Source organism: Lactuca virosa, chromosome 5, assembly GCF_052849685.1.
Source record: "Lactuca virosa cultivar CGN04683 chromosome 5, Lactuca_virosa_CGN04683_v6, whole genome shotgun sequence".
Classification (NCBI taxonomy): Eukaryota; Viridiplantae; Streptophyta; class Magnoliopsida; order Asterales; family Asteraceae; genus Lactuca; species Lactuca virosa.
The window spans coordinates 407,691,105-407,763,193 of NC_136430.1; positions in this window are offsets into that span (position 1 = coordinate 407,691,105).

Sequence of the window (72,089 nt, forward strand, 5' to 3'; positions counted from 1 at the left end):
CACATCTGTCCACACAAATCAAAGAAGCTCAACTCGAAGCCTTGAAACCCGAAAACGTGGAAGGTAAAACCCTGAGAGGAATGGATAAGAACTTCAAAGTCAGGGATGATGGAGTCTATTATTTCATGAACCGGATCTGGAAACCAAAGTTTGGTGGTTACAGAGACGTGGTTATGAATGAAGCACACAAAACCCGATACTCCATTCATCCAGGTTTAGACAAGATGTATCTGGACCTTAAGAAACTATATTGGTGGCCTAACATGAAGGCCGAAATCACTACCTTTGTGGGCAAGTGCCTTACTTGTGCCAAAGTCAAGGTAGAATAGCAGAAACCTTCAGGTTTATTACAACAACCTGAAATCCCTGAATGGAAGTGGGAGCGGATTACAATGGATTTCATAACCAAATTACCCAAGACTTCGGGTGGTTATGATACTATTTGGGTAATCGTCGACAGATTAACCAAATCCGCACACTTCTTGCCAATAAAAGAAGCCGACAAGATGGAGAAGCTAACCAGAACTTACCTCAGGGATATTGTTAGATTGCATGGTGTGCCAATATCTATTATTTCAGACCGAGATAGTAGATTCACCTCTTGTTTCTGGCAATCTTTACAAAACTCTCTAGGAACTAGGTTGGACATGAATACAGCCTACCACCCACAAACCGATGGACAAAGTGAGAGGACGATTAAAACATTAGAAGACATGTTACGAGCTTGCGTGATAGACTTTGGAAAGGCATGGGATATTCATTTACCCCTTGTTGAATTCTCTTATAACAACAGTTATCACACTAGCATAAAGGCTGCTCCATTCGAAGCCCTCTATGGCCGCAAGTGCAGATCCCCTCTGTGTTGGGCTGAAGTGGGTGACACGCAGCTAGCTAGAGGTCAAACTCCTGACAGTGCTCTCACTGGTCCGGAAATTATTCGAGAAACCACCGAGAAAATCGTACAAATTCGGGAGCGACTTAAAGCTTCCAGAGATAGACAGAAAAGCTACGCTGACAAAAGGAGAAAACTCTTGGAATTCCAGGTTAGTGACCGCGTCTTGTTAAAGGTCTCACCCTGGAAGGGCATGATACGCTTTGGAAAGCGTGACAAATTGAATCCAAGGTACATAGGACCATTCGAAATTTTTGCTAGAATCGGTCCTATAGCTTACAAACTTTGACTACCCCAAGAACTAAGTAACATTCATCCTACCTTCCACGTTTCGAACTTGAAAAAGTGTCTATCCGACGAGACTCTTGTGATCCCACTCGAGGAAATCGAGTTAAACGAGAGCCTCAACTTTGTGGAAGAACCCGTAGAGATTTTAGACAGGGAAGTTAAGAAAACCAAACAAAGCCGTATCCCGATAGTGAAGGTTTGCTGGAATGCAAAACGGGGACCTGAATTCACTTGGGAACGGGAGGATCAAATGCAACAGAAATATTCACATCTTTTTCCCTAGTCTATCTGTAATGCTAATTTCGGGAGGAAATTCTCTGTAACGGGGGGATAATGTAACAAACCGTTATTTCAAACCTATGTAGTAATGTAGGTCAATTTGTAGTTCTTTTTAAAACAATAAAGAGAAATTTTAGCATACTGTGTATATTTACATAATTGACCCTCAAAAATAAATTATTAAACAATCTCGATTGGGATGAACCAAGTGGTAGAGATTGTATCAAGGTTTCCAAAAATATAAAGAACACTAAAATCCGAGTTATAACGAAGAAGTTATGACCAATCGAAGATCCGCGACAAAATCGGCAAAACACTGTTCAGTGTAGAAACTGAATTTTCAATAAACGGCTTTTTAGCCATAACAATCTAAATGAAAGTTGTAGTTTATGTTAAACCGAGAACTTTCATAAAAAGAACGGCAAAATCTGACTTCGTATGAGGAAGTTACGATTTTTCTAAGTTTCAGTATAACAGTGTACATCTAAAAACTCGAAATAAAGATCGAGTGATTTTTAGCCGACACAACCTAAACGAGAATTGAAGGTCTCGTCAATAGTAGTACAGCGGTAAAAAGACAGACAAAAACGGACGTCGGATGAAGAAGTTATGAATTTTTAACAGATTTCATGTCCCGGTCTGTTAAAAATAATAATATTAAAAATAAAGTCAAAATTAACTGACGAAGTCTAAACTAAAGTCGTAGAGTATAATTTTACCTACGCGTGCATATAAAGAACGTCGAAAACGGAGCTCGTATGCGAAAGTTATGATTTTCGCAAGTTTTTGGCACAAAAATTGAGAAATATTGAAAACCGGGCAATTTTGCATGGTGTTCCTTCGGCCACGTCACCTCGCACGCGAGGCTTCCATGTATCTGCTTCGTGTCACCTTCTGATTGGACCGCAGATCTCCGTGTCGCATTCTGATTGGACCGAGGCCGAGGTCCAGTAGACAGCCGACACCCTTGCATGATACACCCCTCGGACACTCGTGGTACCTCCTCATTGGACCGAAGTTCGGTCCACTCCGAAGCCAACACGACCGACCCAGCTGTCCGAAGCGAGCTTCTTCCTTCGCCACCTGTCCGAACACGCGGTAGTCTCCCACAGCTTCGGATCCGAGGCTTCGGCCAATATAAGCCATGCGAGACTCTCCGGATGTTTACACATTTTCACCCCATTTTCCATTTCTTTTCACTTCTTGCACTTCCACAAACTCACATACAACCCCTAAAGCCTCGGTATCATATCTCGAACCCTAAGCAAGCCTCGAAGCCCCAAGATTCCCGAGAAAAACAACTTTCTCCAGTCGAAACTCTGCTCGATTTAAGCCGGTTTTTCGTCAAATAAACTCCTTTCCAGGAAACGTAACGCTGTCCAAATCATCACCTATCAAGTGAGTTCATACCCCCGTATTTTCATAATTTCTACTGTTTTAGGGGGGGGGGGGAATACAAGTATAACATAAGAACTTTGTGTTATAAAATCATGATTTCAAATCATGATAAAACGACATTAAATCATCAAAAATACTCAAAACATTAAATTCTTTTATAAACTTATATTTTTCCCCAAAATTCATATTTGTATATATATATATATATATATATATATATATATATATATATATATATATATATATATATATATATATATAAGATTTAAAAGGCTTAGGACTGATAACTCATTCTGGGTCCTTTTCCTTGTTTGGATGTGGGCTTATAGTACCGGTTATTTGTCCGAGTGTCGTTTAAATTTTACTTATATATAGAACTGTGTATGTATATAAATATAAAAGCTATTTCATCAATCCAAATACCTTTGTAACATGTTGAGCAAGGGGTTACATGCAAAAATAGTTATATACCGATTCAGAAAGTACATATAAATTATAATAGGTATAATTTATGATACATAGAACAATAATTCATGCTTCAAGCATACTAGAATACACTGTTTTACAAGAAACAAGGGTTTTGATTCAGAACAAATCAAGGGTTTACACTTGTCAAATACATGTTCGGAATACTAATTCAAGAACATACTGTCAATCATTTATTTCAGAATGATTGGGTTTTCATGACTAATATACATGTAACGTTTATATACTTTTTATGAGTCATTCAATTCAGGTTGTTTAATTCATTTAGACAACCAAGGTTAAGTCCTGACATTATAACCTGAATCTCCAGCCATGGGATCGAAACAAGTTGTGTGTAGATCTATATCGGGATTGACAACCCCGCACTCAGGCTGCTAGCTACAGTCAGGCATACACGCCAATGAGTGGCAATTGTTATCAACAGTTTAAACGCCCACAAAGCGTTTGTTTCAGGCCATCCTGTCTTAGTATGGTTATAATAACTCATTAAAAATATAGTAACAATATGTTAGTGTATAATCAACTAAACGTAAGTACACCTTCAAAGTACCAGTTTACAGAATACAAACTACAATGGTTCAATACAGTTTTCAATAACAGCTGGTGAAGCCAGGCACACTCTCAGTTACAAGTTTTACAAACACAAAACATTGGTTTACAAATAGACCGGTTTTATGGGAATAAAACTACTTTTCATATACAACAGAAAATATAGGATTTTCTGGAACAGTTTACATATGCTAGATACATAGATACGTTTTTAAACATAAACACTTATGCACTCACTCAACTTTATGTTGATACTCCCTTTTCAAATTACTTGTGTTCTCAGGGAAACAATAAACAGGTACTCCCCGAGCTTTTTGAGAAGATGGAGCTACTTTGAGTCATATCTTCTTCTTTTGTATAACTATTTTGGTTTCAATATACAATGATTGAACACATGTAAATACTTATACTTTCTAAATACAATGGTTGTTTGTACTTTGATTACTATGATGCATGTGTTATGATACTACAAATAAAGTCCTCCACCCCCGGACGTTTCCGCCGTCTGGTTTGGGGATGTGACATCTACTTAATCAATCATAAGTCAAAAACTTTTGAAAAGTTCAAAGAGTTTAAGCCAGAAGTGAAGAATCAATTGGGCAAGAAGATAAAAATGCTCAGATTCGATAGCGGTGGTGAGTATCTTAGTATCGAGTTCCATGACTATCTTAAGGAATGTGGAATTGTTTCACAATTGACACCTCCTAGGACACCACAGTTAAATGGTGTGGCTGAGAGGTGCAATCGAACCTTGTTGGACATGGTTCGTTCCATGATGAGTCGATCTTTGCTTCCGATATCGTTCTGGGGGTATGCCTTAGAGACTGTCGCACATATCCTTAATCTAGTCCTGACAAAGAAGGTTGCCAAAACACCTCACGAAATGTGGACAGGAAAGTTCCTTCGTTGGCACATATCAAGGTTTGGGGTAGTGAAGCTTTCGTAAGACGAGAGACTCACGACAAGCTTGAGCCTCGAAGTGAGCGGTATATTTTCATCGGTTACCCACAGAAATCCTTTGGATATCTTTTCTACAAACCTAGTGACAATGTGGTCTTTGTAGCAAGGAGAGGAGTTTTCCACGAGAAGGAACTCATATGCCAAGAGGATAATGGGAGGACAATTGATCTTGAAGAGATTCAAGAATCAAGCGGTGAAGGAACCTCAAACACTAGCGATCAACCTGAGGAGGAGATTCATTTTGAACTGATTGACGAGTCGTTACCTCTTAGACGTTCCACTAGAGTTAGAATGGCACCGGAGTTTTATGGTTTTCATATTTCTACGGATGGTGATACGTTTATCAGTAATAGTACATTGATAAATTTGGATGAGCCTTCTAACTACAAGGAAGCCATGGCGGGCCCTGAGTCTGCTAAATGGAAAGAGGCAATGGACAGTGAGATCCAGTCCATGTATGACAATCAAGTTTGGAATTTGGTTGACAATGTACTAGGTCGAAAAACAGTTGGGTGCAAGGGGATCTTCAAGAAAAAGACCGACATGGATGGTAAGGTACACATGTTCAAGGCACGACTGGTTGCGAAGGGCTTTACTCAAACCCCAGGGGTTGACTATGATGAGACCTTCTCACCAGTGGCCAAGATCAAGTCTATTAGGGTTATGTTAGCCATCGCTACATTTCATGATTATGAAATATGGCAGATGAATGTCAAAACCACTTTCCTTAATGGGAAGTTGGCTGAAGATGTTTACATGTGTCAGCCAGAAGGTTTTGTGGATGCTAAATACCCGAATAGAGTGTGTAAACTTGAGAAATCCATTTATGGATTAAAGCAAGCGTCTCGCAAATGGAATCTTTGCTTCAATGAAAAATTTAAAGAGTTTGGTTTCTCTAGGAGTGAGGATGAGTCCTGTGTGTATGTCAAAGCTAGTGGGAGTATAGTTAGCTTTCTGGTATTGTATGTCAATGGCATACTGCTCATAGGAAACAACGTTCCAACCTTGCAGGAAGTAAAGACCTGGATTAGGAAGTGTTTAGCTATGAAGGATCTAGGGAAGCCGCCTATATTCTAGGGATAAGGATATTGCGAAATAGGAGTAAGAGACTAATAGGACTTAGTCAAAGTACTTACTTGGACAAGGTGCTAAAGCGTTTTAGCATGGAGAATTCCAAGAAAGGGGAGTTGCCTTGTAACACTTGGTTTATGTATTATTCAGTTTTCAACATTTTTAGAGTTTTGGGCTGGAACTCGACGAGTTGGTGAGCTCCAACTCATCGAGTAGAGATCATTTTGGACGTGGAATGAAGGATCTACTCGATGAGTTGGAAGGCCCCAACTCGACGAGTAGACACTGGAAAGGAAACCTTTATCAGGGTTTGTACCCCATTTAAAGGCCTTAAGCCTCACTTGTAGCCTCCCTCATCACCCCTTTTGTCCAGAGAAACCCTAAATCGTGTCTCATCTCCCATTTTGAGTGTGTGAGGGCTTAAGGAGTGCCTTTTTAGTGTTTATGTGAAGAAGCTTGAAGTGGTTGGTGCATAACTATAGGGAGAGGTTGTAGATCCGGTGTTTACTCTGCTGTGGCAACCATTTTAAGGTATAAAGTAGAAAATTTCACCTTCCATTGCTTAGATCTTCTTCTATGAAAGTTTATGGCCAATATTATCCTAGTTTGGTACCATTCTTGGTTTCGAGCATGATATAAAGATATAGCTTTAGATCTGGACATCTCAGGACCTTTGGGGACTTAAAGTTGCCAACTTTATCAATTATTGGCCCTCCTTCATGGTCTAAGTCCCTTGAAAAGCTTTGATTAAGTATTTTTAGCCTTTGATGCCTTACATGGATGTAAAGTTAGCAACTTTACGTGGGATCTTAACCCTAGGGGGCTGGATCTGTAGTTTGAGGCTTTAGATTCGACTGGAAAGGGGCTGAATATGTTAAGTCAGGGAAAACTCGACGAGTTGCCCTAGAAACTCGACGAGTTGGGTCGGGTTTTCCCGGCTTTCTGGTTATTGAGCGAACTCGGCGAGTTGGCTAGGGTTTTTCCCTGGTTTTCTGAGCACTGAAGGAACTCGACGAGTTGCTAGATGCACTCGACGAGTTGGGTCAACATGGATTGTTGACCTTGACTGTTGACTTGGACTTTAACCAGGAGTCGACTAGGGTTGACCATTCAGTATTTTAGGTCTTGTTGGTATTGGGCCTTCTCGGGTTAGGTCCATTGATGGATTTATGGATATTATAGTGTTGGGCTTTTGTTTTGGGCTTGGGCCTCGGTGTTGGATCATACTGGGCCAGGGGTAGAATGGTCATTTTACCCCGTGTATGGATTAAGGATTATAGTATGGAACCCAATTTCTAATTGGGTATATGGATTGGTATTGACAGCTCGGGAAGTCGGCGGGGCAGCAGCTAAGGATGTCATTCGGGAAGCTTCTGCATTCGAGGTGAGTCTCCTCACCATACCAATGGGTCGAAGGCACCAACGCCGGCCCATTTTGTGTTATGTGGTACACTAGTTGATGTAGTGATATGCGGTATGCTAGTTGGTTATATTCTATGTGCTATGCTAATTGTTTATGTGATATTTGCATGAAAGACCATGGGGGAGCCCATTGCACTTGGATGTAAGACCATGTGAGGGAGCCCATGGATTTTCAGGCAAAGACCATGGGTGTGCCCATGATACTTGGATGTAAGACCATGTGGGGGAGCCCATGGCTTTTCAGGTAAAGACCAGGGGGAGCCCATGGCACTTGGATGTAAAACCATGTGGGGGAGCCCATGGTTTTTCAGGTAAAGACCACGGGGGAGCCTATGGCACTTGGATGTAAGACCATGCGGGGAGCCCATGGCTTTTCTATTAAAGACCATGGGGGAGCCCATGGAACTTAGGTGTAAGATCATGTGAGGGAGCCCATGGCATCCTGGAGTAAGACCCTGGGAGGAGCCCACGACATCCTTATATGCTTATGTGATTGATACGGCTTACGTTATTGATATGGCTTATATGAATTATATGGCCTATATGATTGATATGGTTTATGCGGTTATGTGGATTATGTGGATTATGTGGTGTATACTCTAGGGAACTCACTAAGTTTCGTGCTTACAGTTTAGTTTATGGTTTCAGGTATCATTGTTTTGGAAAGGAAGTGCTCAGCTTGATCGCAGCGCACACACCCGTGTTTTCTGCATTATGTGATTTTAGTATGAACTATGGTAAATGTTTTTAATTAGCAATGTTTTGGAATACTTGGATTTAAAGATATTTGTGTTTTGACTATAATAAAAATGAAATTTTTACCCTCGATTTTTGGGTCGTTAAAAGTTGGTATCAGAGCCTTGGTTTGAGGGATTCGTACATATTTTCGGGTATGTCTGGACTCAAACTGAGGATCTGTAAAGTTTTCAAAAGAAAAATGTTTTCAAGGAAAGAGTTTTCTAAGACAAGAAGGGTGTGGTGCATGCAATCGGCCGAGCTCAAGTAAGTTTTCCCCAGAATACCCACATATGTTATCTGTTATGACTTGAGTTATGAATCTGTAAATCGCATGCTAGTTAGGGCTAGGAGAGATGCCTTTATATGTTATATGAGCTGGCAGACTTGTATGCTAGTGCTGAGTAGTCAGCAATAGTTTGGCCTGATATGTGATGCTTGTAGCCTTGGGGATACTGGATGGCATGCTAGAATGAGAATGATTATTGGTATTGATAACTGCTAAGTGTATGATTTGAAAATTGTATATGGTTAGGATCTTATAGCCTTAGAATGGCTGATTCGGCTCGTTTCCTGTTCTGTGTACAATTTGCATGCATAAGGCAGCTGATGGTGAGGGTGGATGTGGAGAGCATGGGTTGTGGTATGTGGACTGAATGTCCGATGATAGTTTCACGAGTTGGAGAGTACCATAGGGAAAGCCTAGGATGAGATTAGTGACAGGTGTTACCTACTGGCGGATTGTAGGTGTGGATAGACTGGCTTGTCTAGTGTATGCTGGTTAGATTTACCGTTACCTGAATGTTGCTTGCTTTGTGCTTTGTGGGATTCCCATTGATGTGGATCAACTACTAAGTGAATATGTTAAGTCACATGCAGTACAGTTTAAATAATCTAAGAGTGATGGATTTGACCCTATTGCGCAGCTCTTGTATGAGTCCAATCGTTCTAGGGTTGAATCTTTTACTCGAAAGATTATCTGATCTATGTTGTATGTGACTATATTCATGAGGTAGTTGGTTGACATTGGCGGGAATCTTTCAGCAACTGAGGGAATGATGAGGATGGGAACCTAGGAAAGCCTAGGATATGCTCCAGTGAGCTAGTGGGGCGGTTCTAGTTGGGAACCTAGGAGGTGCTTCGGTAGATATCGTGTTGTTGTTTAGCAGACATTTAGTATATTAGTGGAGTAAGTGACTTAGAGGATTTGGGAGGATTGCTGAGGAAAGTATGGATAGGTGTGGAAGGTAGTATTGGGCTCGTACTACTGAAAGCACAGGATCCATACTCGAATCGGTGAGAGTCTTGGAGAATTTGAGAAGCTTATCGGAAGGAGAATTCTTGGTTATTGTCACACCCCCAAACCAGAATGGCGGAAACATTCGGGTGTGGGTGACTTCACGTAGTATCATAACAGTTGAATATTTGTAAAGAAAGTAAACACAACCATCATAAATATAATTTAAAAGTTACATTGTTGCATGTAATACATGTTTCAAAGAATATTACAAATATGATGATTTAAAATGTTTTGATAACTGACGCCTTAGCGTTCCTTCTCCAAAAGCTGATGTTTTACCTGTATTACTGATTCCCTGAGAAATACAAGTAGTTTTGAAAAAGTGTCAACAATTAAGTTGGTGAGTTCATAAGCTTTTTGTACTAAAATTTGTATGCCTTTCGGTAAAAATAACCGAGCGTGTTTCTAGAAAATCCAATATTTTCCATGTATGTGTGGTAGTTTGAAAAAGTTCCAAAGACTGGAATGCATAAGTATATTCCGTACTAAAAATGATGTACGTGGATTTATACATATATAATGTAATTACTGAATGCATTTAATAGTCTCGTAAATCAAAGATATTTCGATACTCCATGTGAGTTTTATAACCATGCTATTGACCCAGACTGCCTGTAACAACGTTCTTCAGGCGTTGCAGTGTTATGACGTTTGTCACCCCAGAGCTGTCGGTCTAACTGTAGCTAACAGTTTAGGTGCGGGATTGTCAATCACGTATAGATCTATACACAAGTATCACGCTCTCCCTACAAGAGATTATGGTTTATAATACATGACTTGAAATGCGTACTTGAGAGTACGGTGAAGTCGGATGTCTCACAAAACTTAGTATCAAAAGATTTACGGAATGAAACGTCCACATTTCTTGTAAATGAAAGTATTTCCTTTTTATAATGTTTATGTAAAGGTGTCATGAATAACTTGTAAACTATACCCATTATAGTTTTTCGAAAGTGTGTTCCGTTTGGTGATAAAACTCGGTGTAAAACGTAGGTAAAGTATTTGAAACGATGCGTATTTAACATTTTAAAGTGTAAAGTGTAACGTTGGTAGTAATGTTGTTTAACATTTTAAAACGTAGGTAAAGTATTTGAAACGATGCGTATTTAAAACATAAGTTTTTCTCGTGTTTCACTTGTATTTCCCCCCCTTAAAACATGAAAAAGACGTGAAATCGTAGGGGTATGAACTCACCTGGAAAGTGTGGTGATTTGAAGAAAACGAGATTTTCTTGGGCAGCACTTCGACCGGAAGGAAGTAAGTTTCTCGGGTATTTCGGAGCTTCGGACCTTCGTCGGGACTTGGGTACGTAACCGGGGCGTCGGGATAGTTTCGGGAGGCTCGAGAGGGAGATAATATGATAGAAAAGGTGTGAATTGGCAAAAGAAGCCGGAACCCTCGCATCCTATTTATAGGGGTGGAGGCAGCCTCGTATGCTGGGCGTACTTCGAAGTACGCGGGGCGTACCTCGTCCGCAGCTCGTACGCTAGGCGTACCCTCGTACGCGGGGTGTACGTTAGCGATGACGTCATTGGCCGCCGGTCTACGGATGGGATGGGAGTAGAGGGCATAGGGGCGACGTGGCCGATTCGAGGCCGTTCATTGGGTACGCTGGGCGTACTCCAAAGTACGCGGGGTGTAACCCTTCGGATAAGCTTCGAAGTGTGTGCCCAAATCTTTGACGTTCCGTTTTTGACGTTCTTTATATCCACACGTAGGTGAGAATATACTCTACAACTCTCGTTTAGACTTCGTCGGCAAATTTTGAATTTATTTTTAATTATATAATTTTTAATAGGCCGGGACAGGATAATTCCGTTAAAAATTCATAACTTCTTCATCCGATGTCCGTTTTCGTCTGTCTTTTTACCGTTGTACTACTATTGTCGAGATCTTCAATTCTCGTTTAGGTTGCGTCGGCTAAAAATCGTTCGATCTCTATTTCGAATTTTTAGCTGACTACTGCTGTTCTGAAACTTAGAAAAATCATAACTTCCTCATACGAAGTCAGATTTGGACGTTCTTTTTATGTACGCTCACGGTTTGTTATTATCTACGACTTTTGTTTAGATACTTAAGGCTAAAAAGTATTTTATTGAAATTTCACTTTTTACGCTTAACAGTGTTTTACCGGTTGTGTCGCGGATTTTCGATTGGTCATAACTTCTTCGTTATAACTCGGATTTGAGTGTTCTTTATATTTCTGAAAACCTGGATACGATATCTAACATTTTATGTATCCCAATTGAGACTTTAGAAAACTTCATTTTTGACGCTATTTTTATTGATTCCAAAATAGTTTATAATATTTGACTTTTTTGAACATTACATTGACTTGAAATATCGGGTTATCACATCATCCCCCGTTAGAGGGAATTTCGTCCCGAAATTTAATCTAAGACAGAGTTCATGGACTAGGAAAAAGATGCGGGTACTTTTGTCTCATCTGATCCTCGTGCTCCCAAGTGTATTCAGGTCCTCGCTTGGCATTCCAACGGACCTTCACAATGGGTATGCGACTTTGTTTAGTTATTTTAATGTCCCGATCCATGATTTCTACTGGCTCTTCTACGAAGTGGAGACTCTCGTTGATTTCAATTTCGTCCAGAGGGATGACGAGGGTCTCATCGGACAAGCACTTCTTTAGGTTCGACACGTGAAAGGTAGGGTGTACGTTATTGAGTTCCTGCGGTAATCGAAGTTTGTATGCCACCGGGCCGATCCTGGCAAGGATCTCGAATGGTCCGACATACCTAGGGTTTAGTTTCCCATGCTTTCTGAAACGTACTAATCCCTTCCAGGGTGAGACTTTCAATAGCACCCGGTCCCCAACCTGGAATTCCAAGGGTTTCCGTCTTTTATCTGCATAACTCTTTTGTCAGTCTCTTGAAGCCTTTAGTCGTTCTCGGATTTGGACAATCTTCTCGGTAGTTTCCCTTATGATTTTCGGGCCAGTGAGAGTGTTGCCGGGTACTTGACCTCTAGCTAGTTGCGTGTCACCCACTTCAGCCCAGCATAGAGGTGATCTACACTTACGGCCGTAGAGGGCTTCGAATGGAGCAACTTTGATGCTAGTGTGATAGTTATTGTTGTACGAGAACTCGACCAATGGTAAATGGGTATCCCAAACTTTAACAAAATCGATCACACAAGCTCTTAGTATATCTTCTAAGGTTTGAATGGTTCTCTCGCTCTGGCCGTCAGTTTGTGGGTGGTAGGCGGTACTCATGTCTAGTCTCGTTCCTAGGGATTTTTGTAGTGACTGCCAGAACCGCGAGGTGAATCTACTATCTCGGTCTGAGATAATGGATATTGGTACCCCATGCAGTCGTACAATCTCCCTGATGTATGTTCTAGTTAGTTTCTCCAGCTTGTCCGTTTCCTTTATTGGTAGGAAGTGTGCGGATTTGGTTAACCTGTCGACGATTACCCAGATAGTGTCAAGTCCACTCGCTGTCTTGGGTAACTTGGTTATGAAATCCTTGGTTATCCGCTCCCACTTCCACTCGGGTATTTCAGGTTGTTGCAATAATCCCGAGGGCTTTTGGTACTCAACCTTGACTTTGGCGCAAGTCAGACATTTGCCTACATAGGTAGCAATTTCGGCTTTCATGTTTGGCCACCAATACAGTTTCTTGAGATCCAGATACATCTTGTCTGAACCGGGATGTACAGAGTATCGAGTCTTATGGGCTTCATTCATGACCACATCTCTGAATCCGCCAAACTTCGGCGTCCAGATCCGATTCATGAAGTAACGAACTCCGTCATCCTTGACTTCAAGATTCTTATCCATTCCTCTTAAGGCCTCCCCCATCACATTTTCGGATTTCAAGGCTTCTATTTGAGCTTCCTTGATTTGTGTGGACAAGTGTGAATGGATCGTCATCGTTAATGATTTTACTCGGCGGCCCGAGTATTCCTTTCGGCTGAGGGCATCAGCTACTACATTAGCTTTTCCGGGATGATAACGAATTTCGCATTAGTAATCGTTTAATAGTTCTACCATCGTCTTTGCCTCATGTTGAGTTCCTTTTGATTGAGGATGTGCTGAAGACTCTTATGATCGGTGAAGATTGTACATTTCGTGCCGTAGAGATAGTGCCTCCAGATCTTTAGAGCGAAAACGACTGCTCTTAGCTCGAGATCGTGCGTGGTATAGTTGACCTCGTGCGTCTTGAGTTGTCTCGAGGCATATGCGATGATCTTCCCTCATTGCATTAGGACACATCCAAGTCCCTGGTTTGACGCATCACAGTAGACCACAAAGTCTTATGTTCCTTCTGGTAAGGATAATATAGGTGCGCTGCATAGGGCTCGATTCAGTGTTTGGAACGCAGCATCTTGTTTTTCTCCCCAGCTGAAGGTTACACCTTTCTGGGTCAGGGTGGTAAGTGGCTTAGCAATCTTCGAGAAGTTTTGTATGAACCTTCGGTAATACTCAGCGAGGCCCAAGAATTGTCGGATTTCCGTTGGAGTTCTTGGAGTTGTCCAGTTCTCGATTGCCTTGATTTTGGAAGGGTCCACGTGTATCCCTTCCTTGCTGACCACATGACCTTGGAAATCTACTCTCCGAATCCAAAATTCGCACTTTGAGAATTTTGCATATAGCTTCTCTATCCGTAATGTTTCCAAGACCTGTTGGAGGTGTTGGCTATGTTCCTCTTTACTCCTTGAATAGATGAGTATATCGTCTATGAACACGATCACAAATTTGTCCAAGAAAGGACGACATACTCGGTTCATCAAGTCCATGAACACCGCCGGTGCATTTGTCAATCCAAAGGGCATTACTACAAACTCATAATGACCATAGCGAGTTCGGAACGCCGTCTTGGGAATGTCTCCTTCTAGAACTCGTAGCTGGTGATACCCAGATCTTAAATCGATCTTTGAGAAGTAGCTCGCTCCTTGTAGTTGGTCGAACAAATCGTCTATGCGTGGTAAGGGATATCGGTTCTTGATCGTGAGTTTGTTCAGTTCCCGGTAATCGATGCACATGCGAAAGTATCCATCCTTCTTCTTTACGAACAGAACCGGTGCTCCCCAAGGTGAGAAGCTCGGCCTTATGAATCCTTTGCTGAGAAGTTCGTTCAGCTGCCTAGATAATTCCTGCATTTCTGCCGGTGCCATACGGTACGGCGATTTTACTACTGGGGTAGCTCCGGGAATCAAGTCGATTCTGAACTCGACTTGACGTTCTGGTGGAACTCATGGAAGATCTTCAGGGAAAATGTCAGGGAAGTTGCAGACTTCCAGAATGTCTTTAATGTCTTTCGCTTCTCATTTCTTGTCTACTACGTGGGCTAGGAAGGCATGATATTCTTTGCGCAAATATTTTTGGGCTTGGACGTAAGAGATGATTTGTAAATTGGTACCGGGTTTGTCACCATAAATGACAAGAGTTTCGCCACTTGGCAGATTTTGGCGAACAGCCCTTTCGTGACACAGAATATCGGCATGGTGAAGGCTTAACCAGTCCATACCGATGATGACATCAAAGCTTCTTATGGTGATCGGCATTAGGTCGATTTGGAAAAAGTGTTCATTTAGAGCTAGAGTACAGCCTACATACAAATCGTTTGTGCTTTCTTGTAACAAATCGTTATTTCAAAGCTATGTAATAATATAGGTCAATGTGTATTTCTTTTTATAATAATAAAGAAAAATTTTAGCATAATGTGCATATTTACATAATTGACCCTCAAAAATAAATTATTTAGCAATCTCGATTGGGATGAACCAAGTGATAGAGATTGTAACAAGGTTTCCAAAAACATAAAGAACACTAAAATCCGAGTTATAACGAAGAAGTTATGACCAATCAAAAATCCGTGACAAAACCGGCAAAGCACTATTCAGTGTAAAAACTGAATTTTCAATAAAAGGCTTTTTAGCCTTAACAATCTAAATGAAAGTTGTAGTTTAGGTTAAACCGAGAACTTTCATAAAAATAACGGAAAAATCTGACTTCGTATGAGGAAGTTATGATTTTTCTAAGTTTCAGTATAGTAGTGTACAGCTAAAAACTCGAAATTAAGATCGAGCGATTTTTAGCCGACACAACCTAAACGAGAATTGAAGGTCTCGTCGGTAGTAGTACAACGGTAAAAAGACAGACAAAAACGGACGTCGGATGAAGAAGTTATGAATTTTTAACTGATTCCCATCTCGGTCTGTTTAAAATAAAAATATTAAAAATAAAGTCAAAATTAGCCGACGAAGTCTAAACGAAAGACGTAGAGTATAATTTTACCTACGCGTGCATATAAAGAACGCCAAAAACGGAGCTCGTATGCGAAAGTTATGATTTTCGCAAGTTTTGGCACAAAAATAAAGAAAAATAGGAAAATCGGGCAATTTCGCATGTGACACGTCACCTCGCACGTGGCAGCTGCAGAGTGGGCCGAAGCCATGCGTGGCACCTCCTGATTCGACCAACTCCGCGGTCCAATCCTACTCGGACAGCCTCTCATGAGACACCCCGGAGACACCCCGGAGACACACCTCGGATGCTGCCTTCGCACGTGTCCTTCTTCTATTGGACCGAAGTCCGGTCCAATCCGAGCCAGCCAGCAGCGAGCCTACGGTCTGAAGAAGCCCCCTTCCTTCACCATCTGTCCGATGCGTGGCAGCCTCGCATAGCCTCGGACCCGAGGCTTCGGCCTATATAAGGCATGCGAGGGCTTCCGTTTAATTTACACTTTTCACCCCAAATTTCATTCTCTTTCACATTTTCCACTTCCACAAACTCATATACAACCCCTAAATCCCCGGTATCAAGTCTCGAACCCTAAGCAAGCCTCGAAGCCCCGAGATTCCTGAGAAGTAACCTCTCTCCTGTCGAAACTCTGCCCAATTTGAGCCGGTTTCTGGTCAAACAAACTCCTTTTCGAGAAACGAAACTCCGTCCGATTCACCACCTATCAAGTGAGTACATACCCCCGTATTTTCATAATTTCTACTGTTTTAAAGGGGGGGGGGAATACAAGCATAACACAAGAACTTTGTGTTATAAAATCATGATTTCAAATCATGATAAAACAACATTAAATCATTAAAAATACTCAAAACATTAAACTCTTTTATAAACTTATATTTTTCCCCAAAATTCATATTTGTATATATATATATATATATATATATATATATATATATATATATATATATATATATATATATATATATATGAGATTTAAAAGACTTAGGACTGATAACTCATTCTGGGTCCTTTTCCTTGTTTGGATGTGGGCTTAAAGTACCGGTTATTTGTCCGAGTGTCGTTTAAATTTTACTTATATATAAATTTGTATATGTATATAAATATAATAGTTATTTCATCAGTTTAACTACCTTTGTAACATGCTGAGCAAGGGATTACATGCAAACATGGTTAAATACACATTCAGAAAGTACATATAAATTATAATAGGAATAATTTATACATAGAACAATAATTCATGATACTAGAATACACAGTCTTACAAGAAACTAGGGTTTTGATACAGAACAAATCAAGGTTTACACTTATCAAATACATGTTTGGAATACTAATTCAAGAACATACTGTCAATCATTATTTCAGAATGATTGGGTTTTCAAAACTAATATACATGTAACGTTTATATGGTTTTTATGAGACACTCTATTTAGGTGGTTTAATTCACTTTAGACAACATAGGAAAAGTCCTGACATTATAACCAGAATCTCCAGCCGGGGATCGAAACAAGTGTGTGTAGATCTATATCGGGATTGACAACCCCGCACTCAGGCTGCTAGCTACAGTCAGATGAGTGGCAATTGTTATCACCAGTTTAAACGCCCACATAGCGTTTGTTTCAGGCCATCAGTCATAGTATGGTTATAATAACTCATTAAAAAGATATTAACAATACGTTAGTGTATAAATAACTAAACGAAAGTACACCTTCAAAGTACCAGTTTACAGAATACAAAATACAAAGGTTCAATACAGTTTTCAACAACAGCTGGTGGAGCCAGGCACACTCTCAGTTACAAGTTTTCATAAGTAATACAAATACAAAACATTAATACACAGAGAACGGTTTTATGGGAATAAAACTACTTTTCATATACAACAGAAAATATAGGATTTTCTGGAACAAGTTACATATACAAGATACAGAGACATCCTTTAAACATAAACACCTATGCACTCACTCAACTTTATGTTGATACTCTCTTTTCAAATTACTTGTATTCTCAGGGAAATAATACACAGGTACTCCCAGAGCTTTTGAGAAGATGGAGCTATGTTGAGTCATATCTTCTTTTGTATAACTATATTTTGGTTCAATATACAATGATTGAACACATGTAAATACTTATACCTTTTAGATACAATGGTTGTTTGTACTTTGATTACTATGATGCATGTGTTGTGATACTACAATTGAAGTCCTCCACCCCCGGACGTTTACGCCGTCTGGTTTGGGGGTGTGACAGATTGGTATCAGAGCATTGTTTATAGTGAACTCAGTATATCAATCCATAAAAGATATACAAACTATAAATACATCGGGGCAAGGAGCTCTGACTACAAGTATACTTTTTAAAGATTTAAGTATTTTTATAAGAAGTATACTAACACTCATACCTACAAGTACAGTATCACAGTCATAAGAACACACTCATACCTACAAGTACAATATCACAGTCATAAGAACCTAAAAGTATTTGGATGTTGAACACTATAGTCGAACCTGGGCAGTTATGTAATCATATCTGGAATTAATATAGCCTGATCAACTATATTGATTTGAGATATGACCAACATGTGCTTGGGAGTGATAGTGGTGTTACGACATGTCTAAAACTTACCATATACCTACAGAAGAACTATAGAACAAAATACATAGATTAAAATACTACGGAGAGTATTTTACTAACCTTACTTCTAACACAGAACCTATGGTTGAACCCAATTTACCGGGAGACCCCTACAATCCACAGAATGCAGGCTGGATCACAGACTCAGACGAAGAACCCTTTGAGGACAGCGAGTCAACTAGTACAGATACAGAGCCACAAGTCTTCAACCCTGGGGAGCGTCCCCTGAGGCAAGAGGAAGCAGAACCCATACCCGAGTGGGGCCAATACATAAACCATTGGAGTCGACAAGACGGCCAACGCCCTCCATACGGAATGGCACGAGGTTTCTATAACGTCTCTAGAGGAGGAACCGCTGACAGAGCTCTTCCAGTTATAGTAAACCGAATAGCCCGACAGTTCGATCAATCAAGGATGTCGATCAATCAATGATGTCGATCAATCGAATCCTAGAGGTGAATGCGGCTGCGCAGGCTAACACTGCAGATATCCTTCGTCTTGACGAGATGCAAGATGACACCCAGCACCATACTGAAGCCCTTCAAAGGCAACTTAATGCTGCTGAATCAGAGATCATAGAACTGAGGGAGCATCAAGCTGCCCAAGAAAGGCGCTGGAAAGTGCAAGACGAAGCGGAACCTAGCAATCGTCGTAGAAACCGTCGCAAGTAGTGTTCGCACTACTTCTACTTTCTACCTTCTATATCGAATGTATATACTACTTTTCACGATATGTACAAAACCAATTATCAATAAAACAATAAGCACTTTACTTCAACAAGAGTTAGTACAATTCTCATAAACATCCTATTCCAAAGTTTTGGATCACAGAAATGTTCCAGTGTTATTTTTCATGCTTTCACTACGACCGCGGAAATGTTATTTTCGGTAGGTCGGTTTGATGTCGACGCTTTCTCAGTGTTGCGGTATATTATAATCCTGCTTTAAGGTCATGTTTTCTGGACCTTATACACTTAATATACCAAGACAGTCGACATGTACATTCATACTCTTTGAAAAATAACCATTCAATTTGATATTATCCTGTTGCAAGTTGTACTTGCAGTGGATTTCTATTTCCAATTCTTTGTGAAATTCATGTTAAATTAAGTGTTTAGTTCAGAGATATCAAATTCATATTCATTCTTGATATCTCACTATCTTTTTATCTATTGACATATATAGCAAGAGATGCATCCACGTAGAAATCCAAGACGTATCAACACCAATGAAGCACCGACGCCACCCCCACCACCACCTCCTCAATTCGACCCCGCTATGTTTCAAGCGGCGGTCACGGCGGCTGTAGCGGCTGCCATGTCTCATATCCATACTCCTGAGGTTAGTGGGTCAGGAGTCGGTGCACATCCTTCCAACCATGGCGAAAGTCATGGGCATTCGCGAGAATGCACTTATAAGGATTTTTGTAATGCCAAACCCAGGACCTTCAACGGGACTGGGGAGTTATGGCACTAAGACAATGGATTGAGAAGACATAAGCAATCTTTGAAATTTGCTCCTGTCCTGAGAGTAGCAAAGTTAAATTTGCTGCCTGTACCTTTTCTGATAGGGCTCTAATGTGGTGGAATGGCCACATTAAGTCACTTACCTTAGTAGTGGCTAACTCCATCAGCTGGGAGAGCCTAAAAGCCATGTTAATGCGGGAATACTGTCCGCGAGGGGAGATACAGAAACTGGAGCAAGAACTATGGGCTCTTACAATGGTTGGTTCTGATATATAAACCTATACCAGTAGGTTCTGTGATCTGGCAATACGTTGTCCAGATATGGTTCCTATGGAGAGCAAGAAGATTGAGAGATATATTTGGGGTATGTCGCCCCAAATTCAGTCAAGTGTTTTAGCTTCAAAGCCTATTACTTTTGACAGTGCCAAAGAGCTGGCACAATCTCTTATCGACCACAGAGCCCGTCAAAACTCTGTGGTTTCTGCTCCAGAACAACCCAAGGAGAGCAACAACAACAGAAAGAAGAGGGTTTGGAACAAGAGGAAGGGCAAATCTCCTTTGGAACCTGCAAAGAAGCAACAAGTAGTGGCAGTCCATGCTACTACTGTACCTGCTACCATACCCGCTGCTATACCTGCTGCTGTCCCTAATAACCTTGCACCAGCTAAGCCCTATGCTGGTATCCTCCCTAATGCAACAAGTGCAATTTTCATCACAACGGAAATTGCCGAGACATACAGTGTCGTAACTGCAACAGGAAAGGGAATACTGCCCGATTCTGTATAATGCCACTCCAACCACTTAACCAAGCACCTGCCGCTGGAGTAGGCCGAGCATGCTACCAATGCGGTGATGTGGGGAACTTCATGAAGGATTGCCCAAAAGCTGGAAATGCCGGTGGAGTTGGGAGAATTTTAGCACTGGGTCATGAAGAAGCGGTGGCAGACCCTGCTGTAGTCACGGGTACGTTTCTTCTCAACAATACTTATGCATGCATTCTATTTGATTGTGGTGCTGAGAGGAGCTTCGTGAGCCATAATTTTAAACATCTACTAAATCAAAACTCCCAACCATTAAACGAAACGTTTACAGTAGAAATGGCTAACGGGAAATCTGAATCCACTAACGATATATACATATGACGTATCCTTACCTTGAATGACTTGTCTTTCCCAATAGACCTTATGCCGGTCTCTATCAAAAGTTTTGACATCATAATAGGTATGGATTGGTTGTGCCCCAACCATGCCGACATCCTATGTTATGAAAGAGCTATTCGTTTGAACTTTCCAACTAACGAAACTCTTATTATCTATGGCTACAAACCCGGAACGAACCTTAGGATCATTTCTTACATCAAGGCACAGAAGTACCTTCGCAAAGAGTATTGTGCTTTCTTAGCTCACGTCGTAGACAAAAAAAAGCAAGAAGTAAAAGATATCGCGAGCATTCCAGAGGTTTGCAACTTTCCCGATATCTTTCCCGATGATCTTCCAGGAGTACCTCCCGAACGACAAGTCGAATTCCGAATCGACTTAATCCCTGGAGCTACCCCTGTAGCCAAATCTCCATATCGTCTTGCACCTTCTGAAATGCAAGAATTATCCAGCCAACTTAACGAACTCCTTAGTAAAGGTTTCATAAGACCAAGCTTCTCACCATGGGGAGTACCGGTTTTGTTCGTAAAGAAGAAGGATGGATCATTCCGCATGTGCATAGACTACCGCGAGCTAAATAAACTTACCATTAAAAATCGATATCCTTTACCTCGCATTGACGATCTGTTCGACCAACTTCTAGGTGCGAACTACTTCTCGAAAATAGACTTAAGATCCGGGTATCACCAGTTACGGATTTTGGAGGAAGACATTCCCAAGACCGCGTTTAGAACTTGTTATGGTCATTACGAGTTTATAGTGATGCCATTCGGATTGACGAATGCACCTGCTGTGTTCATGGATCTAATGAACAGAGTGTGTCGTCCATTCCTGGACAAATTCGTCATAGTCTTCATCGACGACATCCTTATTTACTCAAGAAGCAAAGAGGAACACGGCCAACATCTTCGTCTAGTATTACAAACCCTTAGGACAGAAAAACTCTATGCGAAGTTTTCAAAGTGCGAGTTTTGGATTAGGAAGGTTGAATTTCTAGGTCACGTGGTCAGTTCAGAAGGAATACACGTGGACCCTTCCAAAATCAAAGCAATTGAAAACTGGCCAGCACCAAAAACACCTACAGAAATTCGTCAATTCTTAGGTCTTGCTGGCTACTATCGCAGATTCATCCAAAATTTCTCCCGAATCGCTAAACCGCTTACCACCCTGACGCAAAAAGGTGTAACTTTCAGTTGGGAAGAGAAGCAAGAAGCAACATTTGAAACGCTCAAACTAGCCTTGTGCAGTGCACCGATGTTGTATCTACCCGAAGGGACAGAAGACTTTGTAGTGTACTGCGATGCTTCAAATCAAGGGCTTGGGTGTGTACTTATGCAAAGAGGAAAGGTGATCTCCTACGCCTCACGACAACTTAAGACGCATGAAGTCAACTATACAACACACGACCTTGAACTAGGAGCGGTGGTATTTGCTCTGAAGATCTGGAGACATTACTTATATGGCACGAAATGCACAATATTCACGGACCATAAAAGTCTCCAGCACATCTTCGATCAGAAAGAGCTGAACATGAGACAACGACGATGGGTGGAGCTACTGAACGACTATGAATGTGAAATTCTTTATCACCCTAGTAAAGCAAACGTAGTAGCTGACGCCCTTAGCAGAAAAGAATACTCGGGTCGCCGAGTAAAGTCGTTGACCATGACAATCCATTCACATCTGTCCACACAGATCAAAGAAGCTCAACTTGAAGCCTTGAAACCCGAAAACGTGGCAGGTGAAACTCTGAGAGGAATGGATAAGAACTTCGAAGTTAAGGATGATGTAGTCTATTATTTCATGAACCGTATCTGGACACCAAAGTTCGGTGGTTACAGAGACGTGGTTATGAATGAAGCACACAAAACCCGATACTCCATTCATCCAGGTCCAGACAAGATGTATCTGGACCTTAAGAAACTATACTGGTGGCCTAACATGAAGGCCGAAATCGCTACCTTTGTGGGCAAGTGACTTACTTGTGCCAAAGTCAATGTAGAGTACCAGAAACCTTCAGGTTTATTACAACAACCTGAAATCCCTGAATGGAAGTGGGAGAGGATTACAATGGATTTAATAACCAAATTACCCAAGACTTCGGGTGGTTATGATACTATTTGGGTAATCGTCGACAGATTAACTAAATCCGCACACTTCTTGCCAATAAAAGAAACCGACAAGATGGAGAAACTAACCAGAACTTACCTCAGGGATATTGTTAGACTGCATGGTGTACCAATATCTATTATTTCGGACCGAGATAATAGATTCACCTCTCGTTTCTGGCAGTCTTTACAAAACTCTTTGGGAACTAGGCTGGACATGAGTACAGCCTACCATCCACAAACCGACGGACAAAGTGAGAGGACGATTCAAACACTAGAAGACATGTTGCGAGCTTGCGTGATAGACTTTGGAAAGGCATGGGATATTCATTTACCCCTTGTTGAATTCTCTTATAACAATAGTTATCACACTAGCATAAAGGCTGCTCCATTCGAAGCCCTCTATGGCCGCAAGTGCAGATCCCCTCTATGCTGGGCTGAAGTGGGTGACATGCAGCTAGCTAGAGGTCAAACTCCTAACAGTGCTCTCATTGTTCCGGAAATCATTCGAGAAACCACCGACAAAATCGTACAAATTTGGGAGCGACTTAAAGCTTCCTGAGATAGACAGAAAAGCTACGCTGACAAACGGAGAAAACCCTTGGAATTCCAGGTTGGTGACCGCGTCTTGTTAAAGGTCTCACCCTGGAAGGGTATGATACGCTTTGGAAAGCGTGACAAATTGAGTCCAAGGTACATAGGACCCTTCGAAATTCTTGCTAGAATTGGTCGTGTAGCTTACAAACTTCGACTACCCCAAGAACTAAATAACATTCATCCTACCTTCCACGTTTCGAACTTGAAAAAGTGTCTATCGGATGAGACTCTTGTAATCCCACTCGAGGAAATCGAGTTAAACGAGAGTCTCAACTTTGTGGAAGAACCCGTAGAGATTCTAGACAGGGAAGTTAAGAGAACCAAACAAAGCCGTATCCCGATAGTCAAGGTTCGCTGGAATGCAAAACGGGGACCTGAATTCACTTGGGAACGGAAGGATCAAATGAAACAAAAATATCCACATCTTTTTCCCTAGTCTATCTGAAATACTAATTTCGGGACGAAATTCTCTCTAACGGGGAGATAATGTAACATATTGTTATTTCAAACCTATGTAATAATATCGGTCAATGTGTATTTTTTTTATAATAATAAAGAGAAATTTTAGCATAATGTGCATAAATTATTTAGCAATCTCGATTGGGATGAACAAAGTGATAGAGATTGTAACAAGGTTTCCAAAAACATAAAGAACACTAAAATCCGAGTTATAACGAAGAAGTTATGACCAATCGAAAATCCGCGACAAAACCGGCAAAACACTATTCAGTGTAAAAACTGAATTTTCAATAAAAGACTTTTTAGCCTTAACAATCTAAATGAAAGTTGTATTTTAGGTTAAACCGAGAACTTTCATAAAAAGAACGGAAAAATCTGACTTCGTATGAGGAAGTTATGATTTTTCTAAGTTTCAGTATAGTAGTGTACAGCTAAAAACTCGAAATTAAGATCGGGCGATTTTTAGCCGACACAACCTAAACGAGAATTGAAGGTCTCGTCGGTAGTAGTACAACGGTAAAAAGACAGACAAAAACGGACGTCGGATGAAGAAGTTATGAATTTTTAACTGATTCTCGTCTCGGTCTGTTTAAAATAATAATATTAAAAATAAGTCAAAATTAGCCAACGAAGTCTAAACGAAAGTCGTAGAGTATGATTTTACCTACGCGTGCATATAAAGAACGCCAAAAACGGAGCTCATATGCGAAAGTTATGATTTTCGCAAGTTTTGGCACAAAAATAAAGAAAAATAGGAAAACCGGGCAATTTCGCATGTGACACGTCACCTCGCACGTGGCAGCTGCTGAGTGGACCGAAGCCATGCGTGGAACCTCCTGATTCGACCAACTCCGCGGTCCAATCCTACTCGGACAGCCTCGCATGAGACACCCCGGAGACACACCTCGGATGTTGCCTTCGCACGTGTCCTTCTTCTATTGGACCGAAGTCCGGTCCAATCCGAGCCAGCCAGCAGCGAGCCTGCGGTCCGAAGAAGCCCCCTTCCTTCGCCATCTGTCCGATGCGTGGCAGCCTCGCATAGCCTCGGACCCGAGGCTTCGGCCTATATAAGGCATGCGAGGGCTTCCGTTTAATTTACACTTTTCACCCCAAATTTCATTATCTTTCACATTTTCCACTTCCACAAACTCATATACAACCCCTAAAGCCCCGGTATCAAGTCTCGAACCCTAAGCAAGCCTCGAAGCCCTGAGATTCCTGAGAAGTAACCTCTCTCCTGTCGAAACTCTGCCCAATTTGAGCCGGTTTCTGGTCAAACAAACTCCTTTTCGAGAAACGAAACTCCGTCCGATTCACCACCTATCAAGTGACTACATACCCCCGTATTTTCATAATTTCTACTGTCTTAAGAGGGGGGGGGGAATACAAGCATAATACAAGAACTTTGTGTTATAAAATCATGATTTCAAATCATGATAAAACAACATTAAATCATTAAAAATACTCAAAACATTAAACTCTTTAATAAACTTATATTTTTCCCCAAAATTCATATTTGTATATATATATATATATATATGTATATAAATGAGATTTAAAAGACTTAGGACTGATAACTCATTCTCGGTCCTTTTCCTTGTTTGGATGTGGGCTTAAAGTACCGGTTATTTGTCCGAGTGTCGTTTAAATTTTACTTATATATAAATTTGTATATGTATATAAATATAATAGTTATTTCATCAGTTTAACTACCTTTGTAACATGCTGAGCAAGGGATTACATGCAAACATGGTTAAATACACATTCAGAAAGTACATATAAATTATAATAGGTATAATTTATACATAGAACAATAATTCTTGATACTAGAATACACAGTCTTACAAGAAACTAGGGTTTTGATACAGAACAAATCAAGGTTTACACTTATCAAATACATGTTTGGAATACTAATTCAAGAACATACTGTCAATCATTATTTCAGAATGATTGGGTTTTCAAAACTAATATACATGTAATGTTTATATGCATTTTATGAGACACTCTATTTAGGTTGTTTAATTCACTTTTGACAACATAGGAAAAGTCCTGGCATTATAACCAGAATCTCCAGCCGGGGATCGAAACAAGTGTGTGTAGATCTATATCGGGATTGACAACCTCGCACTCAGGCTGCTAGCTACAGTTAAATGAGTGGCAATTGTTATCACCAGTTTAAACGCCCACAAAGCGTTTGTTTCAGGCCATCAGTCATAGTATGGTTATAATAACTCATTAAAAAGATATTAACAATACGTTAGTGTATAAATAACTAAACGAAAGTACACCTTCAAAGTACCAGTTTACAGAATACAAAATACAAATGTTGAATACAGTTTTCAACAACAGCTGGTGGAGCCAGGCACACTCTCAGTTACAAGTTTTCATAAGTAATACAAATACAAAACATTAATACACAGAGAACGGTTTTATGGGAATAAAACTACTTTTCATATACAACAGAAAATATAGGATTTTCTGGAACAAGATACATATACAAGATACATAGACATCCTTTAAACATAAAGACTTATGCACTCACTCAACTTTATGTTGATACTCTCTTTTCAAATTACTTGTATTCTCAGGGAAATAATACACAGGTACTCCCCGAGCTTTTGAGAAGATGGAGCTATGTTGAGTCATATCTTCTTTATTATAACTTAATTTTGGTTCAATATACAATGATTGAACACATGTAAATGCTTATACCTTTTAAATACAATGGTTGTTTATACTTTGATTACTATGATGCATGTGTTGTGATACTACAATTGAAGTCCTCCCCCCCGGACATTTCCACCGTCTGGTTTGGGGGTGTGACATTTCTGTTTTACCGTTTTCCATTTCTACTGTAAATATCTTATTGAGTGATTGGGGTTTTTGATTAAGTAAGTGTTTGAATTTATGACTCACGAAACTTCTCTCTGCACCACAGTCAAAGAGTATGCATGCATAAATGTTGTTGAGGAGAAACGTACCCGTAACCACTGTGGGATCGGCTATTGCCTCATTCTGCCCTATTGCCAGCACTCTTCCTACGCCGCCAGCATTCTTTGCCTTAGGGCAATCCCTCTTATAGTGCCCAGATTCCCCACACCCATAACATGCCTGGCTCACTCCAACACCAGGAACTTGGGTGATTGGTCGCGCCGGTGCCTTATAGAAACGGGCAGTGTGCCCTTTCCTGTCGTAGTTTTTACAGTGCATCTCCCGGCAATTTTCGTGGTGATGGTAATTGCATTTGTTGCACTTTGGTAGGTTCCCAACATATTGTTTTACCGGCGTAGGGGTAACAGGGACAGTAGTGGGGGAAGTAGCGGCATGGACCGCCACTATTTGTTTCTTTGAAGGTTCTTGCGAAGTTTGACCTTTCCTCTTGTTCCAAAACTTCTTGTTGTTGTTGTTGTTGTTGGCATTGTTGTTATTGTTGTTGCTTCCTTTGGTTGGTTCTGGGACGACGGTCATGACATCTTGGCAGACCCCATGATCAACGAGGGACTGTGCCAGTTGTTTGGCACTGTCGAACGTCGTGGGTTTGGAAGCTAGCACACTTCCTCGAAGCTGGGGCTACAGCCCCCAGATATACCTTTCCACCTTCTTGCTTTCTAGGACCATCATCCATGGGCAAAGTATTGTCAAATCACTGAACCTATTCGTATAGGTTGTGATGTCCGAGCCCACCATAGTCAGTCCCCAAAGCTCCTGTTCAAGCTTCTGAATCTCGCCCCTTGGGCAGTACTCTCGCAGTAGCATTAGCTTCAGGTTCTCCCAACCCATGGAGTTTGCCACCACCAGAGTTAGTGACTTGACGTGGCCATTCCACCACGATAGGGCTTGTTCGGAGAAAGTACAGGCGACAAATTTTACTTTGCTCTCTTCGGGGCATGAGCAGATCTCGAATACGGCTTCTGTTTTCTCTATCCATTGGGATAGAGCCATTACTCCCCCGGTTCCATTAAAGGGGATGGGTTTGCTGTTGCAGAAGTCTTTGTAAGTACATTCCCTGGAACGACCCTGGTTTTGGCCATTAGTAGAGTTATTTATTCCTCCTCCTGATCCGTTGTTACTCATTTGCGCCATTGTTGCGGTTACGGCAGCTGTTACAGCAGCCTGAAAGGTAGCAGCATCCATCGATGGAGGTGGTGGAGGTAGTGTTGGTGTCCCTGTAGTATTGAAGCGTCGGGGATTCCTTCTTGGCGGCATGATTCTGCCATAAGTTAAGAGACAAATTCTTGATAAGTCTTCAGAAATGATTATGGAAAGTCTTAATATTATATGATTTGCGTTCTGAACATTACCGAATTTTGTAAGTTAATGGAAACTTACAATAATAAGTGTATGATTTCCTTAGTATTTTAAGAACTTAATAGAATATTCAAAGAAATAAGAAATGCCTATCAATCTCATTGATATTAATATTTGATACAACGATCAGGAAAATTTGACCTTACATAGGTCTAGAGTACATCAATGAAAGTGGGAAAATTTAACAACATTCTGACCCCCGAACTGTGTACTCACAATACGTCGGGTTTACATTCGTAAAGGAAAGAGTAGCACCAACGCTTAGTCGATAAGTATATACATAGCGCCAGAAGTACGCGCTCTACTCCGAGCGGGTGGGACGTTGCGGACCATGGTATGTGGCTGTGGAAGTCTGAGCTTGGGCTACTCGGCGTTCAGCCTCGATGACGCGCCTTTCCAATGCGGCTTGGCTTTTACGGAACTCCCTCACTTCGGCTCTAGCAGCGGTAATGTCCTTCTGAAGGGAAAAGGTGTGCTCTATTCTTCGTTCATGCTCTTCGTCCAGACGACGAAGACGCACTGCGGTGGCCCCAATGTCTAGGAGTTAGCTGGCATTCACTCTTACTTGCTCGCCTTGGTTGGCAATGCGACGAACCATGACAGGGAGTGCCCTGTCAGCCGAACCCCCGTTGCTGAGGTTATAAAAGCCTCGTCCCATTTCGTAAGGTGGTCATTGTCCTTGTTCCTTGCTCCATCGTTTCAGGTCCACAGCCCAGCGGGGCGCCGGGCCCTAAAAGTTCCGTCGGGGAATTGCTGCTTCTCGGGGAGGATTGTAGACCTCCGGTTCCGAGTCAGTGCTCCCACCATCTTCTTCCTCTTCTGAATCTTCGTCTGGGTCTTCCTTCAGGATCCTCTTTGGAATCCTCTTCTGGCTCTTCCTCGGGAATCTCTTCGGGATCTTCTTATGGGTCCTCCTCAATCCAGCCTCCATTACCCTGGTTAGGGTAGTAGGGATCCCCGGGAATGTGAAATCCTGCCATTTCGTCTGGTCGAGAATAGAGGTAAGAGAATTATATATAAAACTTCGGAGTAAAAAAGGTAATTTTTGATAAGTATAATTTTTTTATTTATTTGACAATTCCTAATTTTAACTAAATATCGAGGTTCGCATGATTATAACAGTTCTTATAGTTTTATAAAATACTACTATAGTATTTCAAATTTGTAAGTTTGATTCTAGTATTTTATTTGGAAAGTTTTTGACTTGTTGCTCACTACGACCATTCCCCGACATACGTTGGTCATATCTCGGATAAATATAGTTGATCAGGCTATATTTATTCTTGATCTGATTACATAGCCCGAGGCCTAATCGTAGAGTCTTAACTTGTCTTAATACTTTTTGTAAAATTTTAGCTATGATACGAGACCGATGCATGCGTGTACTTATACTTTTATAAAACTAGTATTTTATTTTCCCAAAAGTATAGTTTGTGAAAACGTTTTTGTCAGAGGGTTTTAGTCCCTTTGCATTTATAGTTTGTATATCTTATGTGGTTCGATATACTTAGTTCACTATAAACAATGCTCTGATACCAATCTGTCACACCCCCAAACCAGAATGGCGGAAACATTCGGGGGTGGGTGACTTCACGTAGTATCATAACAGTTGAATATTTGTAAAGAAAGTAAACACAACCATCATAAATATAATTTAAAAGTTACATTGTTGCATGTAATACATGTTTCAAAAGAATATTACAAATATGATGATTTAAAATGTTTTGATAACTGACGCCTTAGCGTTCCTTCTCCAAAAGCTGATGTTTTACCTGTATTACTGATTCCCTGAGAAATACAAGTAGTTTTGAAAAAGTGTCAACAATTAAGTTGGTGAGTTCATAAGCTTTTTGTACTAAAATTTGTATGCCTTTCGGTAAAAAGAACTGAGCGTGTTTCTAGAAAATCCAATATTTTCCATGTATGTGTGGTAGTTTGAAAAAGTTCCAAAGACTAGAATGCATAAGTATCTTCCGTACTAAAAATGGTGTAAGTGGAATTATACATATACAATGTAATTACTGAATGCATTTAATAATCTCGTAAATCAAAGATATTTCGATACTCCATGTGAGTTTTATAACCATGCTATTGACCCAGACTGCCTGTAACAACGTTCTTCAGGCGTTGCACTGTTATGACGTTTGTCACCCCAGACCTGCCAGTCTAACTGTAGCTAACAGTTTAGGTGCGGGATTGTCAATCCCGTATAGATCTATACACAAGTATCACGCTCTCCCTACAAGAGATTATGGTTTATAATACAGGACTTGAAATGCGTACTTAAGAGTACGGTGAAGTCGGATGTCTCACAAAACTTAGTATCAAAAGATTTACGGAATGAAACGTCCACATTTCTTGTAAATGAAAGTATTTCCTTTTTATAATGGTTATGTAAATGTGTCATGAATAACTTGTAAACTATACCCATTATAGTTTTTCGAAAGTGTGTTCCATTTGGTGATAAAACACGGTGTAATACCAACTTTGCATGTAAAGTGTAACGTTGGTAGTAATGTTGTTTAACATTTTAAAATGTAGGTAAAGTATTTGAAACGATGCGTATTTAAAACATAAGTTTTTCTCGTGTTTCACTTGTATTCCCCCCTCCCCCCCTTAAAACATGAAAAAGACGTGAAAACGTAGGGGTATGAACTCACCTGGAAAGTGTGGTGATTTGAAGAAAACGAGATTTTCTCGGGCATCACTTCGACCGGAAGGAAGTGAGTTTCTCGGGTATTTCGGAGCTTCGGACCTTCGTCGGGACTTGGGTACGTAACCGGGGCGTCGGGATAGTTTCGGGAGGCTCGAGAGGGAGAGAATATGAGAGAAAAGGTGTGAATTGGCAAAAGAAGCCGGAACCCTCGCATCCTATTTATAGGGGTGGAGGCAGCCTCGTACGCTGGGCGTACTCCGAAGTACGCTGGGCGTACTCCGAAGTACGCGGGGCGTACCTCGTCCGCAGCTCGTACGCTGGGCGTACCCTCGTACGCGGGGCGTACGTCAGCGATGACGTCATTGGTCGCCGGTCTTCGGATGGGACGGGAGTAGAGGGCATAGGGGCGACGTGGCCGATCCGAGGCCGTGCATTGGGTACGCTGGGCGTACTCCGAAGTACGCGGGGCGTAACCCTTCGAATAAGCTTCGAAGTGTGTGCCCAAATCTTTGAAAATCCGTAACTTTCGCATGCGAGCTCTGTTTTTGACGTTCTTTATATCCACGCGTAGGTGACAATATACTCTACAACTCTCCTTTAGACTTCGTTGGCAAATTTTGAATTTATTTTTAATTATATAATTTTTAATAGGCCGGGACAGGATAATTCCGTTAAAAATTCATAACTTCTTCATCCGATGTCCGTTTTCGTCTATCTTTTTACCGTTGTACTACTATTGTCGAGATCTTCAATTCTAGTTTAGGTTGCGTCGGCTAAAAATCGTTCGATCTCTATTTCGAATTTTTAGCTGACTACTGCTGTTCTGAAACTTAGAAAAATCATAACTTCCACATACGAAGTCAGATTTGGACGTTCTTTTTATGTACGCTCACGGTTTGTTATTATCTACAACTTTCATTTTGATACTTAAGGCTAAAAAGTATTTTATTGAAATTTCACTTTTTACGCTTAATAGTGTTTTACCGGTTGTGTCGCGTATTTTCGATTGGTCATAACTTCTTCGTTATAACTCGGATTTGAGTGTTCTTTATATTTCTGAAAACCTGGATACGATATCTAACATTTTATGTATCCCAATTGAGACTTTAGAACACTTCATTTTTTACGCTATTTTTATTGATTCCAAAATAGTTTATAATATTTGACTTTTTTGAACATTACATTGACTTGAAATATCGGGTTGTCACAGTTCTGCTTTGATCGTGAGAATAGCTGCTTTACAGGATGAGGGAGAGCACGCATGGGAAGGACCAGGGTTTGGTCCCGGCTCGGGTGGTGATCCAGTTAGTGGAAGGACTGCCAGGAAATTGAGTTTGCGTTGGATTAAGGAGATGGAAAGTGTTTTCCGCACTCGTCCCTACCCCTTAGGAACTGAGGTTCAGTTCGCCTTGGATCTCTTGTATCGGTTGGCAAGGATTGATTGTGCAATCTATTGTGCTTTCGGGATTGGAGACTATTTCTTGGGAGTAGTTTGTAGCCCGGTTTAGGGCAGAGGTTGCTTCAGCTATTGCAGTTCAACCGTAGACTATTGAGTTGGTGAGTGTGTCAGGGTGCGAGATCCTGAATGATATGACTTCTAGAGCCCGAGATCAGAAGACTGATTTGGAGCACTCATGAATTAGATCCGGATTCTAGGAGGGAGTGGTTAGGATTCCTTCAGATGTTTGCGGGTATGTTATCTTCTGCCACTTCAAGTGGATATCGGAAATTTGTATCGCTTGGGAATTTTGATTAAGTTTGAACAAGTTAGATCTCGGGTCGGTTCTCTGTTATTGTCTGAGTTATCAAGGATTGTCATATGACATTTACATGTCGTGCATTATTAGAGGTTAGTGGAAGGTCGTTTTCCTTTTTGCTGGTTTGGAGTGTTTAGTGTTAACTTGGTTTATGGTCGAGATCGGTTCAAGGGTATTATGTGGGAAGGTCCGTGGTCAGGGTTCAGCAGGGTGGTTATCCACCATCATCAGGATTCGGTGGTTTCAGTCATTGTGCTCAGATTGTCTAGTGGGGTCGCCAAGGGAAGTGGTCTATTGCTGAGGTTTTGGTATAAGAATCTGTCATTTGAATTTCAAGATTTGAGTGTAGTATCATTTCAAAGCTACTGGGATTATCAGTGTTGTCGGGATTCGACAAGTGTTTATCTAGTCTTCAGTGAGTGTGCGGCCTTTTGAGTTGGCTAGTAATGGATCACTAGCAAGGCTAAGTGTTAGTAGTCAGCGGGTCGAACGTTGTAAGGTAAGAAGGATTGGGAATCCTTCAATTCTCGTGTGCTTTGAGAATATAGTCGATTCAAAGTGGGGGAGAATCGTCCCGGGATACAGAAGCAGGAGCAGTTTTGAAACTGGGATAAATTTCGTATCCCCGTCAGGGAGAAAGGAGGCCCAAGTAGATGATTGATTTGAGGGTTGTGTGAGTTGGGAGTTCGGTAAAACTCCCTAGCATGTGAATCGCGTCTTCTTGGAGCTTGATAGCAGAATTTCGGGAAGCAGATTGGGGCTCCAGTCATGAATCAAGTTCAGTTTGGGTGTTCGGTCGAGTGTGTGCTCGACTCTGTATGCGTTTTGAATTGATAAATTAGGGGTAAGGCATTGGGCTGCGATTGTGGCGAGGTGAAAGTGTTGTAAGACGACGGGGGAGCCGTAACATTCACTAATGGTCGGTTAGTGTGGAAGTGTTGTAAGACTACGGGGGAGCCGTAACATTCACTGGTAGTCAGATAGTGTGAGAGTGTTGTAAGACTATGGGGGAGTCGTAGCATTCACTAATAGTCAGATAGTATGAAAGTGTTGTAAGACTACGGGGGAGCTGTAGCATTCACTAGTAGTCAGATAGTGTGGAGAGTGTTGTAAGACTGCGGGGGAGCTGTATCATTCACTAGAAGTCGGAAAGTGTGGAAAGTGTTGTAAGACTGTGGGGGAGCAGTAGCATTCACTAACGGCTGGATAGGGTAGGAAGTGATGTCAGATTGCGGGAAAGTCGTAGCATTTATGAATTCATTCCGTTGGTAACACTGAGATAACCAGGACTGGAGGTGTTTGTCGGTCAGTCGTTCTTGGAAGAAATTTTGGTACTGTTTCATAGTAGGAAGTTTATCAGAGAGCCAGACTAATGTAAGAATGAGAGTACCCGGAAAGCAGAAGTAGTTCTTCTCAAGAAGGGAAGGAGTTATCTTCCACCAGGTTTGGAGAGAGTCTGGCGTGGCTGGGTTCTGTTGCTTTTAAAAGGTCATTGAATGCTCGGGGTTGCGGCTACATCCCTCGGGATGTGAAGTGTCAGTATTCATTGGGTTCAGAACGGGTGGTCGGTTATTGGTGAGAGTTGGATACTCAATTTTTATCGAGGTTGAAGTACTCTCAAGGCTTCGCCTTAAGGGGTGACACCCGGTTCGGGAACTAGGGCTAAATGTCAGGTATAGTGATTAGGTCAGAATTTGGCCCTGTTGGGCAAGGCGATGCATCGGGTAGGACTGTTGCGGAAGATCAGAATGATTCATAGTGCATACTATGTATCAGCCACGGAAGTGTTTGGACGACGACTCTACTGTACTTCCTTATAGTCGATATTCAGGCAATGGAGCGTCTGAATCATGGGAGGAAGTTAGTGCTAGTTATCGAACAGAAAATGCAGGCCATGAGGAAGTAAGGTAGCAAGATTAGTGAAGGTGCAATGGGAATCAGCAGTCGGGTCATAGTAGGTAATGGAAGTCGCGGGCGTGGCACGTGAATAGCGGCCGGAGGAGGATATGAGGAAGCGTTATCCAGAACGTGTGCATCAGCAGACTTCGAGGACAAAGTCTAGTTTAAGTGGGGGAGATTTGTAACGCTTGGTTTATGTATTATTCAATTTTCAACATTTTTAGAGTTTTAGGCTGGAAGTCGACGAGTTGGTGAGATCCAACTCGTTGAGTAGAGATCATTTTGGACGCGGAATGAAGAGACTACTCGACGAGTTGGAAGGCCCCAACTCGACGAGTAGACACTGGAAAGGAAACCCCTAATTTTCAGGGTTTGTACCCTATTTAAAGGCCTTAAGCCTCACTTGTAGCCTCCCTTATCACCCCTTTTGTCCATAGAAACCCTAAATCGTGTCTCATCTCCCATTTTGAGTATGTGAGGGCTTAAGGAGTGCGTTTTTGGTGTTTATGTGAAGAAGCTTGAAGTGGTTGGTGCATAGCTGAAGGGAGAGGCTGTAAATCTGGTGTTTACTCTGCTGTGGCAACCATTTTAAGGTATAAAGTTGAAACATTAACCTTCCATTGCTTAGATCTTCTTCTATGAAAGTTTATGGCCAATATTAGCCTAGTTTGGTACCATTCTTGGTTTTGAGCATGATATAAAGATATGGCTTTAGATCTGGACATCTCAAGGCCTTTGGGGACTTAAAGTTGCCAACTTTATCAAGTCATGGCCCTCCTTCATGATCTAAGTCCCTTGACAAGCTTTGATTAAGTGTTTTTAGCCTTTGATGCCTTGCATGGATGTAAAGTTAGCAACTTTACGTGGTATCTTAACCCTAGGGGGCTGGATCTGTAGTTTGGGGCTTTAGATTCGACTAGAAAAGGGCTGAATATGTTAAGTCAGGGAAAACTCGACGAGTTGCCCTGTAAACTCAACGAGTTGGGTCGGGTTTTCCTGCTTTCTGGTTATTGAGCGAACTCGGCGAGTTGAGAAGCTAACTCGGCGAGTTGGCTAGGGTTTTTCCCCAGTTTTCTGAACACTGAAGGAACTCGACGAGTTTCTAGATGCACTCGACGAGTTGGGTCAACATGGACTGTTGACCTTGACTATTGACTTGGACTTTGACCAGGAGTCGACTAGGGTTGACCATTCAATATTTTAGGCCTTGTTGGTATTGGGCCTTTTCGGGTTAGGTCCATTGATGGATTTATGGACATTATAGTGTTGGGCTTTTGTTTTGGGCTTGGGCCTCGGTGTTGGATCATACTGGGCCAAGGGTAGAATGGTTATTTTACCCCATATATGGATTAAGGATTAATGTATGGAACCCAATTGCTAATTGGGTATATGGATTGGTATTGACAGCTCGGGAAGTCGGCGGGGCAGCAGCTAAGGATGTCATTCTGGAAGCTTCTGCATTCGAGGTGAGTCTCCTCACCATACCAATGGGTCGAAGGCACCAAGGCCGGCCCATTTTGTGTTATGTTGTACACTAGTTGATGTAGTGATATGTGGTATACTGGTTGGTTATATGTTATGTGCTATGCTAATTGTTTATGTGATATTTGCATGAAAGACCATAGGGGAGCCCATGACACTTGGATGTAAGACCATGTGGGGGAGCCCATGGCTTTTCAGGTAAAGACCATGGGGGGATCCCATGACACTTGGATGTAAGACCATGTGGGGGAGCCCATGGATTTTCTGGTAAAGACCATGGGGGCATGACACTTGGATGTAAGACCATGTGGGGGTGCCCATGGCTTTTCAGGTAAAGACCATGGGGGAGCCCATGGCACTTGGATGTAAGACCATGTGGGGAGCCCATGGCTTTCCTATTAAAGACCATGGGGGAGCCCATGGAACTTAGGTGTAAGACCATGTGGGGGAGTGATGTTTGTGGAATGCACTAGTTTTAATCCTACTAACTTAGACACAGAAACAAACACACGAAATGCAGTGTACCTATCGATTAGCAGCTTAGTTCAGGTAAGTAGGGTATCGAACACAGGGAACGGTAAACAATTAAGATTATGACTAATATTATCTAAATAAAACAAGTAAAAAGAAGGGTTTTTCTCTAGTTTTACAAGACTAGAAACTTAAGCAACTACTTAAACTCTTTAACATAGGACAATTAACAACTAAGGAGAAACAAAAGACAACTAGATTCAATCAATTTAAAGATACTTTCGTTTAGATTCGATTCACTTATTCCTATGGTTGATTTTATGGAAAGTGCAATGGATTAATTGGCATTGACTACCGATTAGTGTGATTAGGTTCATGTTCGCTATTACTAATCCTTAGAAAACAAATTAATTTAAGCAGTGATCAAGTGATTAAACTAATAAATTTACTAGTTTATTGATTCGGGTTAAGTAAGACTTGTAGTTAGCTAATCAAATTACTAATTCAATTAACTTCTTGTTGATGGTTCGTCATACAAGCTCACACATTAACTTACCGATTTTCTAGTTTACCCTAGTTTCACGTTCGCTATCCTAGGCATATAACAATGTTTTTACATAAATCATATGAGATAAGCAATTAAGAGATATTCATGCAGCTTAATATACTTGTAATTAACAGAAAAATAGTTGTTGTTAACACATAAGGTTCTTTAACAAGCTTAACAAAACAAAACTCTCCAAATTAAATTAATCCAACCATAAAATCAAGCCATATTCATAAAGTCATCTATCCTAAACAGAAGATAAGACTTTTAGCTCATATCTACAGCAAATAACAGCATAAATTCAAATTCTAATGATTCAAAAATGGTTCAAAACAAATATTAAGAAAAGAAGAATAATTATTTGCCTTTGATCTCTTCTAAATTGCTTCTTAGGTTGAATTCTCGAAAACTAGAGCTCCAAGAACCCTTCTGGCCTCCAAAAATCGTCCAAGGCTTCCCCCATTAGTTAGGGTTCGAATGAGAAGCGTTTCTATATATATATATATATATATATATATATATATATATATATATTCTGAAAACAGGGGCGACTCGGCGAGTCCAGTGACTGACTCGACGAGTCCGTCACTAAAAACTCGTGCACAACAAGCCAGCGTCCAGAATCGCAAAACTTCTGACCAACTCGTCGAGTTGATGGCCAACTCGTCGAGTCCATTTGGAATCAACATTTTCTCAAAACATGAAAGTCGTCTGAAATTGTGTGTAGTTTTCAGAACATTTTGAATCTCTTCAATCGGAGTTATGGTTCATGAGATATGGCCAAAACACTGACGAGGGGTCAAGCTGTCCAGCAACATCCTTCTTTCTTCAAAACCCAAGATCCAAGCTTCCAATTGCTAAATCCGCTTCCTTTTGCTTCCGAGCTCATCTTTTAGGCTACAAATACATTTTAAACATATTTAAGTACCTTTTGTTCATAATTTTCAATAAAATAGCCAAAACTATTAAGATTTAAGACAAAATATATGACTAATTATGCACATATCAGGGAGCCCATGGCATCCTAGAGTAAGACCCTGGGAGGAGCCCACGACATCCTTATATGTCTATGTGATTGATACGGATTATGTGATTGATATGGCTTATATGATTGATATGGCCTATGTGATTGATATGGTTTATGTGGTTATGTGGATTATGTGGATTATGTGGGGTATGCTCTGGGGCACTCACTAAGCTTCGTGCTTACAGTTTTGTTTATGGTTTCAGGTATCATTGTTTTGGAAAGGAAGGGCTCAGCTTGATCGCGGCGCACACACCCGTGTTTTCCGCATTATGTGATATTGGGATGAACTCTGATAAATGGTTTTAATTAGCAATGTTTTGGAATACTTGGATTTAAAGATATGTGTGTTTTGACTATAATAAAAATGAAACATTTACCCTCGATTTTTGGGTCGCTACAAGTTGGTATCAGAGCCTTGGTTTGAGGGATTCAGACATATTTTCGGGTGTGTCTTGACTCAAACTGAGGATCTATAAAGTTACAAGTTGGTATCAGAGCCTTGCTAGTTTAGGGTTATTGCTTTGGAAGATCTATTTGTATGTATAACTAGAGAAAAACTTAGATCCAAAGCAATTAGGGTTGCATGAACACATAAGAATGTTGTTATGCTCAAAATCCATCAAAATGAGCATTAAGCTCCTAATCCATTAAGCCTTAACATGGGATAGTCTAGAGGGTCTTCCTTGACCCCAAGTACCATAAAAACCGAAGCTTTTCAGTCATGCATATCCAATGCATGACTCAAACACCGTCTAGGTCAAAATGAAGGAAAAAGGGCCAAGACTCAAGCTTAGAGTCCAAAACAATGACCAAAATCCAGATCTAAGACTTATAAGACTTAAGATACCACCATGATCCATAAAGTTGCCAACTTTATGGATCCCATGCATGCTAACCAACATAACAAGCCATAAAATGCATGGAAACTTAGATCTAGCAATCAAGGAAAGGAAAGACAGGAGCTTGAGGACTTACAAAGGTCTAAAAGCTCCACAACTAGCTGATGATGAAGACAAGATGCTAACAAACGCACCACAAATGATATTCTTCTTCTTTAAAGGCTCCAAAGACCCAAAAACTCTTAAATAACACCAAGAATGCCCAATAACTTCAATGGGGGTTGAGATTAGGGTTTCCAGAGGTCTTGGAATTGAAGGATGCTGAGGAGGAGCAGCCCTAATCGTCTCATACCTTTAAATACCCGAAAATTAGGGTTTTGGGGCATCAGGTGCCTCTCACATCGTGAGCACTTAACGCTCACGTCGTGAGCCTTAAATGAACTTGGTCAACAAGTCAACGATCACTCACCCGAACCACTCCAACTTCAAACGCCCATAACTTCTTTGTTTCAACTCCGTTTTCGATGTTCTTTATATCCACGGAAAGGTGGAGAGAAGCCCTACTCTTCTAACAACTCACCATGGCCTTAAAACTTTCCGAACAAAAACCCAAAATTCATAAAGAACCGAGATATCAAATTACGATTATACCCTTGACCTCCGAAGGCACCATCGAACACTTGCATCACTTAAACCATAACACCCACATCCGAAAAGGGCCAAATTATTTCTTTCCCCGAGGCCCTAAGCCTCATGACAACTGATGATTGGGCCGCAGCCTTGAAAAATGAAGCAAATCCAAAACCAAGTGTTACACACACACACACATACAGAGAGAGAGAGAGAAAGAGAAAGAGAGTGGTTGGCTCAGGAGTATCTCTCTTTGAGATAGCCGACAGAGACGGTGACGGAGATCACGGAGATGTTTACTGAGAGGGATCTGTTCTGTCCTGAGTATATCATCGGATCGGGCTCAGATGTCAAGATACTTGAGCATGCTCAAGTGTCACACCCCCGGCCGAGGCAGCGGAACACGCCAGGTTTTGCGACTAAGTTAATGGATCACAGGTAAACTGAATATATAGCACAAGTACAACAATAAACAAAATAACATTTGTGTTCCATACTTAAAATAGTTTTAAAACTGTTTTGTAAAGAATCCTGGCATATACTTGAAAACCAAACTGTATTGTTACATAAGTAATTCTATACTTAAAATAGTTTTCAAAGCAACCAAGCCCATGGTTTGTAGTGTGAGAGAGAGAGAGAGAAAGAGAGATAGAGATTCCAGTTAATGTTTAAAGTGAGTCCTATAACCGAGCTATGTGACTGAATGTACCCCCTATAACGCTTCATTGGACGTTGTAGTAACAATTGTAGACACTTATCACCCGCTTCGATTGATCGGTCGAGGTTGTAGCTAGCAATCGCAGGTGGGAATGTCAAACCCGTATAGATCTATACAATTGTAGACACTTATCACCTGTTTTCATTTCGGAATGGTGATCAAGGATTGGGTATTAGCAGGGTTAAAACCATTGAAGAAGTCAGTTTTGGGCTCATTTGGAGGTGGATGTTGTATTGGATGATTCGGGTATTCGGTTGTGATTTGGAGCGAAAAGGGTATTTCGGTAATTTGTCAGTTGGGCTTTTATGGAAAATGGATGTTGTTCGGAATACCTTATGGCTGGCATGAGTTGATAATAGTGTAAAGCATCTCGAACCTTTTCATGGATATAGGGATGGTCAAAATCAGAGTTGTACCAAGAAAGTTATGGTCTTTGGATGGTTTAGGGTTTAGGGAAAACCCTAGTACGCGGAGCGTACCAAGGAGGTATGCAGGGCATACCGAGGCGAGGAAGGTTACGCAAGGCGTAACTGGAGGAACGCGTAGCGTAGAGGTAAAGTTGGGTCGAGGTGCGAGACCTCGTACGCTGGGCGTACGAGGAGGTACGTTGGGCGTACGAGCGGCAAGTTGAAAACCCTAATTTTTAGGTTTGTACCTTATATAAGCATAATGTTAGTCCTTTTTCTTCATTTCCAAGCCAACCTCCATACCCTAGAAACCCTAAATCGACTTTGTTGCCTCTTGAGGGTGTTCTTGAGCTATTGGAAGGATTTGGTGTTCTTTTATGCTTTTGGGAAGGAAAGAAGAAGAGTTTGAAGTTGCTTAGCTTAGTGGAGTGACCTTAGATCCAGAGCCATCATCGTGTGGGGAAGCCATTTGAGGTATCAAGTTTCAATCTTGTCTTCTGTATGATTAGATCTCCTCATGGCTAGTTTATTGTGATTTTGGCCTTCTTTTTGAGTTAATGGATGAGCTAAGTTGTTGAAAGGTTCATTATTTCGGATCTGAGTTTGTTTTGGTATCTTTAAGCATAAAGATTCAAGCTTTATGTGTATTATGGGGTCATGCATGTATTAAGTCACCCATTAAGTCTCTTTCTAGCTTAAGAGTTTTATTGGGTCATATGTGGACGTAAAGTTGGCAACTCTACGTGACATTCCAACTCAAGGAGGTCAGATCTGTGGTTTGGGAAGCTTTGACTTAATGGATTAAGTGGAAATGAGGTTTGGGCTGGATAAGGTGAGTACGTTGGGCGTACAAGCAGGTACACGCAACGTACAAGCCTCCAAGCGAGTACGCTACGTGTACATGCTTGTACGCCCCACGTACTCTGTCTGAGTGGGTTTGTGTAATTGAGATTCGGTTTGGGCTATCTTCTTCGACCTGGTTGCTTGGTGCTTTGTTGGGCCATCTGAGAAGGTGCGTTTTGGTTTAGGTTTAAGTAGTGGGCTTTAGGGTAAGGACCAAGTAAGGATTTGGGCCCAATTTGGAAAATTGAGCCATTAGTGGACCTTGGTGGATCTTTTGGTCTTGGGCTTTGGTGGGACTAATGGGTTTGGGTCATTAGTGGGTCTGGTTAGTTGGGCAATCATTAGGCCTACTACTGGGGTTTAGCCTTGCTTAGTTATTGATTATGATGTTGGGTTGTTTGGCTCAGTTCGGGATCCATTTCGCAGCAGCAACGACAGTGTAGGATTACTCGCGTAGCGGTTGAGGTGAGTCTTCTCACTATACTTACCTGTGTGGTAATTTATGTGTGACCGGAGGGTCTTATTCGTGTTATTGACCAGAGGTTCTTGTTTGTATTATTGACGGGAGAGTCTTATTTACATTACTGACCGGAGGGTCTTATTACATTATTGACTGAAGGGTCTTATTTGCTTATACTGTGATATGTGTTATTATGCATCCTGTCTTTGTGACTTATGTTGTTATATTATTCTCTCTCTCTCTCTCTCTCTCTCTCTCTATCTATATATATATATATATATATATATATATATATATATATATATATATATATATATTGAGTTATGACCGGAGGGTTCATACCGAGACGTGGAACCGCAGGGTCTTCACTGAGACACATGATCGGAGGGTCCTTATCGAGATTTAGCTATGAGAGGCTAATTATTTGTGTATGTGGTATTTGGGGGAACTCACTAAGCTTCGTGCTTACAGTGTTGATTTAAATGTGTTTCAGGTACTTCTGTAGAATTCCGGGAAGGCGGAGGCATGATTGTACACATTCGTCGGCTTATGATGTCTTGTGGATTTTGGGATACTCGGATATTGTTTTGATAATAACTTATAATTTATGTGATGACTTGATTTATGAGTAATGTTTGGTGAATTAAAAACGAAAATTTTGTCTTGTAATTTGAGGTGTTACATAGTAATAGCTTGAATCCTTGAAATACTACAAAGTTTTATGACGTGCTTTTTATGATATACAATGTCACATAAAAATCATATATTTTTGTATCATGTAGCATTTATTATGTGGACTAGTTATTTCATGATAAAATAACCATAATACGCATACGAAAAGTTTATAGTAGTTTATTTGTAACAATATGTTAAATTGTTAAATACTGTTTTATAAACTATATTTATTGTATTTCACATAAAGGATAATATATTTGTATAAACAAAGTATATAGGCACATGTATTCTCCCCCCCCCCCCCCCCCCAAATAATAAAAATTATTAAAAAAGGGTCGTAAGCACTCACCCTTGAAGCGTGAGTTCGAGTTGTTCGGAGTTCGTTTATTTTTGGGAAGCTTGACGTGGGAAACCGCAAAACCATAATTCTTGAACCTTGAAATACTTTCGAGACCGTTTCGTAACGAATTTAAACTATTGGGGGCTGTTTGGTAATTTAATTAACCAAAATAGGAATGCTTTGGTTAAAATAAATAAAGGGAGGGACTGAAATGGTTTAAATTGAACTAGGAATGGACTGATTTTGTTAACAAATCTTCATGGAAGGGCTATTTTGTTTTAAATAAATCTAAGTTTGTGGAAAAGGGTTTATTTGAAATGAATGTTTAGTAAGGGGGTTATTGGTCGTTTTATCAAAGTTAAAAGGGATTAGGGCTTTTTACACCCCCGTCTTTTGTTCGATCGGTCATAGGAATGATGAACACGAACGAATCATGAAGGCAGGTAAACGAAGGCGTGAGAAGGAAGCACGAAGGCTCCGTAGGCGGCACGAGGTTTCGTTGATCGATCAGGAGAAGGAGGCCGTCTCCGGGGGTCGACGAGGCCGAAGAATGAAGGTACGAAGCAGCGAGCTTGTGCTCTTCTCCTCCGACTGGGAGGTGCAAAGGAAAGAGGAGTCCGAAGGGAGTCCGGTAAGGCGTCGCGAGCAATAGCAGCGACGAAGACGAGATCCTCGTAGATCGTCGATTGATAGGGATAGACTAGAGAATGCGAGGGAGAAAAGGGGTTCAGTGGAACAATGAAAGTAGCAACATCGGCGCAGGTGGTGTGTTTGGCTGCAGAGCTCGACGGGAAGAAGGGCAGATGCGAGGGGTGGGGCCAGAAGAGGTTTCGTCGGTCTTGGTGGGTGCTGTTTAAGCAGCTTCTCGGCTGCTTGCTTCAGCTCAGATAATCTTGCTTCATCTCTCTCTTTTTTTTTTTTTTTTTTTTTTTGAGAGAGAATTCAATGGAACCTAAGTGGGTGTTTGGGTTTGATTTTTGACAGGAAAATAAATGAAGAAGAACAATGGTGATGAGACTGTCTTGCTTTTGTGTAACTTTGGGTATGTGTGTAACTTTGGGTACAAGATCTTGTGGTGTTTGTTCTTGGTTGAATCGTCGAAGAAGGAAGGAGGTGTTTTTGGGTGATTGTTTCATTTGACAGCTTCAAATGATAAAGGAACACGTTTCCTTTGTGTGTAACTTTGTGTATGTGTGTAACTTTGGGTAACTTGAAGTGTGAAAGTAAGGATGAGAGTGGGTCCAAACCCGGACCGGTAGACCCGGACCCGGAAAACCCGGGAACCGGTTAACGAGATTTTTTAGGACCGGAAACCGGACCGGTATATAGGAACCGGTTCCGGTTCGGTTCCGGGTAAGGTATCGGGTAAAGTGGTTCTACAACCGGAAAACCCGGAAATATCAAAGTTGGTCGAATGGAACCGGGTAAAGTGGGTCTAAAACCGAAAAACTCGGGGAACCGGGTAAAGTGGGTCGAATGCATGTTTTAAAATTTCACAAAATACAAAAATAAAGCTGAGAAAAAAAAATTCGCAGCTTTGATATCCCAACTTTTGTAGACTATAAATCAATAAATATGAAACCAAAAATTATAAAATTATAGTCTAAAATCATGTACAAACTCTATACTAAACTTTAGAAAAAACCGCATGCTATTCCAACTTCAAACGAATTAAATATTCATGTTTCAAATATATCACGAAATACAAAGAAAGCTGAAAAACATAAAATTTTCAGCTTTGATATCCGACTTTGAGAGACTATAAGTCAATGAATAAACACCCAAAAATAACAAAATTATAGTCTAAAATCATGTAAAAACTATAAACTACACTCTGAAGAAAACCTCATGCCAATCCGACTTCAAACGAATGAGATATGTATGTTTTAAAACTATCACAAAATATAAAAAAAGCTGAAAAACATAAAATTTCCAGCTTTGATATCCCAACTTTGAGAGACTATAAGTCAATGAATATAAACCCAAAAATGACAAAATTATAGTCTAAAATAATGTACAAACTATAAACTATACTATGGAAAAAACCTCAAGCCAATCCGACTTTAAACGAATGAGATATGCATGTTTTAAAACTATCACAAAATACAAAAAAAAGCTGAAAAATATAAAATTTCCAGCTTTGATATCCCGACTTTGAGAGACTATAAGTCAATGAATATAAACCCAAAAATGACAAAATTATAGTCTAAAATCATGTAAAAACTATAAACTATACTATGGAAAAAACCTCATGCCAATCCGACTTCAAACGAATGAGATATGCATGTTTTAAACTTTCCATAGAAACTGGTTCCGGCCCCTAAAACCGGTTCCGGTTCCGGTTCCTAACACGGTTCCGGTTCTTAAACCCGGTTTACCCCGACCCGAAGGACCCGAAACCCGCATTAACCGGAACCCGGATAGAACCATTCTTTAAACCCGGGACCCGAACCGGTTTTACATATTCCGGTTCTAACGGTTCCGGTTCCGGTTCCGGTCCGGTTTTCCGGTTCTAAATCTCATCCCTATGTGAAAGTAACACTTCAATTTGGGTTTCAATTAAATTATATGATTGGTGTACTTTGCATGAAACTTGCAGCAATCTATTGGTTTAATCATTCCTGTATTTGTGTAATGTATTGGTTTAATTATTCATGTATTTGTGTGTAGGTATTATTGAGAAATTGTATTGGTTCAATATATATGTAATTTGTGTGTATTGATGTATATTTTTAATAGATTTTATGTATATTTTTAGGTTTAATAATATTGTATGTATGTGTGTATTTGTTTGAGACATTTGAAGGCAATGATGCATCCACAATACTTATACACTCTCATATTAAAATTTTATTATGTATCTTAGTGAGATATATAAAGAATTGGAGATTTATATATAATAAGTGTTCAAATTGTCATATATGCTAGTAATTGGTATTAGGAAAAATGGTATGTGACTAATATATATATATATATATATATATATATATATATATATATATATATATATATATATATATATATATAGAGAGAGAGAGAGAGAGAGAGAGGTAGGTTCAAATGTTTCTCATATCTATTGTGTGCTAGAATGCACCATTAAGAATTTACTATTAATTATATGTATATTAAATGTTATCCATACTTCTAATTCATTTTTATGGAAACTAATTAAATTCTTCATTAATGTCAACAATAATATTCTTTCAGAATGAATTCATATCTATAAGAATGAGAGTGTCTTCCAGCAAAATGAGAGTGTATTCTAGTAGCATACACTCTCGTTCTTCATATTCCATACAACTTTATTGTATTTTAAGTGAGTGAGTCCTGAAACAAAATACGAATTCATATATAAAAACCTAGATGCGAATTTATTCTGAAAGAATGTTATTGCTGACATTAATGACGGATTTAATTAGTTTCCATAAAAAGAGAATTATAATTATGGATATCATTTAATATACATATAATTATGGAAATCATTTAATATCTATATTTATTTAATTAAATAATTATTTAATTTACTAAATTTCTATTGGTGCATTCTAGCACACAATAAATGTAAGAAACAAAATAACCTAGCCCTATATATATACTAGGCGAATACCCGCGCGTTGCGTAGAAGCATCTATATAGTTGAAATCTTTACAAATATATGTTTATATATATATATATATATATATATATATATATATATATATATATATAATGTTGTTGTTAAATTTGATATAATAATTTGTATACTAAGTTGATATAATATATTGATTATTTTGAATTATATGATAATATATACATCTATTAAAACTGTATAATCTTAATCTTTTGAATGACCTCTACCCATGGGTTACTCATTAATAAAATTAAATATAATATATGGTTTAATGTTATTTATAGTTGTTGTTATTGTTAATTAATTTTTTAAAATTTATTTGCTTAACATTTTAATTTCTATCATTGTAATTATTTAAAACATCAAACAATTTTTTTTAAAGGTAACAATATAATCATTTATAGAGTTATTTTTAACTATTGTTATTGTAAGTTATTTTAAGGTACTTATTTGAAACTTTTAACGATTATAAAAATATATTTAGGAAATATTTTAGTTAAATTGATATTACAATTTAGTTTTTGCATTTAGCACTACAATTTATCACTTTTAATTATTCACAAAATATTCTTTGAGTTTTTTAAGTGGAACTGAAATTTATATTGAAGTTGAACCTGTAATGTTATATTTAAATTAACAATTTAAGTATTTTGTCCAAACTGTTCAAAAGTTGTAGTTTTAAACTGATAATGGTTTACATACAACAACATATTAAATCTAATAAATTAAGTATAATATGTAAAAAGTTAAAGACATAACTTCATAAGTAGAAATAAAAATATTATTTTAATATTGAAATTTAGTTTATTTATAATTACACTTGAGGTTTGATACTTATTTAACTTTATTAACCAACTTATAATCATTATTAGAAAGACACTACAATTTATCACTTTTAACTATTTACAAAATATTCTTTAGGCTGTTTAAGTTGAACTAAAATTTATATTTAAGTTGATCCTGTAAGGTTATATTTAAATTAACAGTTTAAGTATTATATACAAATTGTTTAAAAGTTGTAGCTTTAAAATGATAATGGTTTACATACAACAACATATTAGACCTAATAAATTAAGTATAATATGTTAAAAGTTAAAAACATAACTTTATAAGTAGAAGAAAATATATATTCTTTTAATATTGAAATCTAGTTTGTATATGATTACACTTTAGGTTTTATATTTATTTAACCATATTAACCAACTTATAATTATTATTAGAAAGAAATTGAAAAGTCATGGGAGTTTCAAATGAATGTGGTTAAAGAAAAAATGAATGGAAGTTTCAAATGAATGTGGTGAAAGGAGAAATGCTTCCTTTATAAGTATACTTGGCGAATGTCCGCGCGTTGCGCAAAAACACATATACAGTTGAAGTCTTTACAAATATATGTTTTCTTTAAATATAGCAATAACGTTGTTGTTAAATTTAATATAATAATTCATATATACTAAATTGATATAATATTTTGATTATTTTGAATTATATGATAATATATACATCCATTATAACTGCATAATATCAATCGCTTGAATGACTTCTATCTGCGAGTTACACATGAATAAAATTAAATATAATATATGGTTTAATGTTATTTATAGTTGTTGTTATTGTTAATTAATTTTTTAAAATTTATTTGCTTAATTTTTTAATTTATTTCATTATAATTATTTAAAACATCAAACATTTTTTTTTATTTTAAAGGTAACAATATAATCATTTATATATCGTTATTTTTAACTATTGCTATTGTAATTTATTTTAAGCTACTTATTTGAAAACTTTTAAAGATTATAAAAATATCTTTAGGAAATATTTTAGTTAAATTGAGATTACAATTAAGTTTTTGCATTTATCACTATAATTTATCACTTTAACTATTTATAAAATATTCATTGGGTTTTTAAGTGGAACTGAAATTTATATTTAAGTTGACATTATAATGTTATATTTAAATTAACAATTTAAGTATTTTGCCCAAACTGTTCAAAAGTTGTAGCTTTAAACTGATAATGGTTTACATACAACATATTAAATCTAGTAAATTAAGTATAATATGTTAAAAGTTAAAAGACATAACTTTATAAGTAGAAGTAAAGATATTATTTTAAAACTGAAATTTAGTATATTTATGATTACACTTTAGGTTTGATATTTATTTAACCTTATTGTGACATCCTCATTTTCACGGCCAGAAAAGACCGATTTTGTTTATGCTTGTTTGAAAATCAGAGTAACATTTTAAATAAAAGAGTTGCGGAATTTGTCCCAATACAAAAATATGATAAAGATTTATCAAAAGCATTTCCATAGAAATGTATTTCATTAAAAGACTCGGGATGTCATGTTCGATACAGATCATAAGCATAAACAGTACAACATAAGCCTTACCACATTATTTTGTATTTACAGGCCTATAATCCCTTATCTCTCATCCAAACATCTATGCTCATGCGCCACTTCCTGTAATACAAGAAACTGAGTGGGTTTGGAGCCTGGTGAGCACATAGGGTTTTCAACCCACAATAAATAAGTTTATTATTTTCGTCAACCAAACAAACCCGATTACCCCTTCCCGTTATCCTCACTTTACGTCCCTAAAACGTCTAACACAAGGGACCTAGTCTAAGGACTTTCATCGGGGTGACAACACATGCTTCGGGGGTTCCTCAGCAATTCATGTCAAATAAGGCAACCATGTGGGGGATGGAGTACTGCTGGTGAGCACACAGTTCAAATAAACACCTACAGGTTGCGAGCCTGCTAGGGTTCCACTGGACTGTCTAGAATAGTCCGTGGTCGTCATCTATACTCCGCTAGATGACTGGATCATCAATAACATCTATAACGAGGCCTCTCATTATTTTATTTTGTCACACATCAACTATTACATCTACCCATGTTTTACCCAACACATTTTGTAGATATAAAATACATATACAATTTAAATCATTTAAAACATGTATAAAATCGTTCATCCAGCATAGATAGCAAGTATACAGATAATATGCACACGTAGCACGTAATCTATATAAAATACTTCATATCTATGTGTAAGATGAAAGTGACTATGCACTCACTTGATTAGGTGGTGACTCGGTACTCGAACAGCATTTCGTTATCTCAAAACAATTTTTCCTTGACCAAAACCTAGTATCAATACCACTAGGGTTTAGTTTTAACGTTAACCGCGACTAATTAATAGTCTAGCTATTATTACTATTATATAAGCATTAAATAACACTCTATATAACTCATAATAATAGCCCAAATAATTATTTTCAGGTCCTAGTAATGTTACTATAATAAAATAAAAGCTATATTAAAAATAGCGTAGGCGTAGCTCACTTACAGCGGGTTTTATAGAAAACCGGGCTTCGCTTGGAGCAGCGTTTCCGAGCCGAAGGCTCTTCTTTTCGGAGCCGTCGGGCGCTCCGGGCTTCCGCCTCGTGCTAGGGAGGTTCCCTAGGCTTTTTGGGGGGGGGGGGGGTTGGGAGGTTAGAGAGAGAAACTAGTGAGAGAAAGAAAGAATGGGAAAGGTGTGAAGAAAATGAGGGTGGGAGAGGTTCTATTTATAGGGTGAAATATGGCTGAACTTGGTGCCACATGTCATCATCTGGTGGCAAGACTTGGGGAGAAAGCAATAGCAAAGATTGTGCCACGTCACCCATTTTCGCACAGCACACTTCCGACTTCTAAAATCCGTAACTTTCACATATGAGCTCCATTTTTGACGTTCTATATATCCACGCGTAGGTAAAAATAAGATCTACAACTTTCATTTTGACTTCGTCGGCTAATTCTCGACCGATATTAAATTTAACAGTACGAGGAGATTATACTGTTAAATGTCCACGTAAAATTCATAACTTCTACATACAGACTCCGTTTTTGTCTGTCTTTTTACCGTTGAGTTCCTATTAATGAGATCTTCAATTCTCATTTAGGTCGCGTAGGCCAAAAACCGCTCGATCTAAAATTCGAGTTTCGGGCTGTGCACTGCTAAGCCAAATCTTAGAAAATTCATAACTTCCTCATACGAAGTCAGATTTGGGCGTTCTTTTGATGCATGCTCTCGGTTTAACGTATTCTACGACTTTCGTTTCAATCGCTAAGGTTAAAAGTCGCTCTATCGTAAATTCACTATTTACGCTTCCCAGTATCGTGCCGATTCCGTCGTGAAACTTCGACGAGTCATAACTTCTTCGTTATAACTCGGATTTCGGCGTTCTTTACATCCCCAGAATCCTTGTTTCGACCACTACAACTTTATGTAAAGATATCGGGCTTATATCACACTTTAATTTTGACGCTTATTTTTATTCTTTATTAATTATACATTTATAATTAAATTATAAGCACACAAATACACATAATTCACATAGTATTCAAATATTTCATCTTTATTACTTCAAAAAGTGTTACAATAGTTGACCTAGACTATTACATCGTCTAAAAATGTTTAGCCCCGAAACCCGGGCGTTACACTTATTAACAAACTTATAATCATTATTTGAAAGACACTACGATTTATCACTTTTAACTATTTACAAAATATTCTTTGGTTTGTTTAAGTAAAACTAAAATTTATATTTAAGTTGACCATGTAATGTTATATTTAAATTAATAATATAAGTATTTTATACAAATTGTTCCAAAATTGTATCTTTAAAATGTTAATGGTTTACATCCAACAATACATTAAAACCAATAAATTAAGTATAATATGTTTAAAGTTAACAAAACATAACGTTATAAGTAGAAGTAAAGATATTATTTTAATATTGAAATTTAGTTTATATATGATTACACTTTAGGTTTGATATTTATTTAACCTTATTAACCAACTTATAATTATTATTAGAAAGAAATTGAAAAGTCATGGGAGTTTCAAATGAATGTGGTGAAAGGAAGAATACATGGGAGTTTCAAATGAATGTGATGAAAGGAAAAATGCTTCCTTTATAATATAGTATGATACTAGGCGTAACCTCGCGCGTTGCGCAAGAATACATTTCAGTGGTTAAAATAATTATGGGAAAAAATAGAAATATGTTGAAATTTACGTTTTAGTCATGTTTTGGGCATTAACCAAATTATAAAATAACATAAAAATCCATCAACTTATATTTTGATACTATCTAATATAGTTCATACCTTATAAACTTTACTTTTACTTTTATAATATCCAATATATATTATAATTTTTTGTATAACATTAATATAATCTACTTTTCTTATGTCCGATAATATTTTTTGGATAAAATAAGAAATAAATTGTTTTGAATAAGCTATTAATAAACAATATTGAACTAATAAACTTTGTATTACACTATTTATATTACACCAAAACATCTAAGGTTTCATATATGAACTTTCAAATATTAAACATTGAAATTAAGAATGAAGTCATACAAAATATATCGTTATACATAAATATCATCAAGAGTTTTAAAATAAGTTGATTAGTAATATGATATTTAATTTTAATTACATATTTTGTAAGGCGTACGTTTGACTTTATGTTGGTGCGCCGAAAATCTTGTTCCTTAATTTGTACCTAAAAAATTAAGAAGAATATGAATATAAAATAGATATTACTAAGCATTAATATAAATATTTAAAAAGGGTATGTGGATCTCCTACCACCGGTTAAAGACAACATACCTCTCTAGTGGTATCGATTCCTATGTGAAATTGAAGTAGTCATTCTATGTACACCTTGTTTTCTAATTACATAAACAATTATGAGTAACCAAACATAAAAATGTTATCTTTATGTAGGAAAAATATTTTAGTTAACTAACAAATTAAATAATATAAGTTTAAGAGTTAGGAGTTTCAAAACATTAATATTTTTATTAATCAATTAATTAAGTAACACATGTTGAAATTTTTACAATCATTATTAAAAAGCATTTTAAATATTAGATTTTAAATGAATTTTGGTTGAAGTGTTTTGACCTCTATTATAATATATATATATATATATATATATATATATATATATATATATATATATATATATATATATATATATATATATATATATAGAGAGAGAGAGAGAGAGAGAGATGGAAAGTATAACATATGTATGAGTTTTAATTAATTATCTTTTTGAAACGGTACAATTACAAAACAAAAAAAAAACATATTTAAAATATTTAATTAAATATTTTCGACATTACCCTATATAACATATGATCAATATATTAACGATTAAACTACAATATACAATGACTGTATTACAATAATCCAAACACGAAGAAAATATAAAAACGAATTAGTATAACAAACTTACAAATTAAAAGCTCTAATATAATATCATATCTCCAAAAGTGGTCATAAGACCTCAACCAAACACGAAAACCTTTAAGTTTGTTTTCTTTCTGAAATTTGTATATGATTTGTATGCATGTCTTCCCAAAAGATTGGCCTTTTTATAGTAAACTTTTCACTAAATGCTAATTAAACATAATATAAGTTATAAAACTTTTGAGTGTTAAATCATAATTAAGAAAACTTTTGAGTTGCATTAGTTAAAAAATAGGGTTTCAAATGAATGTGGTTTGAGGAAGTTAAAAAAATAGGGTTTCAAATGCATGAGATTCAAGAAAAAATGCTAGCATTATAAGTATGTATGATATATATATATATATATATATATATATATATATATATATATATATATATATATATATATATATATATATATATAGTGTTGTTATATAATTTTTAATTACATAACCTATATACATTGTGATTACATGATTGACTATTATTATTTGGGATGCCTGAATAGCTTATGTATATAAACTATAAACATATATAGGTCTCAAAACATTTACAAACCAATTATTTCGTACTTTTATAAATATTTTCTAACTTTCTCGATTTGTGTGCCATCGATCTCGATATCAAATAATTTGTCTTGAAAAATGAAGAATAATGGTCTCGGTTACAAGGATTCCAAAACCTTAGACGAATTAATTTTTCGAGTTGCAGAACTCCGGGAAATCACATTTAAATATTCACATTTAATTTGACCCGGAACATCCAGTTTTTCGACTTTTGCATTTATTTTTGTTAAAAATATTTCGATTATAAAATCAAATATTAGACTATAACCTGAGTCCAAAAGTGATTTCGAAATTTCCATCTGAGGTGTGAAAATCCCTCAACGGATAGAAACGGTTTTAGCAGTTTTAAGAAAAACAATATTATACTGGTTTGGATTCTTAAAACGGTCGTATCTTTTGCATACGAGCTCCATTTTGGACGTTCTTTATATTTTCGGAAAAAGGGAAACATGTACTACGAGACTAGAGTGTTTGTTTTTCTCACAACTGCTTAATAATGTTGATACATGAAAGTGAACCTCTAGCAATCAGAAGCCAAACCAGAACTGAAGTCGCAGTGCATTCCGAGATGTGAAGGGTTCCGAAGTCAAGCTTCTTCCGAGATGAAGACTTATCCGAGACATTCATAGTTTTCAATGTTATTAAGTTTGTACAAGCATTTAATGCTCCTTGTCATTTAGTACCTGGTTGATAATACAGTTCATAGGACAAAATCGAGTAAATCCTATGTATCAACTTTTCTGACTTATCAGATTTACATTCTCCATGCAAGTTTTGTATTTTGTCTTATTATCTCTCTTTCCTATTTAAGGAGATGAGTTTTTCATGCATTGTAACCCTTTTTGAAACAACATTCTCCTTCACATCAAATTCTAAATATCTTGCAAGTCAAATCTCTTTCTCCATCATTCTCATTGTTCTTAAGTTATCTTTACTTTGTTCATACTCATTTTTATCTTACTTATATATTTTGTTTAGTACTTTGTTGATCTTCATACTTCAAGACAAGACTGGTTTACCAGACTTGACTGGACCAATATATTATCAGCAGACATTGATCTTAAGTTAATTCAATGTTTGAGTTTTTAAACCTTGTCCGCATAGTGATTTATTCAGCTATCAGTTCAGACTGTGAGGTGAGTTTCCTCACTGTACTCGTGGTTCGAAGGCACTAATGTCAGCCTATTCGGTTATGTATCATGGTATATAGGATGTTTTTATGCTATAGTGATCTGTTAGATCTGTATGATTATCTGTTTGCTGGTTATATGTTATATGTTGCATATGTCGACATAGTGCGGTTAGGTTGATGCAATATTGCTTTGTGCGGAAGTCGAAAAACCTATGAGCAAGCCAGACATAAGTTGTGGGCTGGATAAACATGTCAAACTTATGTTGTGGGCTCAGGAGCAATCCAGACATGAGTTGTGGGCCAGAAAGGCAAGCCAAACTTATGTTGTGGGCTCAAGAGTAATCCAACTTTATGGTTGTGGGCCCAATATGTATGTTGTTATATGTTTGTGTGGTGGTATTTTGGGGAACTCACTAAGCTTTGGCTTATAGTTTATGTGTCATGTTTCAGGTACTTCTGATTATCAGGGGAAAACAAAGGCGTGATCGTACACATCCTTTAGTGATATGTTCTGGGGATTTTATGATACACTGATTTTGGGATATTTGTATTTCATACTTGTTTTCTTATGACTTGGGTTTTGATTGAAACATTGATCTTATTTTAAATTGAAAATGAAAATTTTTACTGTGATTTTTGGGACTTTTCATGTCTCATGGTTGATGTATCCAACCCGACAACCCATGTCACGAATAATTATTTAGGTCATGTTAAGGTTGATGCATTCTAACCCACTAACCAGACCTCGACACAATTGTCACCCTCAATGGATTTCCTCCTAACCTTTTGCCATATAGTCATTACATCAACTTCTTTTTTTATCTTTTCATTTTTATTTTCTACCTACTACCCAAGGAACCTATCTTTTTCAACCCTCTCAATTTTGATTAAAAAATAACAATACATTTATTAAAACAATAACTGAAATCTAAAAGCGATAATTAAAATCTTAATGTACAAGTATGCAGTAACTAAAACATGTGAGAGGGAAAGAAATGTGTGGGTTGAAAATCGTCACCAACCCGACAAAGCCTTTTTTGTTGAACTTGCTAAGATCGGAATGGTGGGCCCATCGGTCCCGACAATGGCAAAGCAAAAATTCTGTCAATACCGTGCACATTAATGATAATTATGTTAATGATATAAATTTTAGGTAAAAGTGTTAATATAAATTATAAAAATAAATAAATTATTATATATAAAGGACAAACAAGTCAATAATATATAAAGATTTCATGTTTGGTAAATTTATATGTATAAAAAAATTTATAAATTTTTTAAAAATAATTTGTCTAAGTTATTATGTTTTTGCTTAGTCATAAACTAATCCAAACAAATTGTCCCTCTTAAAATGCATTTTGTTTATACATAAAGTTATCAACTAATAAACACTTAAAAAGTACATAACTTAAATAAAATAAGAGCACTAGTCAGTGCAAGGTGTACCATCTTACAAATAAATGCCAACATACTATCACTTTATTAGATTTTGGAAAGAGAAATTAATTGGAAAGATAAATCAATTTTTAGAAAGAGAAATTAATGGGAAATAAACTTTTTTGATTAAAATATTGGTCCAATTAATGTTTTCAAGTCTTGCAAACTGTGAAAAACAAAATACGCATGTCATTTGATTTGATTTTTATGATGTGGCATTGCAAATTAGTTTTGCAATAGCCAATGTGGAAGTTCTAAGTTTTAAATAACCACATTCCAGGAAGAGCCTTGCCCTAACATCTTGTGATAGATCAACATTTGGTATATGACTAATTGCCAACTTTTAACATAAATGGATCATGGAACTGAAAATTAAATTAAGTGTTTTAACGATAAAAATTATTTGTGAAAAGTTAAATTTTAAATAGTTTGATTTTTTTCCCATAGCAATTTATTACATATTGCATAGATCAAACAAAATGCCACTATAATTATTACTGAAATAATTAACACACCAATGATTTTATAAGATAACTACAGCAGAAACATCACTCTATTCCACTAAAATCTTAATATATAATTATATACCTAAATATTTGAATCATCTTGCAAATATTTGAAAGGTGGATTGAATATGGATGTACATAGATGGTGCACATAATGATTTGGTGAAAATGAGAAATGCGAAATTAGTTATTAAGTATATGATAAGATGTATGTACAATGACCTCGATAATTAAGTGTGTCTGTCTCCATCAAACAAATGTAATGCCACGATCAATTTGTATCTAATGTCACCATCCATTTATTTAATCGTCAACTTGTGTTTCTTTCAATAAAAATCAATATAAAATCTTTGATGGTGAGTGAAGCAAGTCTAGAAATATCACAGGGCACAAATGATAGCAAAAAATCACGGAGACATCATGAAATCTATTTTACTTTTGTCTATCCTTTTATTAAAAATTAAATTAAATTAAGACAAAATATATGCAAGTATTCATGTGAGTCGTTGAGTAAATAAGGAAAACCCTCTAATTATTTACGTGTATATCATTGATATATCTTCGTGCATCTTAGATTATCTAATAAAGATTCTGATAAATATACTAAGTTAAAAATAAATATGTTAATGATATTAACTTTGAAATCAATTGTTATACTAAATTAATATCAAAGTATTCATTAATAAAATTAAATATAAATATTGGTTAGTATTACTTTTAATTATTATTATGAACAATTATTATTTTTTATTTGATCACATTTTTAATATTGACTATGATAATTATTTGAAATAATAACAATTGTTTGTAAAGTTAAGGAGTTTTAAATAATTACCGAATCATACTTATATTTAAATATTTAAATACTTTTTAGCTATTTTAAAAGATAATATTTAACTAGTTTTTTAAGTTTATTTGATATTTTCATTTAGGTTTTGGACATGTTAAAGATTTACATTTAATAACATATCAAACTAGTAAATTTAATATATAAGGTGGAAATTTGAAGGGTTATGGGTTTCAAATGGATATGTGAAAGAAAAAATGTTTTTATTATATATATATATATCATCCTATCTTTTGTTCATATACATTTTTTTATTCACTAGATCAAGACAAATATCAAAATCAATAAATATGATTAAGAGAAAGAATTAATAAATTATGCATGTTATTATTTTATATAAGAGGAAGATAAATAAAAATACAAGGTATGATATTTAATTTATGTTTATATATAGATATAATTTAAAAGATACATACAAAGATAATTTTATCTATCTAATACACCACATGAGTATAAATGATCCAAATACTCAAACTGCATAAAAAATCTAAAAATAATTATGAAGATAATTTGTTTTTCAAAAATGTCTACAAACCGGCACGAAAATGAAGTGTGTAACATATGAATACGATAAGAAATAATGTATTCCCTTATAAAGAGTAAATCTATTTTAACATGTTTAGTTTGTTAAAATTTTACATAATTAGAAGAATTCTTATATCTATTAATTGATCATATTGTTTTCCAATAGACTGAAGAAAATTGAAATTAATAAGTATTATTATTATTATTTCATGATAAGGTTTTACGACAATGAAATTCAAAATAGAAAGAAAAATAAACTACAAAAAAAATCTGAATCAGATTTCATATGTAGAAATAAAAGTAATAACAAAAATATTGATCCCACCCTTTAAAAAGAGCAGCTAAAATGACTTTTATATACTCACAAATTTTTTTTTTATTTGATCTTCCTTTTATATAAATACTAATCGTAATATACTTCAATTAAGTGAATAATCATCAAAACTCAAAAGCAGAACGTTATTACAAAAGGTTCAATACATATCGATTGAAGGCAAACGGGCAACAAGCTGCGCCGCTAACCCTTTTTGGATGACAAAACCAATTCTTTTGAAAACTACATTTGTGGATCTAGGAGATATGACATTAGAATGCATGACCCGTTGGACTCTATTGAGGAGCTCCACCGCCTCTGGTGCGAGAAAACCAAATGTATCGAATGCAAAAGGTACAAACACATGTTGATTTTCTATACATGCATTCTCGTGCTTTACCACTTTGCACGCAGCGGCTTTCAAAGCGGCATGTCCAGCTGTGAAACTCCCGCTCCCCAAACCAACGAGAGGAGAGACCCCAGTAAGATCCACGCACGCATGCTTCCCTCCTATCCATCCAAAGACCAAAATGTCAGCCGGTCTAAGTGTGGACCTTCCATCCTGCGGGTCCGTCAAAAAGTTCACCGGCGCTTCTTTCTTCACAGAAATACCAGCACGCCGACAAGCATCAAAGAGAACATCCCGAACCACATCATGTCTATACTTGAAACCAGGGAGCTCTCTACAATGAACCGCGTGTTCCCCAAAGGTATCCAAACATGCCTTGCGGCAAACTGGGCATATCTCGTCAATTGGGAATATGGGAATCATGAGGCGGTAACGAAGGATAGTTCGGTACTCCACAGGAGACATATGCTGGCCAAGACCATCAATAGGGATAGTTAGCAGAAAATCCTGAGCATGAGGTGCCCGCAGACACTCAAAGACTGCTTTCTGTCTGACAGTCATGTCGAAGTCGACTTCCATATCTTGGACGATTTTGCTAAAAAGGGCACACGCCAAAACTTTTTGGGATTTAGGGGGGGGCGGTGTCCTTATTAGTGAAACCGCTACAGTCAAATCCCGGAATCGTATCGTGAAGACGAGTCATAGCACATATGTAATGCGAGTCCATACCACATACGCCACTGTCACGTAAGATGTGGTCTTGTAATGCCCAAGATTGGGCCCTCGAGGCTACAAATGTGTAGGAGGAAACCTCGTATGCCGAGTAATATTGCATGTTGCACACGAGTAAACCATATTTTTGTAAAAAAAATGTTGTGTTATGAGCGATTTAAGAGGCCAGAAAGGCACACAACAAAAAGTCAAAAACTATGAAAACAATAACCTCATAAGCTAAAATTGGATCCGTGTACAACGAGATCTGTTAGAACTAAAATAAACAAGTAGAATCTAGAAACAGATACCCTTGTAATCCCTTGTAACCTACTTGGATCTTGATGGAAGGAGAGTTCTAAGAGTCCAAAGTAAAACTTCTTTTTTGTAGTCGCACCCAAGTAAAGATCAACATCTTCTGACATCACCCACAAGGACGGTTCTAAGGGGTTCCCGGTGTGGCACCGGCAACCCCTAACTTTTCTGGCCGTAGTGAAATTTTTTTCGATTTTTCAGTTTTTTCTACCTATTTTTCGTGTATCGGCAACACCTATTCATCCCGGCAACACCTACCATGTATTCCTGCGTCCGTCCCTGATCACCCATGCAACAAACACCATGAACACCAAATTCCATTTATGGCCTGCAAAGGGACGCTTCGTGGAAAGTCTAGCATGCACAACGTCCTTTTGGAATGTTAAGGGTTTTGAGAATGAAGAGTGGCTGCCGATTTTTTGTTTAGGGTCTGTGAAAAACTCATCTCTAAATCTGTCCATAGACCTCTCTATTTTACACGGAATGGTTTTTGAACTTTTAGGTATAATTAGCTGGTCACTAAGTACTTATCCTAAAAGATTTGACTTTCAAATCTTTACACTACGAACACATTTAAAATTGAGAATTTTTTTACACAACATTAAAAACACTATGAGCCCATTTAAAATGAAAATTTTAAAAACGCTAGGAAACCTACTTAAAATAATAATTTTTTTATACAACATTAAAAAAAACACATTTTGAGACTCCTACAGTAACAATTAAGAAAACTAAAAAAATTGGTAAAAAACAATTTTTTTCATATCCATAATGTCCATATGCATGACGTTATATGCAGATAAAAAAAATTTTAATTTTTTTTAATTGAAACTCTTAAACACAACTTCTATGTATTTTTTTTCCGCATAAGATCTATATGTGTGCATATGCACATACGTTATATGCATACGCAAAAAAATTTATATAAGATCTAAATCATATGTTTTTTTGTTGAAAAATGTTGAGTAGAAAAAAGATATGCATATGGAGGCATGCATATGATCATACGTTATAAGCATGTGACGAAAAACATATTTTTTGGAAATCTTTTTCAGCGCCTCTTTTAAGAAAGAGGTTCTTAAAGGTATATTTGCGTTTGAAAAATTGTAACATTCAGTTCAGGTGAGAATTTGTCAAGTTTAAAATTTCAAAGGATTTAACCCTACTCACGACGTGAGGAATGTATGTCACGTCGTGCGGAGTTTAATGAATACGCACATCATTTTTGGGCTCACCAGGTGAGCACATATTGGCTCACAATGTGAGACCTTCCTGAGAGAAAACCCTAATTTTGGGGGTTTTATTTCCGTATTTAAAGAAAGTGTTGAAAGACCCAAACTTTCATACTTCACAATATTGTACTCCAAAACATGCTACATGCATATTCATAAATACAATATTTTACATTGATAAAGTGATTACAAACGATTGGATACAAACCGACTATGTTTTAATATTTTACATAACTACCCAGGATATTGTAATTTTATACATACATGATCCCTAAATACAAAAGTAATATTACAATTATTCTAAACCTCCCAACAGTATATGACTATACTGGTTACTTATCTCCTGCAAATTTGTTAAACATTGAGAGGGTAAGCGGTGACGCTTAGTGAGTTCAATAATAGATATAATATAACGTTATGCCATATATATACTTCAATATGGCAGAAGCAAAGAGAAACAAGGAACAACAAAGGCATATGTGAATCATGTGACAAACTTTCCATATCAATCATTGATTTGATTCAAAAATATACAATCAATGAGACAACAATTTCCATACTTGATATACATCAATAAAGCTTTGGCCCAAATGGCACAGAAGACATACACTTTCTGATTAAACATTTTGGTAGATTTCAGGCTTTCAGCCCTGTCTAACCTTCTGCCAATGCCATAGAATAGAAGTCATTCTCTTACGGAGACATGCTCTACATGGCCAGAGGCTACATACCAGTACCAATGTGAATCTAAGTCCTTTCACTGATCACATGTTCAAAGGTATAACTTTGCTATTAAAAATAGCGAATAAAAATAACACGGGAAAATAAACCGGAATAATAACACTGAAAAGCACGTAGCACATATAACACATAACCTACAATTGTTCCTATATATTAAACTCACATTGAAATAACCGGGGGTCAAAATAATAATTTGTGCAGCATTTCGGTTCTAAATATGACTTTATTCGTCGAAAACCGGGAGATTTATTGGAAAACCGGGCCTTGCGAAGGTAGAGCTTCAAATCGAAAAGATAAATTTTTCGGGCTTCTCGGGAACTTCGGAACGTATTTCGGGCTTTAAAAATGATACCGGGGCTTCGGGGGAAGTAAAAAAAAAAAGATGAAAAATGGGTGAATAATGACAATTTTGGAATTCCACCTGGGAGATCTCGCAGGTCTTCTATCTATAGGGGTGAAGGTCGGAAGGTCGGCAGAGAAGAGGGGAGTCAGCGAGGCAGGTGGCAGCAGCAGAACGAGGCCAGGTGGTGGGTGCGAGCTTCGGACACGCGACACTCTCGGATTGGACCCGCGAAGCTCGGATGCGATGAGTCACAGCGACACGGGGCAAGGCGCGTCGGACGGGGATAGGCTTCGGCCTCAGTCCAATCAGAAGGCAACACGCATCTGCTGACTCACCGAGATCGGATGACGTGGCTGACACTATTCATGTGAAAATTCTCGAAAATTGTGCCCAATCTTGTAAAATCCATAACTTTCTCATACGGGCTCCGTTTTTTACGTTCTTTATATGCACGCGTAGGAAAAATTATGCTCTACAACTTTCATTTAGACTTCATCGGAAAATTTTTGACTTTATTTTAATATTATTATTTTTAACAGACTGGGATTGGTAAATCCGTTAAAAATTCATAACTTCTTCATCCGACGTCCGTTTTCGTCAGACTTTTTACCGTTGTACTGCTAATGATGAGACCTTCGATTCTCGTTTAGGTTCTGTCGGCTAAAATCACTTGATCTAAAATTCGAGTTTTTAGCTGTCTACTGCTAAGCTGAAACTTAGAAAAATCATAACTTCCTCATACAAAGTCAGATTTTGGCGTTCTTTTTATGAAAATTCTCGGTTTAACAAATACTACGACTTTCATTTAGATCACCAAGGCTAAAAATTAGTTTATCAAAAACTCACTTTTTACGTCATTCGGCGTCGTGCCGGTTTTGTCGCGAATCTTCGATTGGTCATAACTTCTTCGTTATAACTCGGATTTCGATGAGGTTTTCGCCTAAATGTTTCTAACGAGATTATCTACAACTTTCAATAATAAAATTTTACTTATTTCAAAATTTATATTTTCGATAAATTTCACTATTTGGCTTTTAATTGGAATCTCATAAGACTTCCAATATTTTATGAGTGATTCTAAACATAGTTTTACTTCATTTCTAGTAAAAACTATCTGTTAGAACTCAACACTCAATTTCACATAATATTTCATAATAGTATTAACTTTTCAAATTACATAACACAATTTCAAAACGTGTATGTTACAAGTGTGGGCTAGGGTTAGCCTACCCGCAGTCTCCATCACTTCCTTGCACTCTCCTTTGAAACCCTGGCATCCCTATTTGATCTTAAAGCTTATTTGTGGTGATTTTAGCCGAGGAAAAGAAGAAGAAGAGCATCTAGTCCATTGTTTCTGCATTTAAGTCTCACCACCAAGCATTTGCACATCTTCTAGACCTTTTGTGAGTTTCAAGTTCATTGCTTTATGAGTCCATAAGCTTAGATCTAAGTTTTTATGCTTAACCCTTCATGTTCAAGATGATGTAGTTGTTGAAATCCATAAAGTTGCCAACTTTATGGATCTCCACTTGCAAAAACGGGTCTTTCAGTAGTAGGCGACATCCCCTCTGATTTTTAAGTAAGCAGAACCATTCCATTTGCGTAGTATAGATGCTAGATCTGGAAGATGGTTGAGTTTATGGCTCTTGCATGAGATTTGATGTCATTTTACTTTTTATGCCCTATCTAGTGTTTGAGACATGCATTGGACATGCATGTCCAAAAAGCCACGATTTTTATGATGTTCTGGAGTGAATAAGACACTGTGGGGGATTTGGTTGCTTGGGCTAAAAGAAATTAAGAGTTTCATTAAGAACTTTTGGTCAGAGCGTTCTCACGACGTGAGCACAAGGGTGTCACGACGTGAGGATGGTATTCCTCAACTATTTTGGACTTATTAGGTCACGATGTGACCATTAGGGGTCACGACGTGACTAGTGGATTGTGGGATTTTTTTAGTATAGATTAATTTTGACTTTGACCAGGGTTTGACCAAGTTGACCTAAGGGAATTTTAGGTATTTTGAGTTGTAATTGAGACTGGTCCTTATCTAATGATTAGGTTACCGCTGAGTTGAGATTTGAAGTTGTGTCCTATTCAATGATTTTTTTTTCAAACTGAGAGGTGAGTTTTCCTCACTATACTTGCGGGTCGAAGACACCAATGGCGTCCCACCAGATTATGTATCTTGGTATAGAGGATGTTGATATGTTATAGTGGTCTATTAGATCGGTATCCTGGTAAATAGGATGTAGTATATGGTAGTGATCTGTAGATCTGCTTGTTTGTCTGATGACTGGTTATATGTTTATATGTTTGTTGGATATATGTTATATGTTATGTATATGTCCACATAATATGGTTAGGTTGAGGTAGTACTGCTTTGTGCGGTAGCCAACAAACCCAGGAGCAAGCCAGACATAAGTTGTGGGTCTGTAGGGCAAGCCAGACTTATGTTGTGGGCTCGAGAGCAAGCCAGATATGAGCTGTGGGCCTGAAGGGCGAGACAGACTCATACTATAGGCTTAGGGGAAATCCAGTCTGTTAGTTGTGGACCCAATATATCCTCTTATATGTTCTGTGTTGGTACTTTGGGGGAACTCACTAAGCTTTGGCTTACAGTTTCAGTTTATTGTTTCAGGTACTTCAGATGACCGTGGCAAGGCGAAGGCGTGATCTTTCACATCCTTTGGTTCTTATGTTGTTTGGATTTTGGGATATTCTGATTGCTAAAATACACTTTTGAAACAATGATTTTTTTAAACAATTATGGTTATGGGTTTTTTTTGAAAAATTAAAATTTATTGTAATTTTCGGGATGTTACAAGTTGGTATCAGAGCCTTGGTTTGAGAGAATTGGATGAACATTCATGTGAATCCAGGCTCAAAATAAGGTACTGCCAAAGTATTTAAAACAGTTTTCAAAATTGTTTTTAGAAGTAACCAAGGAAGGACGCGATGTGTACAATCAGTCGGAGCAAGAAAGTATACCCCAAGTTACCACACTATTATTTAACACGATGTTTATGATAGAACAACATGCTAGTGATAGGCTAGGGATCTTCAGGAAGTGCATGATAGAATTTCCTGATGTATGATGCATGATAGCCTAGGGTTACTTCTTGTATGGAATTGATATCATTACCGTAGTTGCTTAGTGTATGCATCATAGTTGTACATAACTAAGGTTTTATAGCCTGTGAATGTTTGGTTTAGCCTTATTTCTTGTTCTTTTTTGATGAAGAGCGCATGGTAGAATCAATTATTTGACTATTTATAGGATCCAGTGTTATGTATAATTAGCATACGTAAGTGCTACAGGGTTGGTGGAAGTTTCATAGATGAGTATATGTGTGAGCAGCCAACCAAATAAGGAATGTTTAGCCACTATCGAAAGAGTGAGGATATGATGTATGCTTATCTTAGTTTTTGTATTTGTGTTGGGCCGTGTGATGATCCTTGAGACAAATGTGAGTAGGTATGGAAGGTAGTATGGGCCCATACTACTGAAAGCATAGGACCTGTACGCATAGCAAGGAAGTCACAAACCCCAGGGGTATTAGTCTCGTCTCATGATTGTAGCAATGTGTATTGTGGCTTTTCTGATGTGTCTTGGTTTAATTTCAGAATGGTGGAGACGAGAGGATCAAGATCTGGAGCGGGTGGCCAGGATAGGCCAGGTTTGTCTGATGATCAGATTCGGGAGATCATCGCCACTAAGGTGGTTGCTGCTGTCTGAGGTCTATGCCAGAGATGTTTGGGTCTATCAAGACCGCTATGATTGAGCTCTTTGATGATCGTTATGTTGCTCTTTCTAAGGTTGATGTTGTTGCAGCTACCGCGGCTGTTGCTGTTGCGGGGATTCGTGGGGAGGGAGTTTTCCAGTACCGGGACTTCGAAAATACGAAGCCCCCGTTGTTCGATGGAGTTTAGGACCTGATTGTGGCGATGGGGTAGTTGTCTAATATGGAGGGTTGTTTCTTCATCTGTTCTTGCCCTGCTGACCAGATGGTTAAGTGTGACCTGAACCTTCTCTGGTCAGGTGCGAAGGATTGGTGGAGATTGGTGACTAGCTCGTACACTCCTGAGCAGAGGGCTACTGTGACTCGGGAGTAGTTCTCTGAGATGTTTCACATGAGGTATGTTCCCTTGGTGGAAAGGGAAAGGTTGGCTCAGGAGTATCTTGATCTGAGGCAGGGGACTGAGACGGTGCCGGAGATCACTAAGATGTTTATTGAGAAAGCTCTTTTCTGCCCTAAGTTTGCTACTTCCGAGCAGGATCAGATGACTCGGTACTTGAGGATGATCAAGACAGATATCTGCCTGTTCGTTTCCAACCAGTGTTGTGGTTCCCTTGTTGAGCTTTACGAGGCCGCGAGGAGGCAGGAGATTGAGATAGAGCTTCAGGCGAGGGAGCTAAGGCAGGTTCCTGTTCAGTCTTAGCTTGCAGCGAAGCAATTCAATCCCGCTGATTCGAGATCTAGGGGACAGAGGGGCTGCACTTGTGGCAAGTGCAGAAAGGTTCATGATGGTGCTTTTCGATCTTCTTCGAGATGCCACAAATGTGGCAAGGAGGGGCATTATGCCAAGGATTGTCATCAGCAGGTCCTAGTACCGAGCACCCGGATATGTATCAGTGTGAGTAGGTTGGCCATGTGAAGGCTTGTCCCTTGCTTGCTGCGAGGCCGGCGCAGACTACTCTAAGGATCACGGATGGACGCCAGGGTAGGGTGAAGCCCCCGAGGGCTCAGGGTCGTGCTTTCCAGCTCACTGCGAAGGAGGTCAGGGCGGCGCTAGACGTCGTTACTGGTATATTTCTATTTATTATTCTGTCAGTTATTTTATGGTGTGCTTATGTTTATGATTCTGCTAGGTACCTTCTTAGTGAACTCCTTGTCTAATCTTGTGCTTTTTGACTCGGGTGTGAGTCGGTCTTTTGTATCTCACTCTTTTAGTAGGGGTTTCGATATGACTCTTGGAGTGTTGTAGTGTATGTTGCGGGTTTCTATCGCCAACAAACACGAGATTTTTGCATCGAGGGTTTATCAGGGTTGTGTCCTGGAGATTTTTCGGGTGCCTTATCCGATTGATGTGATTCCTATCCCCATGGGGGATGTATGTGTGATAGTAGGGATGGATTGGTTGAGCAAATTTATGGCTATGATCGACTCCGAGGGTCGACGAGTGGTAGTTCGAACCCTAATTAGGGAAAACTGGTTATCTATGGAGAGGGTACCAAGATTGGATCAGCCTTTTGTTCTGCCGCCAGGGCTCAACAGTATCTGCAGCATGGGTGTATGGGTTATCTTGCATATATGGTTGACACCCGGGTGTCACACCCCCAAACCAGAACGGCAAAAACATTCGGGGGCGGAGGACGTCATGTCAAGTATCACAACACATTCATTATAGTAATCAAAGTACAACAACCATTGCATTAATAAGGTATAGATTTTTACATAAGTGTTTAAACATTACATATTCGAACATCAAAAGTAGATATAGTAAACAACAAAAGACACAACACGGTACTAGGCTGTCTTCTCAAAAGCTCCGGGAGTGTACCTGTTTACTGGATTCCTGAGAATACAAGTTATTTTGAAAGAGAGGATCAACATTTAAGCTGGCGAGTTCATAATTATTAGTTATGGTTGGTATAGTTTTAAGAAAATGATTGAGTACGCTCCAGAAAGTCCTATACTTTTTGCTTTACAATTAAAAGTAGTGTTAATCCCATAAAACCGTTCTATTCCGTTTGAGTGTTATTATACTCATAACAAATGATAACATAATTTTAACTTACCATAAAATTATAAGAAGAATGTTTTCCATTTTGTTTGTGGAGTATTTCTTAAAAATACACTACTGGTGTAATAACCACCCTATTATTAAACTTGTTAATTAGGGTTTAAAATGTGATAAACTTGTAACCATGCTAATAGACTAGAATGAACATGACGACCTTCCGGTGTCGAAACTGAATATGTGAAATTTGTCAACCCTTGGTTTGCCTGCCGGACTGTAGCTAACAGTCGGGATGTGGGATTGTCAGTCCCGTATAGATCTATACACACAATGCCCGCTCTCCCTCCAAGAGACTCTGGTTACAAGAATGTAACATAGAAAGTATATTGCTATGTCCTAAAGACGTACTATCACATTTTGGTTTAAGTAAAATATCGAATTATATCCTTTTCTTGACAAAGTAGTTTAACTTCGTATACTTATCTAGAAAATAGATTTCTCGTTTGTTTCATAAATTATACCTATTATAATTTATATGGTCTATCTATTTAGCATGATTTCTCATGAATGTACCCCTTTGCTCAGCGTGATACAAAGGTAATGATACCAACTGAAGTAACCTTTTATATTCATATATGTATAATATATATAATTAAGAAGGAAACGACCTTCGGACAAATACCACCACCTTAAGCCCACATCCAAACAAGGAAAATGAAATAAGGCAATTCATTAGTCCTAAGCCCTTTAAGCCTTATTTATATACTTATACATATATAAACATGATTTTGACAATTATAAGTTTAAGGAGTTATAATAACATTTAAAAGAGTTTAATGGTATTCTAAAAAGAGTTTATGTGACTTTTAAAAGAGTTTACATGACTTCAAGTCATTATGGAAGTATTTGGTAATCCTTCATTTTAAACACAATATTTAAAAGCATAAGGATTAACAGTAATGATTCTCTAGAAGAATGGTAACCACAATAGTTCTTACTATAATCACTTAGTTTATACTGACTATATATAAGCTAATATCGAACAGACAGTTGAATGTGTGAATCTGCCCTAAGTCCACAACCAAAAAAGGAATAGGAAATGAGGCGGAAGTCACACATTCCACTGCCTATTGGATATTAATTATATATAACTCTGATGTATAAACTAAGAAATTATAGAATTAACCATTAAAAGGTCCTTTATGTTTTACTAGTTTAATAATCAGTATTAAACCTTTTATGTGATTGTTATCAAAAGTAAATATTAACACAATTTAATTGTGTTTAACTTGTATTCCCCCCTTAAAAGTATTTAAAACCATTTAAAAGGTAGATTAACGGGGTATGAACTCACCTTGTGTGCGGTTTTGAATAAATATTGAGACGAAAGCGGTGACCTTCGGGATATGATATGGGAAAGTTGTCGTGATCCTAATGATTTTAAAACACACAATAGTGTGTGAATAATATGATAACATAAATATAAGTGTTTTCATAAAAACTAAATAATATGTATAATACTTACTTAAACTTGTATATGTTTGAAAGAAGAACGATCTTCTGGAGCTGTTTGATCTTAAGATTCAAAGAAATTGGTTTGCTATTTGAGAGAGTTTGGATGATGTTTTCGTTAGTGAATGTGCAAATGAATTTCATTTGCACCTTATGTATGAAAGAAAACTTATGAGGCGATGTAAAGTTTACGGAGGTTATCTCATTGGGAAGTTGAATTAGATAAGATATGAAATATTTAAAAGGGTTTTCGGTTACACTTAGGCCGTAAACACCATTTTGGAATCAAATACAAACCATGAACTCCCTTTGATCAATAATTCAAACCGTGAACAACAATGAGAATTGATTGTCTAGCCGTGAACTACATTTAATGCATTAATTCTCCAAACGTGAACACTCTTTTGAAGTGAATTATTGGCCGTGAACACCCAATTGGAGTTAATTCTAGGTGTGAACTCCATTTAATGCATTGATTTCTTGGTGAAAACTCAATTAATGGGGGTTATTTATGTTTTTAACCCTTAGACTTGTAAGTTATGCTCATTTATAACACTCCAATTTAGTTTAAGTTTTCAATCTATACCTCTTTGTTAATTCTTTTAACAAGCCCTAAGGCTATAGATGTTAAAATGAAACAAGAATTGCAATGTGATACTCACTAGCACTTGGTTAGGGTTTAGACCATGCTAGGTCTAAAATTTGGAGTTGTGACACCGGGTCAGGACAGAGGTTTTAGTTTCGGATGTACCGGTGGTTAAAGAATTTGCTGATGTGTTTCCGGAGGAGTTACCCGGTGTGCCCCCCCCCCCTCTGAGAGGCAGATTGAGTTCAGGATCAATTTGGTTCCAGGTGCGGTCCCGATTGCTAAGGCGTCGTACCGATTGGCACCACCGGAGATGTCAGAGTTGTCTTATCAGCTTCAGGAGCTGTTGGGCAAGCAGTTTATTAGACCGAGCAGTTTGTCGTGGGGAGCACCGATTTTATTCATCAAGAAGAAGGATGGTTCACAAACGGATGTTCATTGATTACCGGGAGTTGAACAAGTTGACAGTGAAGAACCGTTATCCACTTTTGTAGATTGATGACCTTTTCGATCAGTTGCATAGTGCCTCTTGGTTATCCAAGATCGATTTGAGGTCAGTGTATCATCAGATGAGGGTTAGAGAGGAGGATTTGGAGAAGACCGCGTTTTGGACTCATTATGGTCATTTCGAGTTCGTGATGATGTCATTCAGGCTCACCAATGTGCCTGCATAATTTATGGATTTGATAAATCGGGTATGCAGGCTGATACTCGATCGATCAATCCTTGTTTTCATTGATGATATATTGGTGTATTATAAGACCAGGGAGCAGTATGATGAGCACCTTTGATAGTTTCTTGGAGTTGTAAGGCGAGAACGGCTGTGTGCCAAGTTCTCGAAGTGTGAGTTTAGTTACGAGAGGTCCAGTTCTTGGGGCATCTCATCAACCAGAATGGGATTTTGGAAAATCCGACCAAGATTGAGGCCATGATGTAGTGGGAGGTTCCAAAGTCTCCCTTGGAGGTGAGGAGCTTCTTGGGATTAGCTGGGTGTTATCATACATTTATTCATGACTTCTCTAAGATTTAGGTACCCCTCACTCGTCTGACGAGGAAGGGCGTAGGGATGAGATTTAGAACCGGAAAACCGGACCGGAACCGGAACCGTTAGAACCGGAATATGTAAAACCGGTCCGGGTCTCGGGTTTAAAGAATGGTTCTATCCGGGTTCCGGTTAATGCGGGTTTCGGGTCCTTCGGGTCCGGGTAAACCGGGTTTAAGAACCGGAACCGTGTTAGGAACCGGAACCGGTTTTAGGGGCCGGAACCGGTTTCTATGGAAAGTTTAAAACATGCATATCTCATTCATTTGAAGTCGGATTGGCATGAGGTTTTTTTCATAGTATAGTTTATAGTTTTTACATGATTTTAGACTATAATTTTGTCATTTTTGGGTTTATATTCATTGACTTATAGTCTCTCAAAGTCGGGATATCAAAGCTGGAAATTTTATATTTTTCAGCTTTTTTTTTGTATTTTGTGATAGTTTTAAAACATGCATATCTCATTCGTTTAAAGTCGGATTGGCATGAGGTTTTTTCCATAGTATAGTTTATAGTTTGTACATTATTTTAGACTATAATTTTGTCATTTTTGGGTTTATATTCATTGACTTATAGTCTCTCAAAGTTGGGATATCAAAGCTGGAAATTTTATGTTTTTCAGCTTTTTTTATATTTTGTGATAGTTTTAAAACATACATATCTCATTCGTTTGAAGTCAGATTGGCATGAGGTTTTTTCCAGAGTGTAGTTTATAGTTGTAAATGATTTTAGACTATAATTTTGTTATTTTTGGGTGTTTATTCATTGACTTATAGTCTCTCAAAGTCGGGATATCAAAGCTGAAAATTTTATGTTTTTCAGCTTTCTTTGTATTTCGTGAAAGATTTGAAACATGCATATTTAATTCGTTTGAAGTTGGAATAGCATGCGCTTTTTCCAAAGTTTAGTATAGAGTTTGTACATGATTTTAGACTATAATTTTGTCATTTTTGGTTTCATATTCATTGATTTATAGTCTCCGAAAGTTGAAATATCAAAGCTGCGAATTTTTTTTTTCTCAGCTTTATTTTTGTATTTTGTGAAATTTTAAAACATGCATTCGACCCACTTTACCCGGTTCCCCGGGTTTTTCGGTTTTAGACCCACTTTACCCGGTTCCATTCGACCAACTTTGATATTTCCGGGTTTTCCGGTTCTAGAACCACTTTACCCGGTACCTTACCCGGAACCGAACCGGAACCGGTTC